General features: G+C 42.2%; 2 protein-coding genes across 2 annotated transcripts; one reads left to right on the top strand and one right to left on the bottom strand.

Annotated features, from left to right (window-relative positions):
* Positions 1-27640: 27640 nt before the first annotated feature.
* On the bottom strand, positions 27641-63138 carry LOC306803952 (protein SIX6OS1; the record flags this gene model as incomplete). The annotated part of the gene is made up of 20 exons (XM_079309974.1): positions 27641-28268; positions 28897-28954; positions 30397-30532; positions 31050-31189; positions 31504-31571; positions 32701-32765; positions 32859-32944; positions 34988-35067; positions 35542-35681; positions 40098-40192; positions 41278-41398; positions 41852-41894; positions 42339-42526; positions 45895-45984; positions 49566-49692; positions 52458-52514; positions 55738-56053; positions 61936-61961; positions 62450-62516; positions 62974-63138. The coding sequence occupies 20 exons, from the start codon at positions 63136-63138 to the stop codon at positions 28069-28071; spliced, it is 2268 nt and encodes a 755-aa protein (XP_079166100.1). The 3' UTR covers positions 27641-28068.
* Positions 63139-63183: 45 nt separating this feature from the next.
* Positions 63184-65053, top strand: SIX6 (SIX homeobox 6; the record flags this gene model as incomplete). Its single annotated transcript, XM_079309511.1, has 2 exons — positions 63184-63755; positions 64885-65053. The coding sequence occupies 2 exons, from the start codon at positions 63184-63186 to the stop codon at positions 65051-65053; spliced, it is 741 nt and encodes a 246-aa protein (XP_079165637.1).
* Between the last annotated feature and the right edge of the window lie 7036 nt (positions 65054-72089).

The following is a 72089-nucleotide window of genomic DNA, read 5'->3' as shown; positions in this document are numbered from 1 at the left end:
GGATTCTCTGAGCCATAGGATGGGGACTGCATTTTTAGCAGTGATGGTTTTAAACTAAGAGAGGGTCAAGTGAGATTGACTGTAAGGAAGAAGTTTTTACAATGAGGATGGTAAAACACTGGCACAGGCTGCTCAGAGCACTGTGAATGCCCCATCCCTGGCAGTGTTCAAGGCCAGGTTGGATTTGGCTCAGAGCAACCTGGTCTGGTGGAAGGTGGAAGAACTCCAGATGATTTTGGGAATTACCACTGGCTCATCTGGAGCTGCACAGCTGCAGACTCAGCTGGTTGTTGTCAGTAGAAAAGCTTGTCATGAGTTATTGCCATTTTCTGCACCTGGGGAGCTCCCAGGATGCTGATCCTTGACAGCTCTACAGACTGAACAAACTGCACCCACTTCTACCCCAAGGAGCTGAGTGTGCCAATGGGACTCAGACCCTTCTTCAGGGGCTTGTTTTCTTCTGCTGGGTTTGCTGTGGGCTCCTGTGTGAGCTGCATGGGGCTTTAGTTTCTCTGCCATTACCTTCTCTTGCTCTGCTTCCTTCTGGACTCCAGGTGAGACCTCACAATATATGTTAGGAAGGCACTGCTGGTCCAGCTCCCTCAGCTCTCCTGCTGGAGCAGCCACTCTGTGAGGAACACTCCCCCAAACCTCTGCCATGGCCCACTGGAGAGTTCATTGTCAAAAATTCAGGTCTTTTAAACTCACCCCCTTTTTTATTCTTTGTATTTAGATAATTATTATCTCAGAGCACAGTCCAGGGGTCAGTGTGTCTGGGAGCCATAGCAGGTCCAGCTTGGATATTAGGAAGTTCTTGACTCTGAGGATGGTGAAGCCTCAGCAAAGGTTGCTCAGAGAAGCTGTGGCTGCTCCATCCCTGGGATAATTCCAGGCCAGCCTGGATGGGGCTTGGAGCAGCCTGAACTTGTGGGGGACATCCCTGCCCTAGGCAGGGGGATGGAAAGAAACAATCCTTAAGATCCCTTCAAACCCAGACCATTCTGTGATTCTGAGTTTGCTGATAACTTACTGGATGGATTGGGAAATAAAACAACTCATTTTCTCAGACAGTGCTGCTCGTTAGTTAGCCAGAACAATTATAAAACACATACTGCCTTTCTCACCTCAGCTTCCATTCAGAAATAAGGCAGCTTCCCTTCAACACAGATACACAATTTTCTTATTTGTCTTCTCTTTTTTTTTTTTATTTTTTCAAACTTGTTTAAGTCTTCAGGAGCCCGTCTTGCCCATTTAGCCACAAAATGCGTGTGCGTGCGTGCGTGCGCGTGTGTGCTCCCGGTGAAAAGAAGGGAAAAAAAACCCACAGGTTTGAGTTTGTACAATGTTTGCCCCTTTTCCCAGCAGGGATGGGTTTTGAGAGCCAGGAGACAAAAAGCATGGCCTCAACAAGCTGAATTTAAAAAAGAACATCATTTTCGTTATGTAGTCAATCTCAATTACAAGCAAATGTTTTCTCTGTTGAGACTTTTCTCTTTTCAGAGCATTATGCAAGGCTCTTTTGTGGGTTGAGAGAAAGGATCAGTGGTCAATAGGGAGCAGAGTGTTGTGTACAGTGGATTTTTGTATCCTTTAGTCTACTACATAATGCGTTTTGTCAGGAGAACAGCCCAACATCCTGAGCAGATTTGCTGAATTAAAGAGCACAGCAGGGATAGGAAACTTGTTGCTAGGTGACTGACAACTGCTGCATGTCACTATCTCTGTGCCGGAGGTTACTCTTCCCTTTTCTTCCACCACTCAGTCTTGCCTTTTAATCTGCATCTATAATTAACTCCCTTAATACCACGCAGCCATTTCTCTCCCTTTTGCTTCACGTGGTTCTCTCCATGCTATTTAATCTGGAAATTTATTTAATCTCAAAATTAACGGGGAGGATAAAAACTATTTAATTTTCGTGCTTGGCTTGGCGGGGAGAAGTTGGGCGGTTTGGGCGGCGCAGCCTCTGGTGGAGGGGCTGGGATGAGATGGCTCTTAAAAGGCATTTCAGGAGATGTGTGCTCTTTGTTCATCCTAATGCTCCGTGAAACATCGCTGTGTTTACCATCCTCTCTAAAGCCTGTTTGTTTCAATTCATCTTAATTGAAACGTGATTGCTTTTAACTGTTTAGGTTTGGTGACCTTCCAAGCTCTTTCACTTGTGCATTTTGCAAAATAGATTTTCTTTATACCAGGCTCTTTCTTCAATGACTGGAAACCCAGGGCTGCATCTGGCCTAGATTTGCAGTGGAAGAAGTCAACCAAACAGCAAGTGTTTACTCTGCTTTTTTTTTAATCTTATTTTTGCTCTTAGTTTTCACCTGCTGATCAGCCATTAGTTGTATTTGTGAAGGGCAGTGCTGTTGTGAGGATGGATCTGTGTTTGAGAATTACACCTCCAGTTTACAACCAGTCACTCTAAAAATACATTTATTTTAATTTTAGTTTTTATTCTAACAACTAATTCAAAACACAGGGTATTTGATGTATTTTCTAATTGCAGATACATGATTATTTGCTTGGGTTTTTTATTTTAAAAAGAAAATGACAAGAAAATATGTTTCACTGCTTATTCCTTGCACTCTTTCAAACAGCACCTTTTTTCTTCATTTTCTGTGCATGTGTTTTGGGAAAGCTCAATTCAGAAGTTTCAAGGAATTAAACCAACAAAAGCTCCCTTTTCTTCTCACAGGTTTGTAATAAAGCTGCGATCATGGGAAGTGTGTACCTTAGACACTCTTTATACTGAAAATTAGACAGCAATTTAAGAAGAATGGCCAGGCAGATGGGAGAAGTGCTGCTGGTGAAATTAGGTGGCAGTTGTTGCTTCTGGGGGACTGTCCCCTCTTTGCTCAGTGGAGTGCTCGACTGGAGCAATTTAAAGGAAAAAGAAGAAAAAAAAATCCCGAAGATTGTTAAGCAGCTGTTTCTAAGCAGGAGCTCTTTCCTCACCAGTGCAAAAGGTTTTACTGGCACCAGGAATTGTAAATTGTATCAGTCTCTATCAGCTTCTCTGAAAAGGGTCCTCTAGGGGCAGCCTTGGTCACCAGGAGTGGGTGGATTAATGAGAACTACCTGATTAATGTCCATGAGGAAGATGTTTTTACAAGAACAAGGGAAAATGGCTTTGAACTGGCAGAGGACAGGCTTAGATTGGATATTAGGAAGAAATTCTTGACTGTTGGATGTGAGAAGCCTGGGTTTTTTGAGCTTTCTGTGCTTGCTGGCACTGATGCCCTGGAAAACACTGCTTTTGACTGAGGCCTTAGAGAGGCTTCCAAATTTGAAAAAGTTAAAATCACTTGAGTGTGAGGGGGGGAAGCCCTGGCACAGGGTGCCAGAGAAGATGTGGCTGCCCCATCCCTGGAAGTGCCAAAGCCAGGCTGGATGAGGAACAGCCTGGGATAGTGGAAGGCTGCAGAGATCATCTGGTAGGGATCATCTAGATCCAACCACCCACCCAAATGATCCCTCCAGATCATCTTTTTCTAATCCTCCTGTTGGAACTGGATGATCTCTCAGGCTCCTTCCAACCAAACCATTCCACAATTCTATGATTCCATGAGCTTGCACTTCAAGTTTGTAGCCTGGGGATGTGAGTGGAGAGATTTGCACCAGTAATTGTGGCAAAGTCTGAGTTGGAATATTCACAATCATAGATCAATATTGAAAACCTGGTGATTAAATTATGTTGTTAGTGACAGGGTCAAGCTCATGGCACCACCCCAGCCTTGGGCTCGTGCTCTGAGCACACAACAAGTTCTTGCCTTTCTGTCCCTGACTCTGAGGGTGATGGACACACAAGTATTCTGGCAAAGCAGAGGCAAGTTCCTGTTGTGAATTTCCTGAGTGCAAGCTCTAACCCCAGAGAAAACCATTGCAGCACCCATTCATGTTTGCCTTCACCAGCTCCTGAAGAATGCATTACTGCAGGAAAACAGGCTCTCCAGCAGGACAAGGTACAGACCACCCCCACTGGCATCTGATGCCTTTCCTCCTCACACCCTCAGCTTCCAGCTCCCTCTCAGATTTCCAGTTTTTAATGCAGCCCTTGTTACAGATGCAGCTGTTGCCACAATCCAATTCTGCAAAGCAGAGCCCTTGTCAGGCAACAATCCCAGGCATGAATGGGAGAAGAGCAGGGAAGATACAGGAGATGGTGGGGGAGAAAGATAACAGAAAAGAAAATTCCTGGTCCCTCTCACAACACTGACCAGTCTCTGGACACAAGGTCTGCCCAAAGTTTTTTCACAGATGCTAGATAAAACTGTGATAAAATCTATGACCCTACTGGCTGTAGCTGTGTTGCCACTGCAGAAGTTCATTGTAGGGGCAGGGTGATGATAATGGGAGAAATGGGAGATGTCTCTCAAGGCCAGGTCTCGTGTGCAGTGCCTGGGGAAACTTCCAGGATTCTTCAGGAAGGTTCTTGTCACACCTTGCCTGTGAAGTAGGAGGAGATGATGAAGAGAAGGAGGACAGATAATGGCATTAGCTGCTCTGAGGTGACACCTGGTTGTTTGTTCTCCTCCTGTCCTGGTTTGAAGGACAGGTATCTGCCAATAAAGGCAGGAGCCTCTCTTTGAAATGGAGAATGTAAACCCCCTCCCTACAAATTATTATAATTTTGATATTAAGGGGTTCTCAGGCAAAAAATGTGGGAATTAGGAATAACAGTTGTCCTTTACTAGGAAAACTAAAATAGAAATGCAGTATTACACAGAACAATCCCAAACCCTGCCAGAGTCAGAATCCAAGCTGGCACAGTCAGTCAGTCAGGGTGGTGGCACAGTCCCATTCAATGGTGGCTGCATCCTCCTGCAGGGGCAGATGTGGTTCAGCTGGAGCAGTGCTCCTGGAGAAGGTGCAGCTTCCTCTGAAGCTCCAGGGATGATGTGGAAGGGTCAGGCTTTCCTCTGGAACCAGTGGAAAGAAGGTTCCTTGCTGTCCAAATCTCAGTTTTTCTCTGGGTAGGAAAGGCTTGGCTCCTGCCCTGGCTGGAGCATCTCCCAGTGGGATGATGGAATTTTATCAGCCATGCACTGGGACTCAGTGGCCATGAGCAGGAGATATCTCCTGGAGGGAGGATGGGCTGGGGGAAGATAAAGATGATTGCCCAGCTGGTTTAAAGATGGCCCATTAGCAGAGAATATGTGCCAGGAGATCAGGGGCACTGCTCCTCCTGGTTTAACAGATGGGGACAGAATTCACATTTCTGGTCACATCCTGTACTGCAACCCAAGGCACCTCCCCAGGAAGATGAGGCTCAGTCCCTTTCTCCAGCAGGGGAGTGGATTCCCCATTCACACCCCACCTCTTTCTTCTCCCACCACACAATGGATCCTTAATTGGCTGTAGCCTTCCTTGAGCAGCACTGGAAACAGATCACTTGTTCTTGCTGTGGGTTTGTTTTCTAACCTGGAAAAAATGGGTGGGATACCTTCATACCATACCTGGGACAAAAAGTTGGGAATTGTGTGAGGAATGTGGCTGAGCATCCGCCCTCACATCTGCTTTGCTCAAAAGCAGAAACTTTGTAGGTGCCAGTGTGGAATTCAAATACTCTCCCAGGGACACCTTTGCCAGGAAACATGAAGGAAATACTACTTATAAAAGATAAAATATAGGTATAAAAATATAGAACTACTGCTTATACCCTCTCTCTGCTGGAAAAGGCAGGAATCCTAAGGGTAGAAGAAGAAGTATGGAATCACAGGTCTGGAACAAGCAGCCCCTCAGCAGGACAAATCTTTTTTCCTCCATGAAGTTTTTTTACAGTTTAGAGAATAAATCCAGACTTAGACATGTAATTTGGAGAGTCCAATATGTATTTCATACCCCAAACTATCCTTGACCCAGTAAAAGGAGAAGCAGGTCTGCATCTCAGGGATTGTTTCCTGACTGGTCTTGATCTCACTTATTAATAAATTTATGGACTCTGAGATGACTTGGCCAGACTGTATTCTTGTCTAAATTTAGCAGTCAATTTGGTTTATTGCTTCAAGGCTGCCTTGAAGAAGAATCAACAAAAAAGCATCCCTTTTTTTTTTTTTTTTATCACTGGAGTTAAAAGTGCATTTGTGTGAAAATGGATCTGAGCTTGGAAATAACAGCAATTAATTATTTATTAAGCACACGCTGGGGATAGGCTTTAAAAAAAAACAAACACCACATTGCACTTCTTTTCCTCAGGGTCTCTCATTTCTCCTTTGGCTGTTTGTTGTCTGTATTTTGCACTGGGTTTGCCAACACCATTCCCTGGACCCAAAAAATACTACAAGAGACTGTGGGGAGGAAAGGGATGTGTCTGAGCTGACACAAAGAAAAAAGAGGTGCTCTTGGTAAGAGGCTGATGCTGGAGCTTTTTCAGGGCACGTTTCTGTCATTTCAGGGGCCTATAAAGCATCTCACATATTTTAATCTGCTCTGCTGAGAAATAAAATTAAATCGTGCAGTGAAATCAATAGGACCAAGTAAAACATATCTGGAGCCATCTGCTGCCTAGTTAGAGCACAAAGAGAGACAGTTTCCCAAATTACTCTTTCAATGGAAAATGAGCAGCAGGTTTTATAACAGAATTTCATCTTGTGGGAAACCAATCAGAAATGCTTTTGTATCTGAACTTAGTCACTGGCTGCATCCCTCATAATCTCTCTCTGAGGCTCCAGCTCTGGCAACTGTGAAAGAGTCTGCTGTTTTACTTTGTTGAAGGAAAGAAAAAACCCAGTGGGAACTAGGTTAAGTTCTCCCCTCCTTGCCCCAGCTCTCAGTCATGTGAAGAGCTGCTGGTTCAGTGTCTTATTTTAACTCATTTTCAAGGCTCAGGTCTGTGGGAGGGATGGAAACTCTCACTGTCTCTTCCCTGCAGTCTCTGTCCCTCTTTTTGGGCAGCAGGTTGCCCAAAGACCCATCCAGGTGGGGCTTGAGCACTGCCAGGGATGGGGCAGCCACAGATTCTCTGGGCAGCCTGTGCCAGGGCTTCACCACCACCCTACAGGGGAAAAAAAAAATCCTAATATTTAATCTAAATCTGCCATTTGTCAGGTTAAAGCAATTTTCCTTGGCCCATCACTCCACACCCTTGCTGAAAGTCCCTCTCCAGCTCTCTTGGAGATTTTTAAGGTACTGGAAGGAGTTCTAAGGTCTCCTCAGCTCCTGGAATGTTCTGTTGAGCCCAGGTTTTTCCTGCTCTTTATTTCAAAACACTCAAGAATGACAGAAATGCAGAAAATCATCAAAACTGGAATTTCCATTCATTATTTTTCTGATCAAACATTAAATTCTTCAGAAATGTAACCAAACTTGTGTTTGTTTATGGAGTAGGGAGCTCTGCTGCCATTAAATTAGTTGTGACATTTTAATGTAATTAGACAACATTAGTGTCAGATAAGATTCATTAATGGACCTTGATCTTTGGTGGTTGTTCAAAATTGATTTTTGCAATGGAAATCTATGTTGGATGGAGGGGAAAAAAATCATAAATTCACCTTTCTGCTAAAATGCTCAGCTAATTGACATAAGTACATTAATGAGAGCAACACACTAATAGGATTATATCAATATTCCCCCTGCATCAGTTAGAGACCCAGCAGCAATGGTCATTAATTATTGCTTTACAGTAATCCTTGGCAGCTTTTGTAGGAGGTGGATTGCCCTTCCTTCAGAAGATCTTTCTGCTTTGTTATTTTCTCCAGATTTGGGGCTTTGCTGTTGTTTCTACCAATGTAATCCCATTGGTCAAAACTTCAAGGTGCTTAAAATTAGTCTCCTAAATCTATGCTTTGATAACTTTCCAGAACAGAGTTGTATTTTTTCCTCTCAGAACTGAAATTCCAAGACATCAGGTGGAACTTTTAAAATACTAATGTTTTTGAAGTCAGCATGTAACTAAGTTTGAAGGGGATTTGCAAGACTAGGAAAGATAATGGTTCAATTCTCATTACAAGTCAGATTTTCTAAAGAAATACATATAAATTACATATATTCTGATATATATATATATATATATGTAAAGATATAGATATATCAGAATAACTTCTAATTTCTACTAACACTTTAATATCCTTTGGCTATATTAAACCAAAAGAAAATGTTAAAACTACTGAGTTTTATATACAAACCAAAAGTGTTAAAATCTCCCTGGTAGTTTAGAATGAACTTGGTTTTGTAATGTTAAAAGCACCAGCAATATTTAATTTTTAAACAATATGTATTTAGTGATCCTTGTTTATCTTTCATGCCAGATTTTGTTTATCATGTCATTTTATTTCTTTTTTTACTCCAAGTAGTGTCAAATAAAGCAGCCAGCACACAGGGCTGCTCAGAGTGCAGCATTTTAGCCACATTTCTTCTGCTGGGGTTTCCTGAAGAGACAGTATCTATATTTATATAAAACAGCAGAAATAGTAAAAACAATCCCAGTGCTGCACAAGGATCTGCAACTGAAATGTGCAGCCAATTGCTCTGTACAGATCCCAGAAAGAAATCTCTTCTTCCCAGGAACAAGGGACAGGACAAGAGGAAACAGCTTCAAGTTCTGCCAAGGGAGGTTTAGTTTGGATATTTGGGAAAATTTCTTTGTCAAAAGGGTTGTCAAGAACTGGAACAGGGCAGTGATGGAATCCCCATCCCTGGAGGGGTTTAGAAGATGTGTGGATGTGGCACTTGGGCCAGGGCAGTGCTGGGTTAACAGCTGCACTTGGTCTTAGAGGGCTTTTCCAAGCTGAATTACTCTGTGATTCACAATCCAAGAGTTGTGCAGTGGTTTGTTCATGCAAATGCACAAGCCAATTAAATGCAGATGAAAAAGCAGCACAGGGTAATGGAGTAAAGCTGGAACATGGAGTGGTGATGGCTCAGTTGCAGTGGGCGTGTGTTCTTTGTCCCCCAAATTTCTGCCCCCAGCTGCCACCCCCACTTCTCCTCAGCTCATCTGTGGTGCTGCTTGGCCAAATGTTCACATCTGGACATGAGGAAACAGCTGCACCCTGCCTGTCCTTCCTTCACCTGCCTCCCTCCTGCTCCTTCTCTGGAGTACTGCAAAGAAATCAGCATTTCAGACCTGACTGAAACCAGCCAGTGAGGTCCCAGCACAGTGTGGTTCCCTCAAGAACAAATCAAATGAAAAGGTGACATTTTTCCTTCAAAAAATTATACTGAGGGGTCAGAGACATTCCCAAACATCAGTTTCACTGCTGAGCTTTTTTGCATAACCAGCTCAGGTGTTTGTTGTGCTGAGCCCTGAATGTGAGCTGGTGATGATGCAAGTTCAGATCAGATTGAAAAGAGTGCCAGACTGAGAGAGGAAAAGAGGAAAGTAAAACTTTGCTACATTCTCAGTCTGCACAAGACTTGGTGTTCAACAAAGTGTCTGGGCAGGCAGGTGCTCAGATAGAAAGCCAGGGCAGCCTGAGGGAAAGATTTACTGCTAAGTGTATATAGATAATCACATTCTCTCTGTTTTGGGTGATGATTCTACTTAGAGCATCATCTCTGCAACCAATATAATGGCCAGTGGGGATTTTGTGTTGTCTTATAGCTTACACAAGTATCTTGCACGTGTGCAAGGGAGCATGAGGAGCAGCTGTCTGGCTTTAAAACCACTTTAAAATCCCCATGCAGGGGAGATCTCTGCTCCTTGCTGCCTCCAGAGCTCATCCTGAGCTCAACAAACACCTCTGCTCAGGTAGCTTCAATAATTTGCCTGGTCAGAGGAAGCCAGGGAGTGAGTGGTAAACACTCTCCCATCAGTGGCCTGCAGATCCTCAGGGATTTGTGAGTGATGCTTCAGAGACCCACCAAGGGCAATTAAGAAAAGTCAGCCTTTAAATGGCATGAGATATCAGTGCTTGCTCCTGCTGGAAAAAAAAAGACATTTATCAATCAAAACAAACTGAAAGTGGTTTTGCTGAGACAGCTTAGCTTAGGGGTGTCCCTGACCTTACAAGTAAATCCCCAAATTCTCCCACAGAGCTCAGAAATGACTCCTCAGCAGGCACTGAGGTGATGGGCTGGGGAAGCAGGACAAACACAGAGCAATGAAGATCCACACTGGGAGAGGCTGGTGCAGAGGAGCAGCAGCAATCCCTGTCAGCGTGTGGGAAGTGATGGAGGCACCAAGGGTTGTGTTTATTTAAGGTCATGGAAGAAAAAGGTCTCCAAAAACTGCTGGAAGTCAGTGAGGGGATGACTTTGTGAAGCACCTGGGGAGGGCTGTGAGGGGTGGCAGGAGGGGAAAGTGCAGAGGAGCTGGTGGGTAGGGCATGGAAAATGAGGGGAGAGCTGGAATTATGCAGGGCACAGAGGCAAGGACAAGGAGCTCGAATGAGATGCAGCAGAGAGAGGGGGAGTTAGTGAGTGCTTGTAAAAGGCTGGGCTGATCTTGGCAAAGACAGAAATGGATTTCAACAGCTCTGTTCTGACTGGGTATCAGGGAGGATAGAGAAAAGGAAGTTATATTTAATAAATAATAAGCAAATAATTAGTGTGGGGTTTTATGAGTGCAGTTTGAAAGGCAGAATTTAACCCCTTCCTATGCTTTCCCCATACACACAGATTTTGATTCCTGCCATTTCTGGGAGCAGCTCTCACATTTTATTCATCTTTACATTTGAGTAAATGCTCTGATATTTTATTCAGCCATTTGTATTGAATTTTTCTTCCTCTACTATGTGTGGTAAATGTTTTCATTTCATCTTGACTCAGAAATGTCAGGACTCACTCTGAGCTCTCTTACTCCAGTTCTGTGTCGCTGCAAATCCATCACTAACATTGTGGTTGGCCCCAGTTTTTTTACAGATGTAAATGAAAGAAGAGTCAAGCCTTGTATTAGGATCAGGAGGCCTGACTGCCTTTTAATAGAAGCATAATGAAACCATCAAGAGTTTTTATTCAATTAGACTTTTTCTCCCTCTGGCAAATGATTATAACACATTTATAGCATAATGGGCAATTACTTTATACTCCTTGTCTGTTGACATCTTATTAAGCCTACATTTTCTGTCCCTAACAAAGAGATCAGATATAATTGTTAGGAACTACAAGGAATACATAAGAACTACCAGAATGCATATAAGCACAATGAATATGGATCTGTTAGTGAGATGCATGATGTGCAGTGGCAGATTCCTCCACTCCTTTCTGCTCTGGGGAAATCTCAATTACATATTCTTCTATTCCTTCATACATTAACTTTTCCTCTGGTGTCAAGAACGATCTTTGTGCTGAGTGGGTGTTGATTATACATTGAATCCTGTACTTGTGAATAGGAGACTGAGAGGTGCAGTGAGGGCTGCAGAGGAAAGTTGTGCCCCTGGAAACTTTGAAGGTGTGTATTGGTGGAGGTTTTAAAGCTGCAGCTGGGAGGCAGGGAAGGGAGAGCAGGAACTGATGGAGTCATCTCTTGTATGAAGCACAGTGGGTGGTTGTAGCAATGCTGATGTTTTCTTTAGCCCAATGACATTTCTTATCCAGCCTCTGAAGGAGATGGAGCTTCCTGCAGTGCTCAACCACCTTGGGATGTCCTGTCAGCAGCAGGCAGATGAGTTCAGCTGAGTGGGTGCTGGTGGGAGCTGTGAGTGCACATCTCTGAGAGCACAAAGTCTGCAAAGCTTTTACTGGAGGATTTCAACAGGAGAAACCCAACAGATCCTCACTCTGGGCCAGCAGTCTGGAGGATCCACTCTGCTTACACACAAACTGCTGCTGCTCTGGGGCTCAGCACCAAAAATTTCATGGGCATGGCAGCAATTCCCTAATCCTTCTCATCCTGCTGCAGGGCTCTGCTCTGCTGCTGGGTGGGAGGCCAGGGAGCATCTCCTAGTTGCACTACCCTTGGTTGTGGTCATCACTGCAGAATTGCTCTGCCTGGAGATGCATTGTACAAGTACTGGCTGTGGCAAACTGTGTGAAATAGTGTGGGACATGTGCAGGTTTTTGCAGCCTGTAGATCTTCACCTGAATGCTTCTCTCCCAGCCCTCTGGTGTCCCAGCTCATTCCAGCTCCTGGTAGCAGCAGTGTGGCTGTCTCATCACTGACACTTTAAAGGGTGACAAACTGCACACAGAGAATTCTTCGCCTGCCTGGCTTTGTGCTCCTGCATTATCCTGTGTGATCACACACCCATATTGGCACAGGGAAAGCAATGCCACATTCTGACATGGTCACCTGGGAATTCAGACACATGCTGGTAATTCCTACCTGGCCGTGCAACAGGATCAGTCCACAGCTCAGGAATCATCCCACAAAGAGCAGCTCTGAGGACCACAGGGGTAAAAGAGACATTACTCAGGTGTTCCATGGTCAGGGGAGGGGGCAGAGCTTGGTCTGTGACAATTTCCATGGCAGCAGAGTCCGTGTCAGGACTATGTGAGATCTGACGAAGGTGGTGAAATCAGCAAGTAAGACAAAACCACTTAACCTGCAGGTCTGAAAGACCATTTGCAAGACTCTGAGAAGATTTTTTCCACAATTATTAACAGGTTTGGGGATGCTTATCCCCAGCTTTCTTAGAAACATCCACATGTGGATGAATTTTCATGTGAGTTGAGTTTTTGCCTCTGCTGATTTCCAGAAAACTCTCAAGCAGTGATTTATCACAAAGTCAGAATTAAACTGATGACAGGCTTGGAGAAAATAAGGAATCTGTGCATAGATCAGGCAGATATGTCATTGGTTTAGGGCTACAACTTTTATCCCACAGAGTGGGGTAAAACATCCTGCTTGGTGTCACCCAAGTCCTTCACTGCCACACAATAAAGGTGCTAAACATGCTGAAGGTGCAAATTTAACACACTGGGGGTGTTAAAATCACCATCAGTGTCAGAGAGGCAGGCAGGGACTCATCACTGGCATGTGGGGACTGCATGTGCTGTGCTGGGAGCCCCTCTGAGCCTGAATCTGTCACCACACTGTTTGTGATGCCAGTGGTGAACTTTGGTGAAGTGGGGATCCCTTTCCATGCCTTTCCCCCATGTTTCTATGCACTTCTCTACAGAATAAGAGTGCAAACATCTGTGATTCTGCCTCGTGTTGGCTCTTGTCTCTTCTTCCCAAAGGTTTAAGCATTACTTTTTTTCATGTTCTACCCAAGTCATCCATTCCACAGCCATCTGTCACAGATTTCATTTCTAAGCCAATTACCTGGGTTTTCGGAAATCAAATACCTGTGTACCTTCTGTTTTCAGAGTAAATATGGATTTCATTATATTTTATTATTGTTTAATAGCACCAGGGACATGATGCTGGGAAGCAGCCTGAATTTTGATTTAAAGCATCAGTTCTTTTTCTGTATAGCTCCATCAACTGGAGACCTTCCCTATCAGCTCTTTCATAAAGCAAAAGGAGATGAATGGGTAGATAAGCTAACTAGGGAAGAAAGAGATATTCCTTCCCTTGACCTAGACGCCTGGCAGGACCTTTTTTCAATGCATTGTATTATGCAGTGTTTTTCACTATTATGCATATATTTAGTAACAGCCACTCACCAACCTGCAAAGGGAATAGGGTGGTGAAAAATGGAATTCAAGGGAGGAAAGAAACACCAGGGATGTTTTGTCTCTGCTTTTATATTTCAAAGATTGCACTGGAGTATACACAAGAATTTCTCTCCATTGTAATGTGGGACTTTACATAGCTTTTAATATCTTTGGCATCTCTCCATTAATATACTTCCTGTAAAATTTCTGAACAAAAACCTACTTCAAACTGCTGTCAAGACCAATCACAAAGCAGCTCTAATTACAAGCAAAAGATGCACCACAGTGCAATGAGGAATGCTAGAGAACATATACCTAAACAGTCTCATCCTCCAGCTGGAGGGAGACCAGGAAAGACTTTGTCCAGAAGCTGGATTTTCTCATTTTTTAGGCAGGTTATTTTTCCTGGGCTCCTGCTTTGCAGTATTCTGGCTTGCAATGAACTTTCTGACATCTCAAGTGCTTGATACCTGCTGGTGTTTAGATTCTCTGATTTAAAGACCTGCTGGGGAAAAGTACCTGTAATTGTCCATGTGTTGTCCTTTTGCTTCAGCTCCCATCTAGCCAAAGGGAGTTCATTCTGAATATTGAAGTTTTGGTATCAGAGAATTATTCACTGGATTAACCTGAACTTTCAGGGAGCATTTGATCTTCAGTCATCATCCTTCACCACCAATCCTAACCTGGCAGAGTCCTCCAATTGCAGCATGAATTCCTGTGCAAGAGGATTGGAAATACAGTTTCTGGGCACAGAGGAGCTGCTATTTCTGTGCCCTAAGACCAAACACAGGAGTCAGCCCTCAACTAGCCAGACTCAGGAGCTAAAGCAGAGCCACATGAAAAGTTGGCATTTATGGTGTCTCTTCACTGCGTTCAGCACTGCACACATCACAGCAGATGAACATTCCTGTGAGAGTATCAATAAGTGGAAAAACCAAAGTCTCACCAGGTGCCTACTACAGACCCTCTGTGTCCTTGTATTGTCCAAACCCTGAGTAGTGAAGAAAAGCCTCCAGGTGAGCCTCACACGCACCCCAAGTTCTATAACTCCAACTGGCATTGTTTCTTCAAGGACATTTTTGTATTGATAAGAAAGCCCAACTCATTCACAAGGTGCTCAGTCTCTTTTAAAGGCTCTTAGAAGCAAGATATGTGGCTCAAGTTAATTCTGTCCTTGGCTCTGTACTAATCCCAGAAATGAGACCATTCCCTTGGAGATCTACCAGTCATGGCAAGCTCTGTTTGAGAGTGGACACTCAAGTGACTGAGAGGTCCAGAACTCTTGGTAGATGGAGCATTCAGAGCCCAACCTTTCCACAGGGGGGAAAAAAAATAAAATCCAAATCTATTTTTCTTTGTCAAAGTGATTATTGATTGGCTTAAGGCAAAGCTGGGGACTAACCATATGGGGATGTCTGTTATACGATTGGATTAGTGGTTGGGCCCAACCCCACTGCAGATCTATCTCCAGGATCAATGGAAGATGCTAAAGAATGATTAGCCTTGCAGCTGCGTTGTGTGCTGTGATTCTTCAGTCACAGAGGGGAGAAAAAGATAAACTGATCAGGGGATTTAGAAAACTTGACATCATGTCTATAAAACACCATTTTTTTACTTCCTGTACTGGGAATATTCAGCAGTAATCAGCCTCATATAAATATCAAATATAGGGTTTTATTTAGTTCAATTTGCTGTTCCAGACTAGCAGATGCAAACTCTTAAATGTTTTGGCTGTAACTTTGCTTGTGAAAACTATCAGAGACTTAGATCTGAGTAATTCCTTTCTTAAAGGATGAAGATGCACTGATTTCACTCAAAAACACAAATTCATGAGAACATTATAAAACTTTCTCTATCTTTTTTTCAAAAATACACTACCTTCCCTTTGTTCTTCTTTTAGAATATAGCACAGGGTTTTTCTGCTTTAAGATAAATGTGGAAAAATAGGGTTTAGTACAAAAGGACCCCCTACCTTCTAATACTAGAGATGGCTTGGGTTACTAATCCCTATTTCTAGGAGCAGATGCTGATTGTCCTATTAATCAAAGCAAATCATTAGGCATTAATTACTCTTAGTAACAGAATAATTGCTTGGTTTACCTAAACTGTGGTAGGAATGTTTTTTTCTTTCTGAGCAGGATAAGCTTATTTAAATGATGTCACAAGCACACACACAAAGCACAATGAAAGCAGAGCAGAGTCTGGTTTGTTTTGCACATGCATGAGGTGAGCTGGTCTTGGAAACAAGATGTGAGGGGCTAAAAAAAGAGTGGTTCAGAGATGTTCTGGCACAAGGGATGATGGTTGAGATATAAGAGTAAATAGTCAGTTGGTGAAAATGCTGGGAATTGGGGTTTTTTCTGCCTCCCCAGCTGAGGTTTGGATACTGGGTGATTCAGTCTTTCCATTACAGCATGGGGAGGTGAGGGCTCAAATACAGCCCCAGCAGTAGCAAAATACTTCCTAAAGGAAATAAAGACACAGGGGGGTGGTCTAGCAGTGATTATTATATTCAGTGTGTTCTACTGATCAGAGTTTATTTGCTGGGGAGAGGGGGGCTCCTTTCTGTCAGTCTGGGGCTGTGACAAAGAGCTGATGTGACCAGAGTGATGTGCCCACAGCATCCACAGCAGCTCCAAGTGCTCAGAAAGAGAAGAGCTCCAGCATGAATGCACACCTTGGATTAAAATTCAAGTGAACAGTGTTGGCTTTTCCTCCCAACAGCTTTAGGAAGACCATGTCTTCTCTGGAAACAAGAACTGTGCTCCTGGTGAATAAAAATAAAACCCAAAATATTTTTCTTAACCAAAATGTAGAATTGCTTGTATTAGGTTTTCACCTGAGACTCCTGGAGCTAAAGGCTCAGCACATCTTCACAGTATTTATTCCTAATAAGTTCTATGATGGTGACATTTCAGTGGCATATGGGTCTGTTTTCAGTGGGAATCCTGGGGTGAATAGTGTTTGTGCATTATTAAGATCATAATTCAGATTTATCAGAATCATGACTTCATCCTCAGAGGATAAGGCTTTATGTAAGAGACACTGAGCTTCCTTCCAGAAAAAGATTAATTGTACCCTGTTCAATATGCAGCTCAAACAATCAAAATATGCACCATCACCAATGAAATTAAATCAGATTAAGAAATTCAGCTTTTTTTCCCACTTGCTCAGTCTAATCAAAGTATTGAAACAGCCCACCCAGAGAAGTGCTGGAATCACCAACCCTGGAAGTGCTCAAAAAATGTGTGGACCTTGTAGCACATAAAAATAGCAATAATGGTGACAAAGCCATTATTAACATGTTATTTTTTTAGGCCCTTTGAGAACAAGAGATGCTGGGAGACTGTCTAGAGACAGGCCCAGAAATCCAGAGATTACATAAAACAAATACATTTAGAGATTCACCCTTGACATAAATGAAATAAGACTGGCCCCAGAAATGGTGACATGGTGTTTATAGCTGTTCTAATTAGAAGTTTCTTTAATGGCACTAGCACACCACAATGTCAATGCCCCATCCCTTGAAATGCTCCAGGCCAAGTTGGTTGGGGCTTACAACAGCCTGGTCTAGTGAGAGGTGCTCCTGCCTGTGCCAGGGGTGTTAGAATTGTCTGTAGGTCACCTTTAAGGTCCCTTCCAACCACAGCCATTCTGGGGTTCTGTTAGTGACTTAGATCCATCAGCAGTTTATTCAGACCCTGCACTGATTTCACACCTTTCTGTAGCCACATGTGCTTTGGGAAGCAGGAGGGTGACAGCTGAAGGGGCTGTGGAACAGGAATTGTGAACATACCTTCGCTTGCACACATTCAGTTTATGGAAATAAAGTTTTTGTGACCATAAAGACAAAACCAGCCAGATCTGGCAGGCACAGGAGCGTGTGAGTGGTGCTTATACCAGGCTGTAAATACAGCAAGAGGAGCAAAGCTGCAAAGCAACATGTGCTTTGTCCTTGATTTGCTTTCCTTGGCTCTGGAGTGCAACCAGACTCAGCTAACACTCGACTTCTTATCAAACAAACTCTTCACACAAAACACACTTATCACATGATAAATATTGCAACGGTCTCAACAAAAGCATTTGTTGAGGTTCAGCAGGTACCTCTGGCAGTCACAAGGAGATGGGGAAAGAAGTGAGCTCTGAGCTCAGGGGTTTGGCTCCATCCATCACAGGGACCCCACCCCAGTGGCGGGAGTGTTCTCCATCAGTGATGCTCTAGGGGTGCTTGCATTCCCAGGAGTCTATCCACGAAGCTGGCCAGGCACAGGTCCTGCTCTGCAGCCTGTGAGCAGCTCACTGCAGCCCTTCCTTTGTGTGGAGCCTGCCTGGAGCAGTGCCTGGATTAAGTGCAGCCCACTTCACAAACAAGGAGCGGCCGCCTTGGCCAGCTCAGGTCAGCACTGCAGAACAACGGGGCACGTTGTCAGCAAGCTCCAAATGAGAAGATACTTTATGCCTTGGTCAGGCCAGGCCAGGGTGGCAGTGCTGAGTGCCAGGGCTGGCTCTGCACAGCGGGGCAGTTACATAAGCAGGAGCACACGGACACTCTGCACCAGGGTTTCCACATTTCTTTGCTACTGTGTGTCTCAGCAATGGTTTTACTTGCTGTGTCTTTACTTCAGCGTCTCCTCAGATCACTGCCCATCTAAGTTGATGTAATCAACCATTGAAGTCCTCACAATGAGATGCAAAAGCAGCAGGGAAGCAGAGGTCCCTGCCTAGCAGGATTTGGCCACGTCCTCAGAGTGGTGCCCAGCACTCTCTGGAGCCAGCACACAGCAGGGAGGAGACACTGAGGAGATAAAGCATTTGGGCCAAAGAACACTGACTCAGCTGGAATTAACTGGACCCATTTGGGGATCTATTTTCCCACCTAGTGTTCCTTCTTCACGCTTCATGATCCTGTTCTTTTTCTCATATCCTGCTTTCTTGCTTATTTTGTTTTCCTGCCTGTCCTCCCCTCCTTGAACCTCTGTCTCAATGCCCCTGCCTTCACTTCGTGTCTGTCATTCTGCTCCAGATCTTACAACACAAGCAGGAACTAAGGTTGCATCTGGCCAAGTGATACTCTCAGCACCTAGAGAGCTCACCAGCAGTGAGTCTGGAGAATCAGTAGGTTTAGATTTACACATCTACTTCTCCAAATTTTACTTTTTCTCCCAGAGGATGGAAAAAAATTAAATTGATGGCCTAAAGCAGTGGCCCAAGGCTGCCTTCCTGCAGGTCCAGTCTGGCTTCATCCCACTGTTTTGGGAGAGCAGGTGACAGCAGCATATGACCCCGTGTTTTTCACAGTATTCCATGCACATCTGTGACACTGCATATAATGTAATACAAACAGAATTACCAGGGATTAAGGTTTTGTTCCTGCTCCTACTAATAAATGCCAAAATCCCTATTGACTTTGCTGAAATAAAATCAGGCCTGAAGTGACCCACCAGTGACATTTGTGGGGATCTTCTGAATGCTGAGGCACCTTTGGTACGATGCGCTCGCCATATGGGCGGCCTCCTTTCTGCCTCCCCCAGCAGCTGCCAGAAGCTGCAGTGCTGACTGGAGCAATGACAGTAAAAATGATACACAGACAGTATTCATGATAGCAAAAACAAGGCTGGTTTCCCAGGCTGCTGACCTGGCATCCTGGAGTCCTTCTTGCTGACTGGCACTGCCCTGCACAGGAGCTGCTGCTGCAGCCCCTGATAAAAAGGAACGTGCCAAGGGCTGGGGACATGTACCTGTGCCACAGATCCACCTTCCTCTGCTTGAATCCACCTCTGAAAGCACTGAAACATGCAGACATTGATCAATCCTGCCTGAAGTCTTGCTACAATCTAGGGGGAGGCAGGAGGAAATGTGTTACCTCTCAGGCATTAATTCTCAGTCTGTCTCTTTTTTCCCCTACAACTTTTTCCTTCTTGCCTCTCTTTCCCACATCAGATTTGTTCTTTCATCATCTTCCTAAGCTGACAAGCACTTGAGAGCACATTCAACACTTTGAAAGCTGCTGTTTTTCAGATTTTATAAATTTCTCCCATCTTAAGTTCCTGATGACAACTCTGCTCAGAGCACGGCTCATCAGGAACATTGATCTAGTGGAAATGGCCTGGTGTGAATTTGGTGCACAGTGCCTTCCTGAGATATCCTAATAAAATCTGGCCAATGAGAGAAATTCCATTTATTTCCAGCTAGCACAATTTCCAAAGGCCTAGAATTTAGTTTTTCTTCCTTCTGCAAATGCTATTTTTTACTATTTTAATTTATACTTTCTTTTTAATGGATTGTACATAGCTCAGACTGACTGGCACTGCAAGGCACTGATCACATTTGATTTCCAGTCAAGTTGCTTAGAACTTTTGGGAAGCACTCAGCATTTTATCATCCAGCCCTACATTGTCTGCCAGTCTTTTTAAACTGTACAATGTTTAAGGCCTGGACTCTCATTGTGTGTAACACAATGAGACCCTAAGCAGAGCTGTGCCCTGTGGGCACTCCAATATAAATGATAATTGCTGCATGGATCTCCCAGCTATAACTACACAGTAATTCAAACACATCCTTGCTTTGACTGGTGGGGAGTGGGAAGGATTGCTCACAAAATAATCTGTCAAGTCATAACAGCAGTGATGTTTTCCCAACTAGGAGGCTGTACACAAAATTTACCCAGTTGTCACCCACAGTGATTTTAAAAGTAGCTGATTATTTTATTTACGAGAAGCTGATGCATAAAACTAAGTTTTAATTAGTTTTTTAATTTATTTACTACATGATTCCTGATATCTCAGCCACATTTACCAATATGATTGAGCAGTGACTATTGTTTTCTCTTGCTCAGATCTCAGCCACACTGATTATACTTTATAGCTCCACATATAGCTCCACAAGGCAGCTGTGTGCCTTGGTACTTGTTTATCATTTTGTCACATGAGTGAACAGCTGATTTTCACTGCAATATTTAAAATTTTCTGTTCTCTCACTATTTTTTTCAATATAGAATAATAGAATAATGCAATGGTTTGGCTTGGAAGGAATCTTAAAGTCCATCTAGTTCCAACCCCCTGCCATGGTCAGGAACACCTTCCACCAGACCAGGTAAGTCCCATCCTACCTGGCCTTGAACAACTCCAGGGATGATGAGTCCACAGCAGCTTCAGGCAACCTGTTCCAGTGCCTCACTAGCCTTAGGGTAAAGAACTTCTTCCTAATATCTAATCTAAATCTAAGTTTAAGGCCACTCTTCTTATCCCATCACTGTGTGCACTTGCAGTACAATGGTACATTAAATTATATTCATATCACAACCCTCAATAACAGAACTGTCCATACAAGAACCAATGCTTCAGCTGGGGAAATTTCATGATAATATAATATAATATAATATCATATCATATCATATCATATCATATCATATCATATCATATCATATACAGGTAGTATTAAATATTACCTGTGTGGATCATTAGGTTATAAAGCTGCATTGATGACAGAGACACTGTACTGTGACACGTGGCAAAAACAGATAAGAGAAGCCCACATTTGTTTTAGTAACAGCTTCCACTCAGGAACTTGTAGAGATCTAAATATTTCCATAACACTACAAGCTTTCAAGAGATAGGCTTGGTGTATAAAACTTTTATCTTCTCTGTCTAAAAAACCAAAACAATGAAAACCAAAACAAACTACAAACCACCCATCAAACCGAAACAGTATCTTATCTGAAGTTGTTCTGCACAACTTAACTACCACCAAAAATTTTACCCAATCTGGATATAAGTAGATGGCAAATAATCCCATGGAATTAACCTTATAAAAGTGGAGAGATGCATTTGCTGCTCCTAACTTCATTTTGTAATTTACGAAGACAATATGTAAGCACTGACCATCAACTGTCAGCCTTGATCTGATGATGATACCAGATAACTTCACTGTTTCTGAAGCTCTGGAAGAAATCACTAACCCAGCAGCACTCCCTTGTCAAAAGCATCACTGTAACTGACAGAGTAATCCACAAAAGACAGAAAACAGAAATTTGAATCATTATTTTACTCTATGCCAATAATTGCAAATGATAAAAGCACTCTGCCCAGCCTTTGACAATCTACTTTATTCCAGTAATGCCAGCTCAGATAAAACTCAACAGAGGAATCTGAAACATATACAGCATCCACTGGAGCATCCTTTTTTTTTTTTTTTTTTTTTCATTTTTGTGTTGTAGAGTGTTCTCTGATAAAATATTGACACTGCAATATGTGAGCTAGCTGTGATAAACATGCAGGGCAATGCATGCTGCTGCCAGCTCTACACTGCTGGAAACAAGGCTTTCACAAACCTAAAGAACACTTGTGCTTCAACACTCTGACCCTCTGCTTCTGCTCTGGATCACAGAGACTCCCAAGGTAATGCCAAGGAGATTCAGGCTGCACAGAAATTTTTCTGCTTTAAAACAATCTGACCCCAAACTCTGTTCATTGTTATGTTAATGAGGATTGTGGATGCTCAATGACTGTGATAATGTGGCAAAGCTTACCTAAGGACCATATATATTTCCAGTGCAACACAAGACAAATAATCCAAGCATCATATTAATAAGCAACAAGAATATCTCAGCACTATTTACAAGAAAGATCTGGAGAATTCATCTCTTCTGCCCATCCAAGTATTTGTTCTTTTAACAATTCTTCAAAAACTTGCCACTACAATTGGTAATTTTGACATCGCTCTGTCTACAAATATTAGAGCAGAAAAAGCTACCCAAATCCTGATTCTCCTGTTTATGTGATCAGAATGCTTCTCCTGTGCTAGAAATTTATTAAATATCTGGTTTTTGGAAAGCTAGGAAGAGCATAATCCAAGATGAAGTGGAGGTTTACACGAAGACATGACCTACTTCACAGAACCAGCTTTTTTCATCCATCTGGCTGGATGGCCAACCTGGGCTAAAAAAAATGTAATCTGTGGTTTATTTTTTTTTTATCAGAACTCTACTGCTCTTTGGTTTCTGATGATGTGTAACAAGTATTAGGTCAAAAAGAAAATTTTTAAAAGCCTAAGAACACATGGCTCTGCATCACTCTCCTTCAACAAAACAGCAGCAGTGGCAACACTGGGTCTGCATTGGGCAGAGGTGGTCAGGCCTTGGTTTAACACCTCCTCACTAAAAATCATACTAGTAACAACTTGCCCATTTTCCAAGAGCCTTTTCCAGCTGTGAGGAAGAAAAATAAATAAGCAGCTGCCTTTGATAACTCCTTCAATGTATGTAGAGTGAGGTCCATGAGTGGTAGTGTTCATTCCCAAGAAAAAATTCCCCTTGGAGAACGCACTGTGCCCAGGGATTTTTTAAGCCCACGTGGCATGATTTGAAATTGTATTTTACAGCTTGGGTAATGGCTAGAGTGCTTCAGAGGCTTGGCATCTCCCTGGAATGCAATGGAAACAGCACTTCCAGGGGTTTTGGAATTGTTAAGGAACATTTTTAACTGCTTTTTACCCATAACTTCTGGACAAGAACTATTTGCAGCTGTGGCAGTGAGCAATATCACAGATCACAGCATCATGAATTTGGTGGAAACAGTTAAAACTTGCCACTCATGTGCCTCAAGAAAATAAAAGGGCAGTAAGAGACCATGCTTAGCTCAAGGCAGTCCTGCTCTGGCAGAAGGGAGCAGATAAGATCTGCAAGCTCAAAACTGAGTCTCAGTATGGGCTGTCAGCTTCCAAGCTTCCCACCAGCCAGAACAGCTAGTTCCCCACCAGCAAGAACTTTTTGTAACTTGATCCTCCACATTTTTCTCTTCCCCAAGCCAAAGCTCAAAGGATAATGGGTCAAGTCCTGTGCTGTATGAAATAATTTTGTGGATGCTTTGTGGACTGGGTATGATACAGAAAATTAGGTTCATATCATTAAAACTTCTGACACTATTTCTCCTGTGGAGTCATAACAGTCAAAGTATTTTCCTTTTGTGCATGTCTAAACATTCTATTAGTATGGTAATGCCCATCTTTTGATATTTCTTTCATACCCTTGCTTAATTTGAATGAAACCAAATAGAAGCTATCTATTATTGCTGAATTCAATTGATTCCTGAAAAAATAGAAATCTGGGATGCAGCAGGGTGGGGGGAGAGATTTACCTTTCTAAAGGTAAAGTGTTGCAAGTGCTAAAAAGAGCATCATCTTCACATCAAATCAAGCAAGGTACAGGATTCAAGAAACCACGTGCCAAGAGGCAATTTCTCAGCAAGATGTTAGCATCAGAACACAAAGTGATGTGTCTGGAAGCAGAACTGCTGAGCTGCAAACAACCTGGGTGTGAGTCAGAGAATATTAGGACAGTGCCTGTCCACCAGGAATACAGACTTGATTGCATGTGACTCGTGTCAACTCTGGAGACATCAAGAGCAGAACATAAAAGCAAGGCAACAGAGATATTTCTAAATGAGCCATTCAGCCTCTAAGGCAATGATTCTGGCAACAACTCAAGTTTTAGGAGGAAAAAAGTCAGCATTCCAGGTTTGTGTTCCATGGTTATATCCTTCATTCATTTTTCTCAGGCAAAAGGTCACCAAAACATCATGTTTTAAATCATTAAAAGACACAATCAATCTCCTTTCAAACTAGCCCATAACTTTGAAACCAGAATCCAATTGCCTGTTCAGGCTCATTAGTGTCTTTGGATCCTAATGACCCACTCAGTTGCAGTAAATGAAAAACTAATCCTTGTTTTATGCCATTGGCCCAAAAGGATTAGCCAACTCTTGCTACCCCTGCAATCAGCCTTGCACTGGGGGGATTACAACCATCTAATACTGTAAGTCTACACATTCCAATCTGTTACAATATGTAGCACTTAAAGCTTATTTCCTTGAAATACTTAAATGTATTAATGCTGTAGTGTAAGATTGTTTTCTTGGGATGCAGTGATTCACCTGCCCCTGCCCCCAAAGCCTGCATTTACCCACAGACAATGCAGAGATGCACTGTTAGTCCCAACATGAAGTTTAATTATGTTCATGGTCTTGAAATTAAAAATTAAAACTTTTTTTTTTCTTTGCATAGAGCCCTGACGGGATGAAATGATGCACAGAATTTCTATGGGATTCAGTGCTATCATTTAAGAGGTAGCTAGAAATAAAGCCACTACTTATATACAATGTTTTCTGATCTACTCTGTGGGTTGTAACTCCAGGTTTGTACCACTTGTACCACTGCAGTTTTTCCAACTCAGAATTCTGGTTGTTCCTGTTATATTACACATAAAATCAGAGAGTAATTAGATGAGCCTACAATGTCATGACATAAATTTTTGTTTTCCTCAAAGTATTCACACGTTGCCATTGACAATTCAGTGTGGTGAAGAGACAAATTTAACACTCTCAGTTCCCCTATTCATACAGTTTTTCTGAGATAAAATATAAATAACTCTCGTGGTTGTATCACCTTAAGTATTATACATAACAGCACAACAAAATTTGTCCTGCAGAGTGTTGTCCTGGGCATATGTACTCTAGATCAATATTCTTGGTCTGAAGTTAGAGAAAATTCATAAACTTGATTTTTGAGTGGGAACAGTTTGCTGAATGTCTAATTTCCTACTAAAAGTGGTATCTGAAGGCATAAAACAGCAGTACATGAAAATACACCTTGTATTCCACAACCCCTGGAAATCATTACTTCTTTATCTCATAGTTTCTAAGTTATTTTTTTAGTGTCAAACTGATATAGTAGTTACTTATTTGTCAGCCAAATATCCTGAATTGTTTATAAACATGCTTTACATTTATGTATCAGTAAAATTATCAGAAAAATAGTAGATGGTGCTCCAGTCATGATGTTATGTTGCTTTAGAAATTAAACAATTTTTTTTACTGGAAGACCATTTTGCAGAACAATGCAGATGTGCAGAAATGCTCTCTGTGTTATTTCTGATCAGAAAAATAACATTACCATATAGCTGTTATTTCTGTGGGAGAAACAAAACCAAGACATCAGTGTCTTCCTCACCACAGCAGCAGATAAGAGTGTAAATTTCATTAGTAAACTTCCAAAGTTTTTTGCTCAACAAATTAAAAAATTTATTTATTCAGGTACCGTTGTATTTCCTACAAGGTTGGTGACACCTAAATAATAATAATAAATTAATAAATAGTAATTTAGTACCTAAATAAATTATAATAATATTTATTATTATTATTTATTTAACCTAATGGATGGGGCACATTAGCTTGAAGAGCAGTATTTCAAGCAAAGTGGTTTTCTTTCAAAAACTTAATTAAAAACTTAAGTGGAACAGTAAAGATATCAAGCCTCTAAATAAACATTTACCTTCTGGATACTTTTATAAGATTCAAAGTCAAATCCCTGCCTTGCTTATTTAAGAGAGGTTTATGCTTTTAGCACCTTAGGGCTTGGTTTTGAGCTCTGTTTCACTCCATGCAATCCAAGGAGAGAACAAAAAGACAGCCCCACCTCCAAGGACTTGCAGCACAGTGCACAGTGTCACCATATTGCCACTTTGCTGACAGCTGCACGGCTTTTGAGGGATTACAGCTCCCAGCTGCCCTTGTTCTGGAGGTTCCTGGGCTCCAGTTCAGTTCAGCCACGTGTGGGACACCTGCAGTACCTGGGATTTGTTCTCAAGCAGCCCTTGCTACACCAACAAGTGAATCTCTCTCCACTCAGCTGTCAGGCTAGAAATGGGTGTATGAGTGTGCAAAGAGCAAACCAAAATGACATTGGGCAGTGAGAGAGGTACCAGTGTCAGCAATCCATCAACACCACTGCTATTGATTTTATAGGCATAACCAGGGACCGTTTCTAGGTGGAATTTGACAGGTACCAAAGAAAAAATTCCAGTGTGTGTTTATAAGCAGTTCATGGCCCTAGACCTCAGAGAAGTATCCCAAATGCTGAGAGGTTGCCTCTTCTGAAGCAGCTTTCTCTGCTTTGTTATTAATCAGCCTATCCAATTTGTGTCGATAAACATCCAGCAAGACCTAGGACTGTGTTTTCTCCCACTTCAACCTGCAGCCTTGACTTCTACACTGGAACATCTTAGGCATGGATAATAGAATTCATCAGGAAAAATCTTTGGTTATGGAATAACTGAGCAAACAAAATTAAACTTTTGGCTTTCTAAATGATCTGAGAATATCTGTTAGCAATGTATCATAAACTCTACCCCAAATGAAAGGTAGACACTCAAACTTGCTTCTACCTTAGTTTTTCAGATTGACAGGCAGGCAGTAGATTGGGAAAGTTCTGTCTCACTTCTTAGTAGCTGGACCTCAGCAGGATTTCACTAAAACTTCCTGATTCACTTCCAGTTAAAAAAAAAAATACAATTTTCACAAATCTCTAGGCATTAAAATAGCCCTGAGGCATGTAGGAGTTTGGCAGAAAAGAAACAGTGGCATAGATAATCAAGCTTTTGGTAATCAAGAGTTTTGCAGGGAGTAGAGGGGAAGGGATTCTACTCCCCTTGGGACTTTGTTGATTCCTTTTGGCAAATTGTGCAGACTACAGGTAGGATGCTTTTTGGCCACTCTCAGTCTGTGTGCCCTTTTGACTGGTTTGTGCATTTGCAATCTCTTCTCTGAAATCTGCTGAATGATGTGAACCTCTCTTTATTCTGCTGTCAGGTAGGGAGTTTTCTCATAGTAAGTGAATGGGAAACCCAAGTCCCTCATAAATTTGTGAGGAATTTCAAAAATGAGTAACCTACATTTCATATGTAACAGCAAAAATATCTTCAGAATGATCTGGTATTTCCTTCAAAGGCCATAAATGTGAAAGGTGTGGTTCTAGAGAAGATGATTCTGAGGGAGTCCCAGAGCACAGTGTTCTGGTGGCTCAGAACAGTCAGCATCCCTTGCTGAGTAATTCTGATATTGTCCTAACAACCACTCTTCCCATAAGAAAAGCCTTTGTGTGGAACTGAGGGATATACTTCTACTGACCACAGCTGGACTTTGGGAACTGCCTCTGTATTTTTTGAAAGACATTAGATAAAGAGGAAGAACCTGATTTGGGATTTTGAGAATAAATAAGGAAAGAAAGAAGGAAAGAAAAAATGCTAAGTATTACAATTTGCAACATTATACCACTTCAGATATTAAGAAATACCTATAAAACTTCACATAAAATTAACAAAAATGTTTATTTTAAGTATTTTATTAATCATCTGATATAAACAGAATACTCAAAAACATTGTCTTTAATTCAAATTCAGCTTTAACTGCTACAACAGTCTTACTAACATAAATAATTTAGTTTATATCAGAAGCTGAAAGTTTTCATCTATATGTTTAAATGCTCTCACAGACATTCAATTAACACTCTACACTAAAATGATATTTCTGTTTGTGAGTGCCAATTTAGCAACAGCATACTAAAACATCTTATGAACAAACACATTTCAAAGACAAATAAGAAAATCTCAAAATGCATGGTTGATGAACACACATTGAAGCAACTGCAATAATGTATCCTTACAAGAAATGGAAGGAGAAGAAAGGCTTTGTACTATAACTCAAGAAACTGGAAACATTTGTCAAGGCTAAGTAGGATAAGAATTTAAAGGGAAGTCAAAGGTATTCAAAAGAGTGAAAACGCCTTTGTATTTTGTGAGTTAGAATGAAAACCTTTCATAGAAGCAGACTGTGGTGATCTCTGATCCTGTCCAAATGCAAATGAAAAACCAGCATCATCTTTTCCATCTCCAAATGCATGAGAAGATTCCGAGAGGAAGGGAAAGGCAAATGCATCATCATTTTCTGATTTGCCAAAGAGGCTTCCTATATGGAATACATATAATATTTGTTATTAGATTAAATCTGAGAGAATACTGCATTCAGCATATGCTTCTTTATTAACATATTGTGTCAATATCCCACTAAGCACCACTCTACAGCTGTGTGTTTATTGCTGCACCACCAGAGATGGTATTTCTAGGGGCTGTGATTAGAATTGACATCAAAGGAAGTGTGGAGCACTTGAATGGTTTAGAACAACAAAACACTTCTGCATTATACATTTTGCAACAGAGCTATTTGTAAACAGAATCTGCAAAAGTGTTTATTTAGAGAAAAATGAGATCAATCATTGAAATACTTGGACTTTTTCTTCTCCCTTGCAAGTCCTCTACTTCAAACACACCTAATACTATCCCTATTTCTTTCTTTCTCATATCTCTTCTTTCCCATGATACATCACATATTCAGAGCTCAACATGCAAGGGAAGATAAGCTACAGACTTAGTTAAAACATAAATGAGCACAATAAACCACTGATCTACATTATCATGATTGAACATCCTTTCAAAAAACCAAAGGAGTCTGTTAAGCTGGATCATGAGCCTGTCAGTCATAGGAAAACAGCAGAAGAGGGCTGATATACAAAAGTACATCTGAGTTTCAGACTTACCAGCACCCTTGTGTGGGGACACAGAGCCCAGATTTCCCATAGAAAAATTTTCCTCTGTCTGAAATGTGAACAAATTTTTAATTTAACAAATGAGAAAGGCAAAAAGTAAACTTTAATGCTGATGTGTGATATGTCAATTTGCTTTTAGTGAGAAAAACACCATCTCAGTGAATGTTAGCAGTCTTTACAAAATCTGGATTTAAAGGTATGTATCAGTCCCTAAAGCTGCAAAACAAATTCTTTGATCAGATGGGTTTTATGATATTTGCATGCAGCTGCAAATGCCCTTCCTCCATTTTTCTACAAAAAAAACCAGACTGATAACAGTCCAAAAGCTGACCTGATTTACTGCTGGTTTTTTAAACCAAAAAGATCCAAAATCGTTCAAATCTGTGACATTTTATAAAATCTCCAAGCAGCAACACATACTTCCTACTGAGTAGGGCCTGATATTGCCAGAAGTAGTAGCAGGATAACCACTTGTCACTTCTAAAACAAGTTCTAAGACTAGATTTAAAATAGGTACTGAAGTCCTTCAAAACTCCCATCTAACTTTAAAGAATCTCAGATCTGCTACAGCCTGGTAAATTCTTGGTTTCTGCTGCTGAGCAGGCACAAAATAATGTGGGTTCTGACAACACTGGGTGACCTAAAACCCACCTCACTCCTAAACAATTCACAAACACAAAAACCACACCCCAGTGTGTTCTGTCCTAGACACAGTTCATGCTATGAGATACCAACCACATGAATCTTGCCAAACCCAGAATAAAATTATGCCTTCCCTCATCCCTGCTTCAGCTCCCAGCCAGTAACCACAAGACTGAGCACACCCCCTGTAACAGGAACTACCTGGGCTCAAATCCCTTATTTGCATAATGGGGCTTGGATCTACCCTGCCAAGTGATACCTAAGCCCTGTTTGCTACACACATCTATCCTGGATCCCCAGTCATCTACCTAATAGCCCAACAGAGGAAGAATTGCACTAGAGCACTGGGTTAGGGAACTTGCAAAGAAAATTGAAGACCTGGATTTCATTCCCTGTTCCATTTAGTTGCCAACCTAGCTGCTCCATTTGGGTATAGCTAATCCACATTTGCTGTTCAGCAACCCTAATACACTGTCCTTTCTTCCCTTCTCACTGTTCTTCACTTCAAGACAAAACCACACAGAAGAAGTGTGTGAGTTGTGAAGTCTGATAGAGAACTTGAATTTTGCACTGTAACACTGAACCAGAAGCCTTCTTGTGAATTGAGTCACTGTATATTTGTACATGATCCATATGAGAGAGATTCATACTTGGCTAGAAATCATCATAAGGGGATTGCTAGGAAAGGAATTAAACATTTTCAAAGAACATGAAACTTAAAAGTAACCAAGATATTGAAAAATGTTGCTACAAAGATAACCAGCCTGAAAAATCTCATACAGTGTCAATGCTGTTTGGTTCACGTATTTTGCTTTGTGGAATTTAATGTTCACAATTAATCATTTTTACCTCATCAGATGAACTTTGTGCTCCAAACAGAGAAGAATCAAATAAATTAAAGCCAGGTGACTTCTGGGAGAAGTTCAAGGCAGAAAAGAAAGCAGGAGATGTTGATGTTCCTTCTTCACAACCTAAATTTTTCATGCTGTAAATACAGAAAGGTGGAAACTATATTAATAGTTTTTAAAGTGATCTAGATGGCTTTTTTTCCTTCTATTTTTTCCTTTTCCTCTTTTTTAACTGTTTTACATCCCCATAGCTTCCATCAATAATTGTTTTTTACATCACAGAACAGATAACACAATTCTATAAAGTAAAGGGAGGCAGTGCTCTTACCAAGTCCCTGCCCTCTTAAGAAATAAACAAAAAGACTGTTTAAAGACAGAAATCAGAGTAACAAATATTACTGCAGGAAAAAACAATGTGACTCTCATATTTCTAAACAAAGTACTGATCTTTTGAAACAGCTTCAATGGGAAATTATACACCAAGAAGAAAACTGTATAAATATCGAGCATAACTCAGGAAAAAAATCTGAATATTTTCAAAAGAGCTTTCTAGGAATTTTTTTTCTAGTATCTTTCAAAAGGGGCAGAAATGCTTATACAACAAATGTGAGTTCAACTTTTTGCTCAGAATCAAAATCAAAGTTGAAATCATACAAGTCAAATGGAGGTGTTTTCGAGAAGAGTGGGTGTTTCCCCTTTATGTCAGGTGTTTTAGGTGCTCTAAAGAAAGGTGCTGCACTTTCTTCTGCTATGTCAGGATTATCTTCATTTGGCTTAAAACCTGTGTGCACATCCTATTAAAAAGAAATAAACAATGCTGTTTATAACATATAAAATTACCCAAAAATATCATTATTTTTTCAGCTATAAATACATTCTCAGTGAAGACAGCACTAAGCCTGTTTATAGTTCTGTGCAGGAAATGAGTTTTAAATGCAGATTTTTCAAGTTTCATCAGCCCATCACATCAGCATTAATGAAAATGTTATGCACCAATTGATACTTTACAAATTTCTGAGACTTTCCTTTTGCCAACTCAAGTATGCCAAAATACTTTAACTATTCTAAATAAACTTCTTACTTATGACATAAGAAACTCTTTTCTTACTTGAGGTGCATACAAGCAGCCCACTTGCTCATCTGCTTCTTCATCAACATGCTTGGCCTTTTGGCTTGCTGCACAAAAAAGACAGCACTGCCTGTATTATAACAGCATTTTAAGCAGACACAGAAAAATGGCATTGTGGGAGAGAATCCTTGAGAAAAGTTCACTAGCTTGGCACTGCTATTGGTAAGGAAGTGTTCTGACTGATTTTCTTAACAACCCATTTTGTGGCTCTGTCCATAACAATTACCTCTTGTTCTGCCACTTACTGTTTTCAAAGCTTCACTCAGGCTGCTGCTGGTGGTTTGGTGTGTTCTTCAAACCTGCCCATTGTTCCCTGAGAGTGCTGCATTTTTCTATTCCAGCTATTGCCCTCCAAGAGTGCCAATAGTCAATAGAAACCAGGAGGGAACAATATAAAAAGCACATCCATGTGACAGACATGGAGTGTAGTTTAAAGAACTGGACAAGAGTCAGGATAAGAAATGAGAAGAAACATTATCAGACTTTCTGCTGTCAGAGTTTCTGCTTTAAGCTTCAGATGGTGCTACATCTCAGGCACTGGGGGTTAAGGTCCCACGTTTCAGGATTCTCTTTGTAAAAAAATCTAGGCTATAATCTTTTACATGCATCTACATTAGCAGTTAGAAATTAGAATTAGAATTATAAACAATTAGAAAAAGAAATATTTAAACTGAAGCTCAGTTCCTTGTGATTTCAAAAACTACAGGTATTTGTAACTACCCTGATTTTTTACTGTAAGCATTCTGCATGTTTTTTCTCCAGTTAACTTTCATCTTTAATTATCTTGATCTGATTCTTCAAGATACCTAAATTACTGAGTTTGTTATATCCCTTTTCTTTGCATTTTCTCCTGCCTTCTGGCTAGATGTTAAGGCTGAATTTCATTTTACCAAAGTAATTTGAGACTTGAGTGTGAATTTACCACAGATATTGGTCAGATCCTTTCATTCACAATGGTCGGTGCATTCTAAATCCCACATTACTGAGCAGTTAACTCTCTATTTAAATTAGGACTCTGCCTGTCTGCTACACTTAAATTTTGAACTAAACAATCAAGGTGGAAAAGAAAGGCAAATGGTGGCTCTCTTAATGCCAGAATGAAAATCTGGTCTTTAGAATTTTCTGGTTTATAACTATATGATCCAATTTTTTTTAGCAATTATAGGAGTACATTACCCATTACTGCTTTTTCATTCTCAAACTGTTGATTGGAAGTCAACTGCTTTGGAAGAGCTGGCAATCTAAAAGACAAAGTTTAATTTTTGTCTAAATGTGAATTATTTCTATAAACCCCAGCCTCAAGAATGAAGGCTATTTCATTAAACAAAAGTTACCTGAATTTTGTTTGGTTTTGTATGCTCACTGTTGATGGAACTTGGGCAGTTTGTGGGTTATTAGTCCCTGCAGTCTCAATAGCTTTCTAAAAGACAGAAGAACATTCAAATGAGGCAGCAAGTGAAATTGTCCCCTCAACAACATCATTCTGATTTCTCCTAAGACTGTGGAAATCCCTTCTTTTAACCAGAAATTAAGGATGAAACAAAGTAAAAACTTTTTCTTTGTTTTACCTACATTTTGACAGCACGATACCAAAAATCATTTCTGTAATTTTTAATAAAGTCTTAGTCACAGCACTGACAACTAGATGTGATTAATTAACTTTTCTGTAACACAAATAATGTTATGTCATTTACAAACTTCATGCTGGTTTGCTGCTGCTGCTGCAGCCTAGTTACTTGTGCTTGTCCACACAGAAAGGGCTGGGGCCAGGCCTGCCTCTGCCTCTGAAGGGCAGCTGAGCATTCACATCACTCTCAGTGAGCACAGGTCTCATGTGGGGATTGAAAAACTGCAGAAAACATGAAAATAGTCCCACCTCACAGATTTTCGTCAAAAGAGAAGCCATCATTCTTCTTGTGTAGCATGTATTTGTGCCTTAGGAGCAGGGTGAGGAATCTATGCCTCAGCATCAAATAACACATTATTTTACAGGGAGTGTCTAGTTCTTGTGTAATTTTGATGAACAAAATGTATCAAACTGAATTCTGTTCAGGGCAGGAGACAAAAGAGCTGGTTCTGCAGAATCTGCCTGCCACTCAGCTCTTGTAGTGCACAGCACACCTTTCCTGAAGCATGGCAACCTTCTTTCTTCCAATCTTTTTGTTTTTCCTCAGACTCCATCTTCTTTTCCTTGTTGCCATCACCCTTTCTTAAAGTTCTCTTAACCTTGACTTACTGATTCCTACAATTGTCTAGGTCCCAGACTCCCAGCCTCATCTCTAGATTACCCTGGCAACAGCCCTTCCATCATCCTCATCATGTCCAACTCCCTAAGCCAGTCACAAATCAGAACTGCTTGAAATTTCTTCTGGTCTTGTCCCACTCAGTCCTGTCACTGTCCTTCATCTTGTCTTGTGTTATGATTGGCTTTGTCTCCTCACACAGGCTCCACTCAAAACCACTCATTGATTCACTGAAGTGATTCTTCAGTTCCCTTGAAATTCTTAAGAAAATTACAAGTGGTTATGCTAACTTTTTTTCCCTGAATTTTTGCTATTCATTAAATTTTGATTTTAAGCAGATCTAGTGAGATGTCCCTTACAAAGATGGTTTAGAGGTAGAAACTTCCCCAAGCTCCTGCCCAGCAAACACAGTTACAAACTCTTCTACCCCTTATGGCTTATCTCCTCTGATTTCTCCTTTTAATACTTTAACAACCTATTGTTCCTATGAACAGCCTTGCACTCCATGAGACTATTGGTGGTTTTCACAACTTTGCAAGTTGTACCCCCAGATTTCTTCTGGATTAGATTATTGCATTTGAATAAAGAATATTGGATCTGAATAAAGATCCAATTCACTCCACCATTTAAAAAATGTCATAGTGACTATATCCCTATGGTTGAGAGAGAGAAAATGGAGCTGTGGGCTCCTGCAGTGCACCAAGGAGTGCTGTCTGTGGTTTTATTCCTCTCAGTGCAGATTTCTCTTTCTGGTTAAGCCTCAGAACAGAGCTGTTAACTCTGGGCTGTCCTTTACACTCAGCCCTTTATTAAATCCTTCATCATAGAGCAGATGGCTCATGATTCATCACCAACAGAAGATTCTGATCCTCCTTTAGAGTTCTAAATATTTGCTACATGCAGAATCTACAGCACTTATTTTAAATGCTAAAAGCTGTTACACAAAATGAGTTGGTAAGATGGTCCACCTTGATTTTAGTGTTAGAATGCACCTTGTAAGAACACAGATATTTTCAGAATGAAAAGGCAAAAAAAGGCAAAGAAAGATTTTTGCTGTGATTACTAAGCAATTTCAGATTACCATGATTAGCAATTTACAGTGCTAACAGGTTTTATGTAAGACATAATACCATGAGGTATATTTGAAGTGTTTTAAATTTAAACAACTACATAAAGCATTATATCATTTCATATTTTTTACCACTGGGAGAGCAACACACCTGTGATAAATTTTCTGTAAGGCTGGAGGAACAGCTGGTGGCCACTGAAAGTTCCATTGGTTTCTCTTTTTCTTCTCTCCCTAAATTTACAAATATTACATAATATTGTCAGTAAGATTAGGTATCCAAAGCATGGCATTGTTAAACAGAACTTGGGAACAAACCTTTTAAATTTTCTTTTTAATAGAGAGCAAAAAGAAACTTATCACAAAATATGAAAGTATCAAACAAATAACAGTTGTTTAATATTTACTGTACTAAAGCAAACAGTGATAAAGGTATTTTAGATTTGAAACTAAATTATTTTCAGATGTTTCTGACACAATGCATCAGATGTATCTGTCATGTTACTTTACTCATTGCACAGATATGGGAGAAATCAGACACACAAGATTTCCAGAACATAAAAAACAGGTGAGCACCAAATTTCCATTGAAAGCCTGGCTTAAACTCTAAATAGTTGAGCAGTTCACTAGATGTGTTATCATCACTTACCCATTCTGTTGCACAAAAACAACCCAAAATGCTCACTGAAGTCATTAAACACACTACACCTGTTTCTGGTCGTTGCTTTGAGAATCTAAAACTCTTTCCAGACTGGACAAATTTCTGAGGAATGCACGGGACACGCAATGCTTTAAACACCTGACGTCTCTCCTTTGGCAAAGATGGGTGTTGACGCTCTTCAAACACCCTAAACAAATGTTAAATTTAAAAAAAAATCATTGCAAAAGAAAAGAAATCATAAAATATAACTGCTTCAAATAAGTGGAATTCTCAAGGGCATTGGATGTTGTTAAGGAAGTTCTACCATTTTCAACACCAGTAGTTGATAAAAATGAGGTTTTTTTAAAATAGAGAATATCTCTGAAAAAGAAGCCATAAAGGAATAATAAATCAATCATAAGAACATTGATGGCTTAAATTTTGTCAGTATCAAAGAAAAGTATTAGTATTGTGGAGTTTTAGATTAAAGTGCTTCATTACTCTACTTCTGAAATCACATTTTCACATTTAAAACCACTTTTATTCTCTCTCTCTCTCTGAGATTGTCTGGAATACTCACACTACATGTACACAAAAGAGAAAACTGCAGCAAGTGTTTTCACTTGTGGGGTAATTATCTGTGTAGGGTAAACAGCCCTTTACAGTGCAGAAAGACAAAGGTTAGCAGAACAATGAAGACTAAAGTGGCTTTGGCACAGGCACATTTACTATTTTTTAGAATAATGAGTTCTATTTTATTTTCCTCTGGCATTCCTGCCTAGTGCCTCTGTGCTTCTAGCTACAACATCTGGTTTGAAGCTGACTGAACAATGCTGTTCAGAACAAATGAAGAACTGAGTCAGCCTTTTTGCTCTTGAAATTCTCCATAAACAAAAAAAAAAAAAAAGATAAAATGTAGGATATATTTTATGAGATAGCGTGGAGTGAAATTAGCAACACTAATTAAAAACTACTACTGAGAAGCACTGGCTAAATATAAGGACCTAGCACATTAAATTCATACACATACATGTGAAATGAGCTCACATAAAACCCTGAAAGCACCTCAGCTACTATCTCTGATTAAAAGGACTATTTTCTCTTGTACCTCGTGCTGTACTGGACTGAGACTGAACAAACTGTATAAAACATCTGCCACCTAAAAAACTAAAAACCAAAATCAATCTTTCAGTTTCATTAGCTCTAGATAAACCTGTGTCAAGAATGAATACTGCAGAAAACAAAATGTGTGTGGCTGTATCTCTGAATTCAGATGCAGGGAGCTCAAAAGCAAGGAGAAATCAGAACAGAGCTAAGCACAGAACTCTGGCAAAAACAAAAACTGCTCTACCTTGTTCCAGTGGCTCATTTTACCACAATCATTATTCAAAGATCAGCTGAACAAGGTTACTGTGGCTGAGGTCATCAGTTAGACTGCCATAAATAGGGGGGATTTTGTGGTTGGGGGGTTTTTTGGTTGGTTGGGGTTTTTTTCAGAACTTAGGATGTCAAACTCTGCTTTTAAAAGTTCCTGGAGTCAGTTTCCTTGTGCTTCTGTAAAGCCTAATAGACAACTCTATAGTTCTAAAGACTTACTCTCCATTAAATAAAAAATCCTCCTACAATGCATATCTATACAAAGTAATGTTTCAAAGGCAGAGTTACAAACCAAACTCTGAAGTTCTTGAGATATTAATTCTTTAAGTAACACAACCTTCCAAAAGAGCCTGCAGTTAAACTCTATGTATATACAGTACACCTGTTCCCTCCCATGCACAAATCCACTATTGAAATATAAACCATGCACATCTTCTCTGACATGAATTAACACCACTGGAAGAAAAATGAAATTGTATCCTGAAGCTCAAAACAGTCCAAATGGCAGCAACAAGAATAATAATTTGTCTTCTTTTTGTACTTCATTGGTAGTAGATATCTGAGGAGATAAAAACTCTTTATCTCAATCCATACTGCAGGGGTTTTTAAAGTGTAAAGAGAAAAACAGATATTCTTAAGCCAAAATAAATTGCAAATAAATTTCCTTTGTAGCATTTTCTTCTTTTTAGTATAAAAGAAACCCAAGTATTAATATTAATTACCACCACAGCAATCTAGTGTATCTCATTATACACATGAAGAATCAAATCTGCTTCTGTGGTATTTACAGCTACTGAAACCACGTTCAGTATTCTCATCAGGAGCATATTTTGGAGTTGGCTCTTCATATATAGTCACATTAGAAATCCAGAAACAACTTCATAAGTACTTTTCTAAGATTCATATTATCAAGTTTTTTCTTTGATCAGTAGAAGTCAATCAACCAGATGCTACAAGAACTGTAACAATCCACCATGGAATCTCCTTTATGTGAAGCTTTAGCAAAAAGGTCTCCCTTGGAAAGTAAGAAAACGAATTAACATGACCAAATAGATTTAAAAAGCGGGGGGGGGGGGGGAGAAATATAGAATTACAGAGTCATGGAATGAAATCTCTCCCAACTATTTTGCAAAAGCAGAGACATGCCATAGCACAATTCAATATATCAGCCTCTCCATGCAATAAAAAGAATGTCTGATTGAGAAGTCAAGACCAGGGCTTCAAAAGAGTTGAGTCCTAGTGGTGATTGATGGAAATTAAACTCTGGTAATTGTCATGTAACTGGTGAGCTGTGAATCAAAGACAAGAGCTGCTAAGAGCAGAGGAATGTGTTTTACACTCCTAACCAACAACTGGCCAGACCCCAGTGATTCAAATAACAGTGTTCCAGGCTTTTTATAAAGGAACAGTTCCCACTGCCATCCTGCTGCCCGGAGCAGAACAAATATCTCAGCACCTATTAATTGGTTTGCAAGTTGGCTTCTTGTCTTGAAGGCTTCTAAAGCTTTTCATGGGTATTAATATGCACATTGTTCTGCCCAGTGCTTTCATTGCTCTCTTTAGTTCTTTCCCTTGATGCTGCTGGTGTCATGCTGGTCTGGATCAGTTCATGGAGATCCACAGTACAATTCCTTTTTATTTATTCTTCTTTTGTGGCAGAAGATGAAGATATCTCCTTTCTTCACAAAAATCTTTTTGCTCAGTAGTAACTCTGTAGTGGCTTCAGGACAGTTCGAAATAAACTCCTGTCTTTGGTACCCACATTCTGCTGTTGTATTTTTGTACATTGCTTTGAGTCTGCAAAGGTTTTATTTCCTAGGGCTCATTTTCTCAATACACAGTTTCTGTTCTGGTTTTTTTTTTTCTCAGAGTTTCTGTTTTGTTTTTTGCTTTTTTTTTTTTTTTTTACATTTTCATAATACACCCATTTTTAACCAATAGTTACTTAAGCAGTCACTTCCACACTTTCTAGTGAAGACTTTTTTTAATGCACTAATGCTAGATAAAGATATTCAGAAATTAATTTAATTTTCTACAAGCCTTTATGTTGCAGAACATACATAACTTCAGGTAAAGGTATAAGCAGACTCCATGGCAGGAAAAGAAATGTACAAATGGCAGGTCTAGAAGTGCACCCTCTGGATTCCTTACCAAGAGGAGCCTCATTGAGGGATTTTTACACCTCAATAAAGACCTCTTACAGCAGGTCTTTAACTGCTATTTTGTGTTCTGCAGACTGAACACATATGGATTTCTTTGAAAATTCAGAGAGAGTGCTTCCCATCTTTTTTTTATCTTGTCTTAAAACTAAGGGGATTTCTTGCTTCCCCATGTTTCTGTTCTTGCCCATTACAAAAATCTTACATAAGAAGGTAAAATGAGTGCAAAGATTACACCACAAAGAAATGACCACCTGAATAATTCATAGGTCTGTAAAAAGATATCAAAGACTATAAAGGTCCCTGTGAAAGAATCTTAGGAATTATTAAAATAACACTTCTTTATAGATATATTCCACTAAATGCCTATTTAAAGCCCCAAATGGATTCTTTTTCAAGCACACTGTAATACAAAATCACTTTAGACAAAATCTTTCAGACACATTTTCACTTTAAAATGGATTTTGGTCTAAGAGTGTCAGCTCAACAGGAGATGTTTCAACATTCACAAGGACTCCAGATAAGTGCAAGATAGTCCTGGTGGTGATTTTCAGTCATTGTAATTGAGCTCAAATTAAAGTGAGTCCCAGCTGTAAATGATCACTGACTAATTTACTAAGCCATTAATCCTGTCTATGAAACTTTCACTCATGCTTGTTTTTAAGAACTAAATTAAGAGTTAAATTTCTTAAGTAGTTCAGAGGTGAAGACAAGTGACATGTGGAACCCTGTCTCCTTTTCCAAATATATATTTAGTAGAGTTAATGTTATTTTATCTCTGCACAGTCACTGTAGTTGCATTCAAAACTACTTGCACAGATCTCTCAGCAGTAGCTGAGGAGAAAATGACTCTACAAATATTTTTACAGCATGTTTCCAGATACACTGAGCTTCCAAGAATTAAAAGTTGTCACTATCTTAACCTACAGAAATATAAAACTTTTTAAATTACATAATTAAATCACATGACCAGGATTAGAGAAGCTTGCCAGTCCTCATTTAACAATCTGTGTTTTGTAGCATTCTTTGTGTAAATTCTGAGGTAGCATTTGGATAAAAGCAAAGGGGAAAATAATTTTGAAGTGTACCTTTCTTTAAACTCTTCTGGCTTCTCTAGAATTTTCTGACTTTTTTCTTCAATCTTTTGGGAATTATTTTTATCTTCTTTAGTCTCTTTGATGGTCTTAAAAGATAAAGAACAAATGGCATAAAAATTGACAAAACTTCAACTTCACATGCTGCAAAAGTTTTCTAAACCTGATGAATCAGTGCCCAGCAGTAGTTTTTGTAGCCAATAGATTCTGAAGAAATAAGGTTAAAAAGAGGCAATATTTTTGTTGGACCAACAGTAACAATTGGAATAAACACAGAAGTTTTGGAGCATGGGTCTAAATATCAGAACCTGGAGATCTTTATATGGTCTCCTTCATATCTATAATTGAATTCACCACATCCCTTCTTCCTCTATGTTTACACAGCACAAACCACATTGGGAACTTCAGTCTGGAACTAGGAGTGTCAAACAGGATCACAGAACATAAACAGAAAAATCCACCTGTGCAAAATGTGCTGCTATCAGCACAAGGCAGTAAATGGAGTCCTTGGTCATCTGGTCCAGACAGGTAAAAGCACCCAGATGAAATGCAAAATAAAAAGTTACTAACCATTTACAAGAATGGTCTACTTGGGCTTAGAAGAGACCTTTTACAGAGGAATAGATCCAAATTCTGTAGTGATAAAAACCCTTTGATTTTTTTTCAAGATTCTCCCTTTGCAATCTGTGCTTCCCCTAGTCAATCAGCCAGTTTAACTGCTGGTATTATATACCCACACAGGTATTTTGGGGAAAAAAAATTAAGGAGAGAAGGAATTTCCATTATTCTTACTGCAAAGCATACTTAGATAAATAGAAACCTTTCAAAACCCAGTAGACCTGAGAAAGCTGCACACTCAAGCCCTGGGGCTCACTGAGGAGCTCACTGATCTATTTCCAAGTGTATTCTCCTGAGCTGACACCAAAGCCATCGTGACAAGGTGCCTTAGGAGAAACTGTGGCACAAACTGAGGTGGGCAGAAAGCAAGATTTAAAAACCTTTACATTTGTAGAGCCCTCTTTTCTAATGAAACACATGTGATGCTGGAATCATCCTGTTGGTCTGTGCACTGGAAAACACACCAATTTTTTAATGTTTCAGAAAATGCAATGGTGCTGTGTATGACTATATATATAACATGTATTTATATAAAATAAAAGCAAAGTACAATTACCTGTTTTAAGTAGTCAGTTTTCATTTGTAATTCTTCTGCTTCTTTTTCCAGTTTGATGGTTTCCTGCACAGCAGCTTGAGCAAGCTGCAAGGTTTCCTGTGTTTTTTTCCTTATAGAGGCACTTCCATGTCATGGAATATCTTTTACAACAATATAGTTTTTCAAGCAAGGGATGCCATCAATCTCTGACCTCTCTATGTCATAACACAAACACTAGAGATGCAGGAAGCTCTGAAAAAGCTGCATTTCCTGGGAAAATCTTCAACTCTAAATTCAATTAAGCTTATTCTAAATGAAGCATTTTGATGGATATGTTATTAAATGAATTTTTTTTTACTTTCCCCAAAATGCTCTCATAAACTTAAACTGAATAGCTGAATTTGACCTTCAGTTTTTTCACAGAGAAATGCCAATGCTGCCACTCTAAACAGAAATATATAAATATATATAAATATATACAAATATATAATTACAGATATATAAATAATTATTTTATTTTCTAATAGAAAGTTGGGAAAGGTAAATATAAAACTTCTTTCCTGTCAACTGAACAAACACAAGAAATCAAGGATACATGTGCACAACCCAATCATTTATGGATGTCAAAGGAACAGCCTCTGCAAAAATAAAATTTACTTTCAGACCATTAACTAACAAATCGATTTTCTTAATAAATACAAGATAAATTAATAGATCAGGAGCATTTATCTTGGCTTTGTATAGATAACAAAAATTGCAGTATAAGAATATTGGCATTAAAAGCAGCACTAAAAAGTGATGAAAATTGAATTTAAAATTTTGAGAGGCTCAATCTAAAGAAATCTTAGAACATTTTTACCCCAAGAAGTTCAATCACAAATTTCTCCCCATTACATTTATGGGTTGGAGGAAGGAATATTACTATGTATAATCTAAATTCTTATTTACTACAGATTTTTTTTTCTAAAAATGGTGTAACAAAGAGAATATAGTTTATTAACTAATAGGAAACTTCAGAAAATTATAAGTATGGCACCCTTAATGTGCAGTGCACATTGTAAAAGCATTGGCAATAGCAGTACCCAGGCTATCCAAGGAAGCTTCTTCTTTCCATTTGTATTTTTCAAGCTGTTTCAAAACCCTCTTTTGGATTTCTTCAACTTCTTCCTTTTTTTTGTAATACTTCTGGGCAAGAGCAGATTCTTTATATTTTTCATGCCGTTCCTGCAAATTCTTTCTGCACTGGGCTATGGAATTCTCATATGCTTTCCTATAAATATACATGCAATTTAATTTTTTTCACAGGAAATCATTGTTTATAATGAAAAAAAATCTACAAATTTGTGGCATCAGTTAATTTGCTGCTGCCATAGAATGAAAAATCAGATTATATTTAATATGACAATATTTGGCTTTATTTTTTAATTTTCCACCTATATTCAAGGAAGACTGCCATATGTAACAGAGAGTAATCATGATGTATAAACCAGCCAAACCTCCCTGTTCTGAAGGGAATGTAGACCATACCATACTCAAAGGCAGCCTGACAGATGACAAATGTGGTTTTCCCTGTGTAATTATCATGAAACTCACTGCAGGCCAAAGTCTCTGCTGGTGCATGTGGGCACGATTCCATCCATTTCAGAGGAGCTGGGGCAAAGCTACAATAAAGGAGAATTTGGCCATATTTCCCATATTTAGAGCAGCCTGGTGCACCACTGGGCTGAGAGCTGCCTCCAAGGAGATGCTGAGTAATCTCTGTCTGACTCAGGGAAGCCTTAAACACACACATCAGTCACACTGAAACAACAGGACTATTCATACTTAGGGTTAAGCAAACACTTAAATGTTTAAGTGGCAAAGAGCCAGAATGCTCAGCTTCTTGTGGGGCTGCCCTGTAAATTAATGTGACACTAAATGTAACTTCACTGACATCATGTGAGCACATAGCTAGGAATTACTCAAGTGGGTAACATCAGTGAGTGCAGGAAAAGCTTCTGTGAACAATCAACAGGTGAATTTTAAAATATTGAGTTATTAGCACACCTGAAGATTAGCAAGAAATTCCTTTATGGGAAAAACTATGGTGCATAAAATCAAATAAGGGCAGAACTCACCTCTTAACCTGCCCCTACATAAAGGAGCAGCTCTCACTGCCTGCAAAGCACATGGGACTTCTCTCTAAGGAATACATTTTACCTCAAACTGCTATTAATCATTTAATTGCAGCATGACTAAAAGGCTGCATTTGACAGTCCTGGCTGCCCACTGGCTGTGCCAGGCAATGGGAGAGAGAAAATGTCCAAATTCAATATTAGACTCTTCATTTCTTACAAAAGAAAAACAATTTCACAAGGCAAAACACAGTCAGATTCTATTTTCAAATCAAACTACACTCCAGGCACAAGTTCCTGTTAAAGTGACTGTTAAACTCTAGGGGAGAGAAGTTGCAGGTAACACTGTGAACCAAAGCTAGGAATTTATATTTCTCAAAATTCACATAGAAAATTGCACTAATCTACTTGCTTTTCTACATAGGTGGTCTCAGGAATCTAAGTTTTTTGATTTGCTTAATATTTCTGCATACTGTACAAAATTTCCCAGGTATGAAAGATGAAAAATATTCAGTTTAATATTTAATTAAATAAATGTTACGACAATAACTGATAATGAATTTGCTGATAAACTTAGAATGCATTATAAATAAGTTTAAATAATATAAATAAGTAAAATAATTTGTTGTAACAGGTACATTTCAAGCTTGTGAATATAATTCTAAAACTTTATATTCTTTTCCCAAAATCTGTTTTTCACAGATAATATTTACAGCCATATTTGGTATAGGAGTCTTGAATAATCATTACTATTTTTAATATTCTTTCCAAGTAATTTACATTCTCTAGTTCATGCTGATAACACAGACTATTTAGAATTCACCACTGTCCATATTAATTAGAAAAAGTTTTAATCTAATTACATCAGGAAAAGGACAGCCCTCACAACACCCCCTGAACATTAAGTGGATAGAAATTCATTACTTTTTCCTTCTTCATATCATTTATTTTCAGGATTAACTTCCAGTTCATATATGCATTCTTACATGTTATTGAAACCAATAACAACAAAAAATGTGGAACATTTTATAAACCTCCATTACAAGTGCCTAATTAAACACAAACTGATCTGCCCATCTTTTAAAAACATCTTTCCATCTAAAGCAGCATGTCCTCAGTGCCCCCCAAATGCAAGACTAAAAAGAACATTCAGCTCATAAAGTTCCAAAGACACTTATTTTTCTTCCTAATTTAAATGTTGGAATTTGCTGAATGCACATCTTGCTGACTTGAACATATCATCAATTGCTTTGGTGCAGAGAGACTATATTTGGGGCACAGTTTTGAAAAATACGTGAATTAAATTTATTTTGTGATTTGTAGTCATGATGTCTTATAATTAAGATCAGGAAAACAGATCAAACACTTTAATGTTGGAATTGAAACTAGTTATCTAAAGAAGCAATTTAAAAGTAATGCTTCTTTGGCTTGTCAGCTCAAATTAGTGAAAGCCAAAATGGCTTAATCATATACTCATAGAAAGCCAATTTAGCCTTATTTTTCACCAAATTTAGAGCTCTGAACAGGAAGAAGAAAGATAAACTACTAAGTGAGTTAATTAAAGGCTCTCAGGCATGCTGTTTCTGCTGTCTTGGACAACTGGCAAAAAGAATCAGTACAAAAGACTCCAAGCCAATGTTTTAAATTACCTAAATTTACAACTCCAAACTGGCATTTAGGTATCTGGAGGGGTCTGCCATGACTTTTGCACCACAGGGCCAAGCAGCCTCTACCCCCTGACAGGCAGAGCAGTGCAGGTGAGCAGCCTCTCTAAAATGGAGATAGTTTTACTTTGTTCAATAGAACTTTGGAGGGTTACCCTGGCACGGTACATTTGGGACATTTCAGTGAGAATCTTCAGGGTCTGCTCTTCATTTCATTGGCTGTAGGCAGCTACATTGCACAATTAATAATTTATTTTACATGCTGAGATTAATTAATGAAGATAAAACACCTTCACTGAACAGAACTGAATTTGCAATTAATGCTGACTAGAAGCTTGCCTACAACAGGTCTTGAAATGGTTTCAGACCAGGCTTTTCTGAGACACTTTCTCATTTTTCAGGACCTAGGAGTGAATTTGTATGCTTTGTGGTTATTTTGAAGAATATACAACAGTATACAAAAACTTGATTTGAATATTCAAAGATAAGGAAAAGCATAAAATTATCTGAATGCTTCTAACTGTTACCTGAAAAAATTAATTGTTTTTATTTACTGGGCTTTTCTTCAAACAGTAGGCAATTGTACAATGTTCTAAAAATTGTAAGAGGCATTTGGGAAGCAATTGAATTTCAAGAATTTATATTTTATCATATTTCTTTGGCAACTAGAAAATAATATATGATCTCATAGTAATGTAAACCAAAAAATTGTTTTAATTATTCAGTCACTTGTAAGTTACTGTAAATTCCTGGAAAAGTTCACAACAATTTTTTCATGCAGACAGAACTAATTTTGCTGATCAGTTTAATCAGTTTAGTCAGTACTACTTCTGGAAATCTCATCCCATGTGATCAGATACCTCTCATTTTCTGCATCTTGCTCTGCAGCTGTAATTTCATTTTTCAAACATGCTTCATGCTTCTTAAGAAATGCATAGGTGGGCTTCCAGCTGTGGGCAAAGTAAACAAAAAAACAAAGGCATATTAGCTGTCTTTCTTAGTTAAAAAAAAAAACACGTAGAAAAGAAGACACCAAGTTATTTTAGCTAGCTTACAAATGATTTATTAATTTTTTGAAAGTTAAACATAAATGTGTCTAGTACAGAAATCTTTTTCAGGCATTTTGCTAATATTTTAAACCTGCAAATTCAAGAAGAAAAGAAATATATATTTAGAACTAAGAAGCATTACAAAGCACTTTTTAAGGAATTAATGGAATGAACTTCACAATTTTTTTTGAGCAAATGCTAAGTAATGAGGCATCTTAATCCCTATTTTAGGTCCTCAACACATCACCATCAGTAAATCCTTTAGATATGTAGAATCTTCCTGTTGAAGATACCCATAACTTCATTCTCACCAGTATCACCAGCAGCCATCTCACACCTAAATGCAAGCAGCAGTTACAAACTTGGAATTTCCTCCATTTGCTAAGCAAGTCCTGCTCAGAAAGCATGGAAGTGACTTTCCTACAGCAGGATGGATAGATGGTACTGATAGCAGAGCAGCTTCACAGAATACTTATGATTATTGAAAGAGCAGGATTTTTCATCAGGCATCAGAGATACCTCTGACTTGGATAAGGGAACACTAGAAAAACAGCCAGACAGACTTTCTGATTCAAGTGAAACTCAGATGTGATCTTTAGGAGAGGCATATTTAAAAAGTTTTTGAAAAGAAAGTATCCTGTCTGGAATAAATAAAAAAAAAAGTATAAGAAGCATGAACAATCCAGCACTCCTGGCAAAAATGGTTGGACACCACTGGTGATTAAAAGTGGAACTACAAAATGTTACTTCACTATATCTACTGCAAATTCAGCAGACAGCTAAATTTCAAAAGGGTCAGATTTTTTCAAAAGCAGGAACCAACATACTTGTATTAAAATGTGCCTGCACAATAGACACTGTGATGTTCTTTTATACAGGAAACTCCATTACTTTCTTTGGAGGAAAAAAAACAGAGATGTAAAATTCATACAGATTTTATTGATTAGGTACAAGCCATGTTGTGAGCTACATTTTTCACTCACATATATTCTGTGGACATGGAAAAAACATGTGGTACAAGAACAGTGGTTTGTGAGCACAACCATGTATGCAGGATTCAAGCAGCTCATTTACTTGTTTGCTAAATGCATCACTGTCTCATGGAAGTCCTTGGTATCCATCACATTTATTTGTCCCTCCTTTCATCAGCCCGGGTATAAAAAAGATCTTTATCCACACTACTCTGAAAGCAATAAAATTACCCTGCAGTTTGGCTAGAGGGACAAGAATTTGTTTTCCCAAATAAGAACATTCTGAGTTCATGTAGTTTTTTTAAATTATCTTCTATTTCCATGAAATCGTTCCATCCTTACATCCAAACTTTAAAATTGTAAGAGGAACAATAAAATTGGAATAGGTTCCATCAACAGCATTTCACTACTTCTTACTGCTCTGAGATCAACATTTCTAGTTCGAATCCTTCAAGAAACTAAATATTAGCAAAATGTCATCTCTTGTCTAAAAATATGTTTCATTTGGGTCATTTTTTGTCTTAGGGTCTTTTTTACCAAGACAAATATGTATTTCTTCAGAAAACACAGTATTATCCCAATACATTTATCCCATATATCATATTTTCTCTAGACTTGTTGAATATAAGAACCTTGTATTTTGTTCAAAGTCTTCCAATCTGCTCCAACATACTCATAATGTCTCGTAACCCAGACAAAACGTTGTTTCTCTGAGAGCTCTATTGAGCTCTATCACTGGCAATTAATCAGCTGTGAGGGTGATTGTGACTCCAAAACAGTATCTGAATTTACAAAACCAACATTAGAATCATGTCCAGTATAGATGGAGTGTCAACTAGAATAAATTTTAGAAGTTTGGGGTGATTCTACTGTGTAAGTGCTCTAATTGTCTGATCTTATAGCCAGGGCTTGTTTATTGCAGTTTTCAGTCTGTCGTTAAATGACATTTCCAATAATTTAAGACACAAAGTCTCTACTCTTCTGCAAGCATTGTCCTTCTATGAATACATGTATTCATTAATGAGTCACTTCTCATTTTCAGTCTCTTTACACTAATGCCATTAATTATTCTTTGTAGGACTTGAGCCAAAACCATTGAATTCAATGATTAAAATTTAGATCAGATCCTTAGTTCTACCCTTAATTTTTTACTCTTTCATTTGCATCACTTAACAGTTTGTCATTTGCAAAACAGATTTGCAGCTTCAAAATATATCAAATGAAGCAGTGTGGATAGTTTCATAAACTTGTGTAAGTGTTCATTTTATACTACATTGGAGGCAAGAACTTAATGCAATGGAAAAAAAAAAAATTTTTTTACCAAGGTCAGATCTTTTCCCAATTCTTTTAATGGTAAAGCTGCAAATCAGTATTGAATGGCAATTCATTCATATAAGCCAGCCACTACATCAACTTTATTCACTAATGATTCCATTCTTTCTTTTTCTTTCTGAGAGTTCAAAATAAACCTAGAAAGAACTCCAATGCTGTCTTTACTTCTGTCTTTATTCTCAGAAGCACCCACACTCTGCACTCACATGGCAAAAGAAAAGAAAAAAAAATTCAAATGTATGTCATAGATATTTTTATTATTTACCTTTAGATACAGAATTGTAAGAAAATAAAACAAAATTTGCCAATAAATCCTCACTCCAGCTGCTGAGCTGCTGTCAGATTGTGGAGAAATGGAACACACTGATGGATTTTATCACATGGGACACACTCTCTGCATTGTCAGATATAGATTTGCCTTTTCAGCTACCCTTGCAAACACCTGAGGTTTTAATTTTTAAAAATTACATGTCAGGAAGATAAAACTCCTAGTAGCTAAATTGTGTCTTGAAAAGTTTCTAATTACTAAGATCCAAAAATGATCAGCATTTAAAACTTGAACTAACTATCTGATACAAAGATTTCTGTAAGGAAAACTGTGAGTGGCAGCCCAATGCATTCATCAACAGATTGTGCCCAGAAGACAAATTTTGCAGTCTGGAGCAAAACTGATACTGGAATCTGCCCACAGAAGCACACACATCTGTGTATGGAGAGGCAGTTATAGCACATCTTGTGTGAAAATATGTATAGAACAAAAAATAGCATGAAACATGTTGTGAACAAATTTTAGGAAGTCTTTTTTAAACAATATTCTTAATATTGGTCAAATTTGATAAAACTCAGATTCATCCAAGTATAGAAAAACTATGTTTCTATTACTTTACTACATGAATGCATGCTGCAAAAACACTACCTGTGATCTTCTGAAAACTTGGGATTTTAATAAAAAACAACCCAAAATTAAATGTAGTCTGCTTTTCTATAATTCTTCTTCAGCAGATGGGTAATACTGTAATTTTTATACCTAAAGATTTGCAGTTTAAAAAAGGCAGAATACTAAAGTTTTCTTTAACATCACTGCTGTCAGAACATACCCATATGTATTTTTTCCCTTCTTTCCTCACTTACTTCCTTAATGCCAGCTACAACTCAGAGCTCAGGTTCCCTTATACTCACACATCACAGCTCTTCTTGCTGCTCTCATTTTGCTTTTGCAGATCAGCAAGTTCCTCTTTCTCTTTTTTTATATTTTCCTCCAACCAAGCAATTTGATTCTTTTCTTCTGTGATTTTTGCAGTGTACACTGAAATTGAAAAATAAACTTTAAAGTATATTCATGAATTTTCAACAAATCCATGAAATAAAATGTCTACATTCAGATCATCTTAATGATCATCTAATATTGTGAGACTGCCATGATTTGTGCTGTACAGAACTGAAGTAACTATTGGTGGTATTCCCCAGGTCAGTGTTCCCACTGAAACACTCCCAACCATGCACTGCTCACTCACTCTCTAGACAGAACCAGGACTCTCTTTCTAGCATTTGTATTCTTTTGTAAATGCTCAGAAAGTCAAATGCTCTGAGTGGGAAAGTTGGCTACAATAAAAGAAAAATTAAAACATCACAAAATGCAAATAAGCAATTAGTGAAAAAAAGAAAGAGAAAAATTAAAAAGAATTTTACTCAATGTAGGATTGTGTAACGTATGATACATTAATACAGTACACAGGTTAATTAATTAAAAAGTGCATTTTAATGACATTTTCTCAAGGACTGTATTTGTGGAGATTCTTAAGGCAAACTCTTAATTCTCCCTCTTCTGACAGTAGAGAGTTGATAACACTTTCTGAGAGTAGTTAGAGGAGAATCCATGTTGTTGAACATGATTAGTGTTCTGTTCACAAATAAAAGCTGTGAGAGCTACCATGCATGTTTACCTTGCAATGCAATAAGCATGACTTGGTAACATCTTTTTCTCTGCATTTTTTAATTATTTTTTTTCCTATACAAGATTTCAGATTTATCAGTGCTAAAATCATCCCTTGCTGTCATTGCTGCCCTGAAGCACTAAATGCCAGAGTAGGTGACTCTACACACAAGTCAATCACATCCTGCCCTTCTCTCATCTACTCAACTTAGAGCATCTTAGTGATGCAAGATGGGCCTTGAGTTGTTGGAATTACTGCTCTGAAACTTCAGATCATCCTGAAGTTTGGCTCTGGTTTTGTCCTACTTGCTATATATTAATTTTCAACAGCATTTGCATTTATAGCAGAAAACAAATCACTTCTCACAAAGAAACATCAGTCAGGGAAAACCAAAAATTTCTCAATGTAATTTATTATCTTGGGTTATCCTTGGGTTATCTTCAGTCCCTTAATATTTTCAATATCTGAAGTCAGTAACTTGCCTTGACTTAGAATGAAGCATAAATCTTGGGCAACTGACATGGCTTCATTTCTGTAAATAAACAGCTGAATGTGGCAGAACCCTGTAGATGACTGAGATGTACCAAAATGTAACAAAATGCTATTAACAAAACATCCACTTCACATCTCATTTAGCATTTTTTATGGGGAAGCACTTCTGTGAGCTGTTCAACTAACCTGTGCTTTCACAAGGACCTGGTGGGTGAGACCCATCTCACCCAATGTTAGTGCAGGGACCTTCTTCAGAACAACACACCCACGGCTGCAGCTGAGACAAGCTGACACTTCTAAAGTTTATTTTATCTAACCCACTTTAAACTGTTTCTTCAGGATAAGGTAAATCACACCCTAAAAGTGCCTATTAGTCTCCACTGGCAAGAAAGGGACTGCAGTCAAATAGCCTGAAGAATCTCACACCAAAAGTCCAAGGCTGAATGCTACAGCTGTTCATCTGCCAAGTAATGCTCACACAGAGATAAAATTACATCAGTGTTACTATTTTTCGCTAAGTTCTTGAAAGACTTAACCCAAACTGCTAAAAGCCTGAGTGTTGGCTGTGTGTTTACACATATTTAGGGATCTCTGAACTGAGCACAAAAGCAGCTATGCCATGTTACTACAGCCTTCAAATTTTCCCTAAGAGCATTTACCTAAATGTTAAGAAAAGCCTCATCTCTAAGGTTCAGCTGTGTGACTGGAGAGTTAAACCAGAATCCAAGGTGTGCCAGACTTAGTGTTACAGATGTTTGCATGTTTAAGATGCTTTAATTTAATTGTGATAATCTTCTTAATGAATAAGTGCTTGCTTGGACATATCAGCAAAGATTATTAGAAATGTTATAATCAAAAAGAACACAAATTAGACCAGAATTTTTTTTTTTTTTTTTTTTTATGGAGGCTGTGTGTTTGAATAACTGCCTACGAAGTACCAGAGGTGAGCACAGATGTTCTCAGACTTTTTGTGGTAGGGAAACTTTTCTTTTGACATTCTCATGAGTGATTCCACATAGTAGCATGGAAAAAAAAATCAATCCAGACTTAAGTCCATAGTATTTGTGCTGTCTGTAAGCTCAGGGGAGAACAAAACTGATGCAGAACAAGACTTTCTCTTTGGGTTTACTGTTTTGAATTTCAAATAAAGTAACCAGCTGCTTGATTGCAAAAAAAGAAGAACCAGGCTTGAGTATGTAGTAGCAACTGAGAGAACTTCCATTATTTTAAGAAAACAGAAAGAGAGAAGATGCAGTGAGGCAGAGGTCCAAATCTGGAAAGAACAAAAACCGTGAAGAAAGAAAGGGAGGCAAGTGGCAGATGTATTGAGCAAGCACAGCTGAATCAAAGGGCTGCCAGAGCCTGAGAGGAGCTGCAGAGTCAGAGCAGGAAATGGCGCAGCATGAAACTGGCTGTCCAAGAGGCAGCTGAGCAGCCTCAGCTAAAAGTGGCGAGCAAAAGCAAATTCTGCTGGGGAGAATGAGCAAGTATTGATGGCTACAGAGGAGGCAGGGTGAGAGCAGGACACGGGACAGCTTCCATTGTGCATCCTGCTTCCGTCCCCGGGACACAGAACATGTCCCAGGACTGATGAAACAAAATCAGTGTTCAGCATCCAATGAAACAATAATTCACCACTACTCACAATTTATCTGGTGATCCACATGTCTCTTAGTACTGCGAGTTCTTTCTTGCTGGAATTCTTAAGAAGAAAATTAATCCTTCGTTATATACATATATATGAGTGGAGTTGTGAGACAAACGTGCTGTGCAGCATTAATTCCACAAAGTCTTATTAACAATTATATTAGCAAAATATCTAAATAGAAATTTTACTATTAAATAGCTGTCAGGACCCCTCTCCACAACCTTCCAGCTAACAAAACATAATGTAGGCAAAGAACAAAAGCTTAATATTATACATTTATTTAAAGTTAATATAACTGTTAAAAGCAGAAAATATCACTATATGCAGTGCAAACGTAATTGTTAATAAAAAATGTATGCTATAATGACCTACCAAGCTGGACCAGAACTCTGTCAAAGTTGATCCAAAGCTCGTCATTCATTGTTTAAACTTCAAAAGAAAAATGCAATTCAAAGATTTACACAGTCAAGTGCCTTGCTAATACAATAAACAAGTCAAAATTGCAAGACAATACCACAAATTTTAATATAAAAGGGAGAAAAGTAGTTTTAAGTGCATGTGAATTACTATCTAGTAGAACCAAATTTTTCGCTAATGGTGGTAAGGGACTTGTAAGAGTCTAAGGCACAGTTAGGAAAAAAGGAGATTTCTAATTTAGGCAAAGCATTGCTTCTAGAGCAGTTCTGTTTGAGAGGCTTAATGTTCTCAGAAGGCAATGAAGAATGCAAAGAGAGATGTTCGTGTACAAAGTGTGCAGCCTGCACTCCAGCTGGTTACTAAACCTATGGACTGCAGTGCTGCTGATGGAAAAGCTCCTTCAGCATCCTGCACACTCCTCCCGTGCAACCACCAGATCCTTTCAAATCAAAGGTGTGTGAATGCTAAGTGTGATTAAAGACAGAACTCTCATCAAGAAAACGGATTGTTATCAATTCTTCCTTCTGTTTGTACGGTGCAGAAATTCGGTTGCAGGTTTTTACAGAGATGGGGATGATGGAGATGTTTAAAAGAGATGCAAACACCTTTCACCAGGACGCTCTGGACACGGCTCGTTGGCTCAGGAGCACAGTGAGAAATTGGCCGGGCTTTAACTGTCCCACAGTGGCTTCACCTTCACACTGCAAGAGAAACAAAGCCAAGAGAAATTGGGGATGAGGATGAGATCCTAATCCAGGATCGAGTGGAATAGAAAACAAGTGAGGAATTTAACTGGAGTGGCATTAAGGCTGCATCTTGCAGCACTGAGGCTGTGGGAGGGGGTGGAGGCAGCGTTTAAAACGCTGGGTGTTTGACAGAAATGAATTTGTCTCATAGTTAAGGGAGGATCAGAACACCTAATCCAAGTGACTGGATTAGCACAGGCTGTGAAAAAAAAACTCCGAGAAAGAGATAATAGTTTTACCAAATGTATTTTAAAGATTGAAATCCTAGTTCCTAGTGCCGGGAGACACAAGGTAGCAAATAAAAAAATCTTCTGAAAATACTAAGAAAAATACTAGAAAATACTACCTCAAGCCAAGACCAAGGCAGAATATTTTTGCTTTCACACCATGTGAAAGAAAATTCAAAGTAATTCCTTACTATTAAAAAAAAATAGTTTTGAGCACGTATTTCTAAGCTTTTCTCTAGAAACATTTTAACAGTGTTTGGTAGCTGGTTTTCTGAAACTTCCCATAAAAACTGCAAGATATTGGGGCAAAGAAATTTCATTTATTGTTTTATAAACTGCAACACAAAGTTCATCTACAGAGCAGACTGCATAGCTGTATATTATTGAGACTACTATATTATCACATAAAAAATACAAATATTTTTACCTTTTTAATATTTTTGCAGAAGAGTACTAATGCTTTTGTAGAGAGAGCTAAAGTGTTTCTTTTCTTTTACCGTAGTTTCACAATAAAATTTATGAAAAGGTTAAAGTAGCAGAAAATAGTGTTTCCGAAAGCATGCACATGTAAAATACTTGTTATTCGGGTATTGTTAAAATGAAGTAGTGTAATTGCAAATGTCAAATGCTGTGCTGTGAATTAAGAGGATACAAGTGTCACTAGCAAAAGGGACTGAGAGATTCAATTGGTAATAGGTTCGGTGTTTGCAGATTTTAGAAACAGTAGGTAACACCAGCCTGCAACAAACTTGACACCTGATGTCTTCCAGGATATGACTGTAGCAAAGATTGATTCTTGGACATATTGCAGAAAAGCAGCACAAACCATCAGTCAACTCAGGATGTTGGTTAATTCAGAGGAAATTCTCCTCTGTGGCTGATATTTTTGTTAAAGATAAGTATGTAACACACGCGACTGGGTAAACCAGCTCCAGACTGCATCTATTCTTTCTAATGGGACTATTCAGAATGCTGCAGGGGGAAAATTATTATCGTGCATTTTGCATTTTTGCACGGCATTAAGGTAATTACACGGAATTCAATCGCGGCAATAAAGTTTCATATATTAGAAGATTGTATTGGGTGCAGAGCTCACAAGCGAACTGCCTGATGTGGTCTCAAGCCATTATAGCACCAACATTAATAATGCCGCTTCTCAATAACCCATCTGGCAACAGCCAGGTTCTTTATTAAAAGGTGGAAAATACCCATAACCTATGAGGCAAATATCTTCCTTAAAATCCACATCTCGATTCTACCAGTTGTAGGCTGTATTATTTCTACTTGGCTCTATATGAATAATTGTCATTTTAGGGAGGCTCTTTGGAGAGCAAACCTGTGCTTCTCCCTTGCTATTCATTACTGAGGAACTAGTTGTTTGAATCTTCTTGAAATTTAGAAGAGCTTACTACTCGTCATTTTGATTTTTTTTTTTTTAATCGCTGTTGATAAAATAAAATCAAAATGTCACTCTCGTCGTGCTGTTTTTTACCACAGTGTTTTAGGAAACCCTGGAGAAGACCTGAACCCTGTGATGAGACCTGAACCAAGCACCCACTGGATTACCACAATTTACTTAGTCCGACACATACCAAACAAAAGGCTTTTGCTGGAGATTATTCCCTCAAGTCCTGGAATTTAAAAATTAAAACTATTTTTTTTTCAAAAGAGAAAAAAGTGGGGGGAAAGCCTCATCCTGTGGGACCCCACACGGGCTGTGGAAGAGCGCCACAAAATGGCGGCGTGAGAAACGGGGCCGGGTCCCTGAGGGCGGAGAGCGGGACCGGGGCGCTCAGGGACCCTTTGGGGGCCGCCAGCACCGGGAAAGCGGCCACAACGCGGCGGCCCCGCAGCAGGGAGAGGGCGAGGAGCCGTCCAGAGACTCACCCAAGGACGAAGGAGCCAAAGCCCCGCTCACCGCCGGACGCTGCCCCTCAGCGCCGGCCACGCCCCGCGGAGCAGCTCCCGCGTCCCGGGGCGCCTCAGCCCCGCCGGAGGCTGCGGGAGGGCGGCAGGTGCCGGGAGCCGGGGCAGTCGGGCAAAGCCCGAAGCAGCTTCGGCGGCCGGGAGAAGGGCTGAGCCCGTTCACCCCGGCGGAACAACCGCAGCGCCGGCCGGGCGGGCTTATGGCCAGCGGCCGCCGCGCTCCGCTTCCCCCGGGACACAGCGACGGGCGTGTGTGCCCCCCAAAGCACCCGTTTGCCTGAACAGTGGGAATTATGAGGGAAAGACCAGCATTTCTGAGGGCTTCGGGCGAAAAGCGATGAGGATGCTCCATCTACCGGGGGCAGCGCGCAGGCGGGCGGTGCCGGGCGGGGAGAGGCGGCAGCGCCGCTAGAACGGGACAGGTCTGGAAACCTGCTGCAGGTTAATTACACACATACACACATACATGTCCGAGGTGTGGCACGAAAATAAGGAGCTGTAGAGTGTAAAGTGCTTTATCCAACCCTCCAGGTCCCACTCGTGTTGCTGACCCTGCTGGTGGAAATCAGCCCAAAATCCTCCTTCCCTCGGTCCCTCACGGGCCCGGCCCTCAGATAGTTTAAAAAGGTTTTGAAGCATCTCTCTTCTCATCCCGGAGCAGTGCTTCACGCTGAGGATACTGTGGGATGCTGCTTGCCTCAACGCAAGTTGTGGTCACGAAATTATTTGCGTTTGTTTGTTTATGGAAGCGCAGATTTGCAAGGCAAAAAAATGCACAGCCCGGTGTGCAAGAAACTAGAACATGATGCTTCCCTCCACACTTGGTTGTTTTTAACTTCTAATTGAGATTACTGTGGCAGAGGATAGATTTAGGATTATCAATAAGCAAAGGAAAATAAATTTGCTGGTAAGGTACCAACTGGAGGGGGGAAATCCATCAGCCGATGGAAGAAGGATGGGTAGAGAAATAGAAACAGGGCTGAAGAGGGGCACACAGAAAACTCTGCTGAGAGCAGCGCAGGTGTCAGTCAGATGCGATGCCGCCTTCAGAACAGTCAGTTCAACCAACAAGAAATGCTGCTTCAAAGAGAAATAGCTACCTGGATCCTGGTCAGCCATGAGCAAGGGAAATAAAGAGAGGGCTATGGAAAAAGGCATGTGCTTGTAGAAGGTAGATGTTTGCAGCCTCTAATCTTTGGTGAGGCTCTGTCCTTTCCAGGAACATCTCCCACCAATGTCTTTGACTGTCCCGGAGGGTGAGAGCCGCCCCTCGGGACACTCTAATTCCTAGATGCTTCTGGGGCTCTGCATTTGCCACTCTGTCTTCCCAAAACATTAAATCTTTTCCCAAGGAGAAATTGCTTCAAAATTTTGTCCTGCCTTATGTAATTTTTAAAGACCCTCTAAACTCCTCGAAATGGGAATTTAAGAGCGGAGTAACAAGTAACTTCAATGATGCTCATTAACACCTCGCCGTGTCCTGTAGTTTAAGTATTGCCAAGAAAGGCTGAGGTTCCCACAGATCCAAGGACTCCATTTCACCCGGAATGTGGTCAGTCCGTTCAGTATCCAACAGGCTTTGGATAAAACCGGCAGGGACTTAATTCCCCCTAGAGTCTAAAGCTGTAAAAAAGGGAAATTTTTATGTCCCTGGTTTTGATTTGTTTGTTTTCTCTTGCTTCCCAGCAGAATCCCTCTAAAAAGTCCCAAAGCCATAAACAACCACTTTCGTTACAGATAGCAAGGAAGGGCTCCTTTATAGTATCATCTCTAATCAATGACGAATGGGTTTTATTACTCTGAAAAGAAACGTAGTCAAGTCAGGGCTCAGAAAATGCATCCAACCCTTCTCCCCACTGCTGGCAGAGCCCCGAACCCATCATTTTCTCCTTGAAGCAGGGCTGCAATGCTGGAGCCAACCCAGATGCTCACTTTCAGCCGTGGCCCCAAACCTGTTTCCAAGCCCCGGGTGGTGCCTGGCTCCCACATGGTACCCAAAGCTTCGAAGGAGCTCCCTCCCAAAAAAAGAGGGACCCCAATTCCTGAGCAGCCTTCAATAACAGCGAGTCACCTCCAGAGAGGGCGAGAGGAGAGGAGAGGAGAGGAGAGGAGAGGAGAGGAGAGGAGAGGAGAGGGAGAGGAGAGGGAGAGGAGAGGAGAGGAGAGGAGAGGAGAGGAGAGGAGAGGAGAGGAGAGGAGAGGAGAGGAGAGGAGAGGAGAGGAGAGGAGAGGAGAGGAGAGGAGAGGAGAGGAGAGGAGAGGAGAGGAGAGGAGAGGAGAGGAGAGGAGAGGAGAGGAGAGGAGAGGAGAGGAGAGGAGAGGAGAGGAGAGGAGAGGAGAGGAGAGGAGAGGAGAGGAGAGGAGAGGAGAGGAGAATGCGATCAATCAAAATATCTATTTATTTGAATACTTCGTGATTTTTTTGATTTTGTTGAAATTTTCAGTGAAATCCTGATGGAAGCAGATTAAAGATTGTACAGGAACACCTCATTGTAGAGGGAGATTCAGCACTGTCTGTACTTACCTGCTGGTAAAAGCAGCAGCCAAACAATTCCCAAAAGATTTGAAACTTTAAAACCAGATTCATAGCTACACCCGAAAGAAAATTAAAGATTAATCTTGGGCGGCAGATCCTTTCTGTCTGCAGACATGACCTTGACCAGGGGCCTGTACAAGAAACCTCTTTCCTTACCAATCTCAAAATAATTTAGATATTTAAATATTTTGATTTTCAGTGCATCTTTATTTCAACTTCAGCTATACCTGCCATAGCCTGATACTTCTTTTGACAAGTAACTTAAATAATACACCGAAGAACAAATATTTAATTAATATATGGTGTGAGAGTAGTAAGTGGGTAAATATCTCTCCCTGTCCAACAGCTTTTTAGGGATTCGTCGGTGCTTTCAACAGGTATCATGAGCTTAAGTGTGGATCCAACCTGCCCACTCTCCCTAATATTAACCAGATTACAGCTTTAAATGTAACTTCATTTTTAGGAAGAAATTGAATGATTGATAGTCGTTATTTCAACAGTGATGGAATTCTTAAAAATAATAAGGCAAGCATACGAAACACACGGAAACACAAGTCATTTCCCCACCAAGCATCTCCCACTCCAGCATCCTGAGCTTGAGTTCCCCCCTCAAAGCTCCCGGATGGCTCGGTGAGAAACGCTCCCGAAAACCCCGTCCCCGCTCCCCGAGGGGGGCTGACATTTCCAGTAACCTTTTCTACCCTCGACAGCGGGCACTGTCCTCGGGCTGAGCATCCCCGCTGCTCCGAGGGAGCGGGGTAAGACCAGCCCGGGGGAAGACACGGAGCCTCCCGCTCTCTCCAGCCCCACCCGTCCCCAGCGCTCCACGGCACCAGCCCGGGTCCCGCCGAGACCCATCCAAGGCTGGAAAATCCCGGCTGGTTTCCCAGAGATCCGCCCGAGGGACTGCCTGCGCTCAGGTTCTCCCGGGCAGCATCCCTTAATGAGCTCCCACATCTCTGACAATCCTACCGAGAGTTTAAAGTGAGGTTTCTCCTTCCCGAGGGTATTTCTTAATACATTACTTAACGCCAACCAAGGGCTTTAAAATGTATTCGCACCTCTGCTGCGTTTGAGGTTCCGTATAGATCAATTATCCCCAGTGACTGAGATTATAGTACCCAGGAGAGGTGACAAATGCTGATGAGAAGGTGTACAGATATGTTGCTCAGCGTATTTTTGTTTTAAGGCTCTGAGGAGAAGAGAATATGTCCTATCCTGAGGCCAGAACTTCCGTCTCCATGCAGGCCGTCGAGATGCTACAGATACCTGGTCAAATTTTTGATAAATATTTTTCCATGTGGGATTTTATTTCTTGTTCTCCAGTGGGTTTGTCTCTGCAGGGTTAACTCATAATGCTACCTGTAGCAAGGGACAAAGCTGTCAATAAAATAAAATTAAATTAAAGTCATTATCATTGTCGGGTACTAATGTCACGAGTAATGTTTCTATTTTATGGGAGGAAGGAGGGGAAAGAAGAAAATGTGGAGAAAGGGCCGAAAGGAAGAGGGCACGGCCAAGTACACCCCCAGGCTCTCCCGCAGTCTTAATAAGACGTAGGGGCTGAGCCAGGAGCTGGGGCACCGCAGGAATCTCGGCTTTTCCGGATGCGGCATCGCATCCCGAGGGAATGGGGTCGCTCCTGGGGTCGCTGCGATCGCTGCAGGTCGCGCTCCGCAGGCAAAGCCCGGCCCGGCGGGAGCGGGGGGACAATGGCGAACTTGCCGGTGTCCTGGCCATGGATAAAATTCCCTGAGAGCTGGGAAGGGGATGGAGGGGCCCCCTTGAAGCTGATCTCTCTCGGCCCAGGTGGCACGAAGCAAGGAGCCCCAAGAACCTTTCCCAAACAGGGACAATCCAGTCACACCGGACCGTGCCACTTCACAAAACCAGAACCCATCGTTCCCTGTTGGAGAGGGTGCAAAACCACGGGGGCTGGGCTGGTTTTCCCCCTCGGGTGACCCTTTAAATGGTTAACACAAGGTCTCCTGGGTCCATTTCGGTGTCGCTTTTCTTTCTCTTCCTCTTCCCTCCCAGCAGTGCTCCAGCATCGCCCCACCCGGGCCGGTTTCTGGGGAACAAAGGCTGGGGACATGGGGGACAGCCCCTCGCCCCTGCGAGCTGCTCTTAATGAGGATTCATTTCTTTAGCCTACAGTCCTGGCTTTCATTACGGAGCCTGTCTCGCTCTGTTCATGGTCATTAGGCTGCAGCCCAGTAACTCCCTCGCCAGATCATGTGCATGATTTTAAAAAATAGGAAAAAAAAAAATAGACCCCTTCGATATTAGCAATCACCTTCATCATAACCATCATCATCTCGCCGTTCTAAATTAGCTGCCCATTAACACATGCTTTCTATCCTTCCACGTCTCTCCCAGCAGAGGTTTTCCCCCATCAGCCCCGTCCCGGGACGCTGCCGTGCTCTCAGCAGGGTGGGCTGGGGGGCGGCGGGGCAGCTGCTGCCCGCGGGGACGCGCCCGGAGCCGCCGAGGTCGCCGCCTTCTCACCCGCTCGCTGGGGAAGCCCGATGCTCATACCGAGGGGGTCTGGAGGCTTTTTAAATTCCTGCCCGAAAAGGTTATTTAGGATCTTTCGTTGACTTGGTCAAATTATTGTTTTTCCTTAACGGAGAGGACAGTGGTGGGATGGAAGGTTGGAAGAGGACTCTCGGCAATAGTTATAGATTATATTCTCCTCTTCTCCAGTTTTTCTCTCTCCCCCCCGCCCCCCCTTTTTTTTCCCCCAAGCAGATCGGCAAATCAAACCTGGGTGAAGGTGAAGCCGAAAAGTCACTCCTTTTATTTTTTTAAGTTTCTGTGGAGTATCTCTGAACTCGTGAGTTTTGTGCGCGCTTTTATGTCTCCCTAGCTCTGTCGAGTTTTATGAAAATGAGCAGTATTGAAAGCTTTTCCATCCCGCTAGCTGTGAGCCTCACATAAATGATGTAAATGGCTCGAAGGGTTTTTTTCAAGTGAACTGTGTAGATCTGTGAAAATAATATCAGGGTTTTCCGTCAGAATGAGCTTAGCACTGTACTGAGGCGTACCATAATCTGACCCGACACCTCCGACCATCTGCGCTATCTATCTGCCTTCTGATTTACCAAATCTTCACAAGCAAAAGACAAATTGTACTTGATACTAAAGAAAAGACGGCGAGCCTCAGTCCAGCTCCATTTCTGCAGAGAAATGATTGGAGAAAATGTAAATCTGTTTAATTTCGGTCTACAGGCAACTAGCAAAGGAGCTTTCCTGAAGAAGGAAAGAAAGGAAAACAAAAACAATAGGAAAAATAAGGGGGAAAATAAACAATAACAAGATATCAAATTAAAAAGGGATTTTTTTGACAAGCATTCTAGAAAAAAATACATTGCAAAGAGCAGAGGGAAGAACATATTGAGCTTAATTCAAAATATATGCTGCCTTTCCTAGCATGGTCCCTAATATTCCCGTGAAGAAATTACCACTGAGCAGCTATTTGTAGAATAAAGAGTGGCTTCTTGATCATCCTCCTTTACTCTACGGAAAATAAATAGTATCCTTGCAGCTCAGAAAGTGATTTCATCCCACCCCGAGACGTCTGGAGTTGGCCTCGCTCCTCCGAAGGGGCGGCCGGGGCTCACCTCGCACCCAGCCCCGCGGTCGCTCTCTGGGGGCACCGAGGGGGGAAAAAGCCCACAGGGAATGATTACTACGAGGTGATCAATATTTCAAAAGATTCCCGAAATCTGCTTTAGTCGCTTTCCTGACCTACAAATGACTTCTCACTCCTCGCGACTATTCTCGGCGTCTATTCAGGACCATTCAGCCGAAAACAATAAGGGTTTAAATGTTAAAAAACAAAACAAAACCAAAACGCCAAAAAACTGCTTTGGTTGAACGAGGAAGAGCGCTGGGCTCTTAGGAGAATTCCTCGTCTTAACCGAAATGGGAAGTCACCTACAGGGGTAAAGAGGAGTTTTTCCCTAAATCTCGGCTGTTTCTGCGGTGCTCCCGCTGCATCCATTGTCAGTGACACTCCCAGCATCACTGTCACTGTTACTCAGCCAATTTTTTTATCTGATTTCTCAGCTCTGCCTTATCGCCCTCTCCTCCGGCGGGTGCGCGGAGCTCTGTGGGAGCATCCCCGGGCCGTACCCCGCAGCTTCACCGGGGAGGATGCGGGGGTCCCGGCAGTCCTGTCGCTGAGACCACTCCCTCCGACCTGCCGGCAGCACCCTGAAGCGGGGACCCGCTTCCGTCCCCTCAGCCTGCCTTCCCCGGGGCGGCCGGGCGGCTGTGCCCTGCCCGGGTCGGCGGGGCAGGGCGGCGGGGTCGCGGTCCCCGGGGAGCGGCCGGGGCGCCGCGGGAGCGGGGCGGGGAGCGGGGCGGGGAGCGGGGCGGTGCGGGCCCTTCCGCCGTGATTGGCAGCGGCTGACAGTGAGTGGCAGCCCCGCCATGGAAACCCGGGAGCCAATCTGCCGAGCCCGCAGCAAATCAGCCGCTCCCGCAGCAGCGCGGCGGCGGCGGGGAGCTGCGCTTGTGCCTTTTCTGGTTTCCTTTTTTTCTTCTTCTTTTTTTTTTTTCCTCCTTTTTTTTTTTTTTTTTTTCTCCCCTTCCTTCCCTCCCCCCTGCCCGCCCTCCCTCTCCGCTCCATCCTCCTCCGCCTCGCCCCTGCCCACCGCCCCCAGTCGCCGGAGCTGCCGAGCGGTCCCCATCGCCTCTCCGCCGTCCCTCCCGCCGCAGCTCCGCGGGCTCCGGCGGAGGCAGCAGCGGAGCGAGCGAGGGGCGGCCCGGGGCCGCTGCCCCTTCCCCGCCGCGGGGCTGTGCGCGGTGGCGGCGGGCATCGCCGGGGGTGCGCGGAGCGCGGAGCGGAGCCCGGCGCCGCCTCCATGTTCCAGCTGCCCATCCTCAATTTCAGCCCGCAGCAGGTGGCCGGGGTATGCGAGACCCTGGAGGAGAGCGGGGACATCGAGCGCCTGGGGCGCTTCCTCTGGTCCCTGCCCGTGGCCCCCGCGGCCTGCGAGGCGCTCAACAAGAACGAGTCGGTGCTGAGAGCCCGGGCCATCGTGGCCTTCCACACGGGGAACTACCGGGAGCTCTACCACATCCTGGAGAACCACAAGTTCACCAAGGAGTCCCACGCCAAACTGCAAGCCCTCTGGCTGGAAGCGCACTACCAGGAGGCGGAGAAGCTGCGGGGCCGACCCCTGGGGCCGGTGGACAAGTACCGGGTGAGGAAGAAGTTCCCGCTGCCCCGCACCATCTGGGACGGCGAGCAGAAGACACATTGCTTCAAGGAGCGGACGAGGCATTTGCTGCGGGAGTGGTACCTGCAGGACCCTTACCCCAACCCCAGCAAAAAGCGGGAACTGGCTCAGGCCACGGGACTTACCCCCACGCAAGTGGGCAACTGGTTCAAAAACCGCAGGCAAAGGGACAGGGCAGCAGCGGCTAAGAACAGGTAAGGTGCTGCCCGTCCCGTCGGGACACAGGCTCCCCCTTAGGGAGCCGAGGCCGGAGGCTGCGGGGAGGAGGTGCGAAACTGCCGGCAGAGGATGGGGGAAAGGAGCCCGGGAGATTTCTCCCCGGGAAATGCAGCGAGATAAAGCGGGAGCAGCAGGGAAAGGCTAAGGGTTTTTTAATTACTTCGATTTAATAGGGGAGGATCTCTGCGCTGGGCTCCCTCTTGGCTGCCCTGTGGGGGAGTGGGACAGGCAGAGCAGGAGAGGGGAGCCACTGGCTGGAGCGGGCAGCAGAAGGACAGTGATCGGGGGCTGAGCAGAGACAAACCCCCTTCAAAGTTTTGCCCGGACATAGAAATACCGGTTTGAGATGTGTCCATCCCGAGAAGAGCCGGCCGTGCCCTCTGCGGGCCCTGCCACAGCCACCATGTCCTGCTCCTCTGCCAGAGCCAACCGGGAACGTTCCTTGGGATATTATTCTTGTTTCTATTTTATACATAAAAAATATAATATAAATTATATATATATATATATAAATTTTAAAAATATATTTGTTACAGAACAAAATCACGGCCCTGAACAAGCAGTGTTATTCCACCGCTAGTGACACAAGCAGAAGTCCCAGCAATCAGGGGAGGGAGCAGAGTTCTCCCTTTATCTCCTCCCCAGGATCCCGGGGTGGGGAAAATTCCCCTTGTCACCCCTCAGCCGGGCTGTCGCACGTCAGGGACGTGGGTACTGTCACCCAGAGCCCTTTTTTATGCACTAAGGGAAGATGTAAGGCCTACTGGACAGGAGACGCCGCCCGGGAGCTGCTGCAGGGCATTACTGACCCCTAAGATGGGGCCCGGTTTGGGGCAGGATGCGGAGGATGGGCACAGCCTTCCCCTGGGTGTGCCAGCCCAGGAGCGGGGCTGACCTGGGCTGGGCACCCGGTTTTTCAGGCAGAGCAGAGGTACCGGTGCCCACCCAGCTCGTCCTCTCTCCTGTCTGGTACAACTGTGAGAGCCGGCGGTCGGGGCGGTGGGGGCGCCGGCCGGGGGAGCCCCTGGGGGGACACAGGGGGCTGTGGCGGGCGCGGGGGTGCGCAGGGCGGGCGGTGATGCTGTGTGTGCCGCTTCCTTGCAGGCTACAGCAGCAGGTCCTAACGCAGGGCTCGGTGCGCTCGCTGCAAGCCGAGGAGGAGAGCGGCGGCGAGGCGGTGGGGGCCGCCTCCAGCCCCGCAGCCAGCCTCTCCAGCAAAGCGGCCACCTCCGCCATCTCCATCACATCCAGCGACAGTGAATGTGACATCTGACACCACCGCCACGGCAATCCGGGGCCAGCGGGAGGCCCGGCTCACCGGTGCCTGCCCACGGCCGGAGCGGCGGGGCTGGCAGTGCCCGAACGCTCCCCGCCCGCCCGCACCTCCCAGCCCCGCAGCAGACTGCATTAAAAAACGTCATTAAAATCGTTGTCGCCTTTATTTCGAAGGATTCGCAGAATCGATGCCTGAAAAGAAATAATTAGAGAAAGCCCAGAAAACGTAAAAAAAAAAAAAAAAATCAAAAAACCGAATGCCAAGTTGCAAAATGTCTGAGCCCCTGCCCTTATCCCGCAGGGTTGTTTCATGTTGAAAAGACGCTGTTCTTTTGGTTGGGTTTTGCTTTACTTTAAAGGGTTTTTTTATATATATATATATAATGTTTATTTACTTATTTAAGGGATTGCTATGGTAGATTTTTTTTCTATTATTATTATTAATTATTATTATTTTTGGCTTGTTCTCTATGTGCACAGGTGACTTGTAGAGCATGTGCAGGACGAAACTGTATGAAGCAGCCTAAAACCATAATAAAATATTTGGTGAACGACTCTCGCATCTGGTTTGAAATGACGGTGTCGGTCTCAAGCCCTCCAGTTTACGCAGAGCAGATCTCCGAGGCCTCGGGTATTTTCAGCAGCAGCTCGGCAGGAACCGAACTAGCCGGTCCCCGGGACCGGGGGTGATGTCTTTGCCAGGCAGGGAGTTGGGAGGAACCGGGATGAGGCGAGAGGAGCGGGAACGGGGCTGGCGGGGGATGCGGGTGCCCGAGGAAGGGAAGGAAGCGGCATGGCCGCAGCTTCTTCTCTCCCAAGGGCTGAAGCTTTGGGGATTATGTGAGGCGAATTTTCTGAGAGGTAGGAGGGGGAAAAAAAAAAATCAAAATTATATTATGGAGAGGAATGGTTGGGGCACAACCCCGCCGGGGAAACTAAGCTTCCTCCCTCACCTGGCAAAGGCAATGAGATGATGGGGAATTATCAGCTCTCCATGCCAGTGAAAGGCCATAGCGGGGGTGAAATTACCCCAAATCGCGACCTCTGCGATGTGCCCGTGGCTGTCCCCACCACCCACCTCCCTCGCTTTGTTTTGCGGCGGTTTTGCTGGAGGAGACCAAACGCCAGGTCCAAGGAGCGTGCTAAGCTTTTTTCCCCAGCAGAAGGATTTTATATTATACAATTTGACATTGATCTTTAAATCGCCTGAGCTGTGCTTTTTTTGTCTTCTCGGTCTCATCGCGTTTACTTCCCTGTCCTCAGAGAGATGCTTCCCCGGTAAGCTGATTGCTTGGTTCGTTTTATTTAGCAGCCCAAGCCTGGCACTGGGGGAAGCCGGGCAGCGCTGGGAGCAGGAGATGCCCCGGCTCCCGCTCGGCCCCGGCTGCCTGCAAGGGCAGCGGCCGGGGGGCACAGGGGCATTTCAGCTTCCTAATAGTTTCATTCAGCACTGCTGCCTTTTATAGGGAGGTATATCCCCGTCTCGGCAGTGACTTTCCCCCCCATTTCGAAATTTGAATTTGAAACCGAGATTCAAGGCGTTTACGCACGCCGTGCATAAATATGCGTTCCGTCCCCAAATGCATGTGCCTTGGTGTTTTTACAGACTATTCGAGGCATGGGGCAGGTAGCAGGAATTTTTTCAGCCGTTTTTCAAGTCAATTTGCCGGCAGCTCTTTCTGTGCTGGGGTGTAACAGGAAAATAACCTACATTTTAAGAGTGCAGAAGGGTCGGATCGCAGGGCTGGGAGCAGGGACAGTGTAGGGGGTCTCCACCTGCCTTTGGGGTACCCATCTACGGGAGGGTCCGGAGCGCACTTTGCACCCCAAACCCTGAGATTTGTTGCCTCCTGAACCCAGTCGGGTTTAAGCCGTGCAAGAAGAGCTCGGCTGTGCTGTTTAAGCGTCAAACGAGGTTGGGGTTTTACCTTGGATTTGGGGTTCGTTGATGGGCAGCACTTCCCGCCCACAAGGTTGTTTTGGGAGCAAAAGCGGGGTTCGCCCTCAAAACGGAATCTGCTTGAATACATCGCGTTCTTTCTTTATTTCTTCTCTTGCCCGGGAAATCAGTGAATTGGATTCAATTTCTCCGTCGGCTTCTGCGGGCGAACTAGCAGCGCTTATTGTAGAGAATTAAAGATAGAAAGAGAGCGGAGAGCACATGCGCTCAGCTTTTGATAACGTGGGATTTCTCTCCAGCTAAAAAACCACTTGGAATTTGTTCACTAGGCAGCGGGGATGACCTTGTCCCTTTGACAAAGGGTTTGAGTGAAACGAAGGATGCGGGATCTCCCGAGTGGGCAGTGGAGGGACCCTCCCGCGGATGCTGGCGGCAGGAGCACAAACCCTTGGGAGAGAGTGCGGAGGGGAAAGCGGAGCCGCTGTGGGAAGAGCAGCCGCGCTGCCCGGCCTCGCTCGCTGCGGGAGAACGGGAGAGCCGAGCGCCTCGCAGCTCCGCTGCTTCCCCCGGAGCTCGGCAGCGCCCGGGGCCGCGGGGCTGCCAGGCGCCTTTAGTTCCATCAGTAAAACCCAAAAATAATAAAAAAAAACAAAACAGGTTTTCCCACCCAGTCCCGCCGTTTGATTTTTTTTTTCTATCTGCTTTTTTCCCTCCTTTAGTGAATGTCCTTCCCCTGACTTTTTCAGCAATTTTCCCCCCGTAAAGTTCAGCCCAAGCCGTCACCCTCCCGAGCCTCTGGTTGTTTTAAAAATAATAATAATTATAAACGGGTAAGAGTGAAGGAGGTTGTATTTACGTTAAACAAAACGCTCCGAAAAGGGTCACTAAAACGTCTGCCTTGACCCTTCTCTCTCCGGCTTAACAAAGAAGGAAAATATTGTATCAAAAGTGAAGTGAATGGGGAGGGCGGAGAAGAGAAACAGCTTTTCCTCTCTTCAGCTGGGAAGGGGGGAGAAATGTTTGAATATTTCCGTTTCTTTTGAGAAACGGGGCAGCCCCGGGCAGGGCTGAATGGGAAAGTCTTGTAAGCGGGCTGGGAGGCTGTCAAACTGCTCAGAGGTAATCACTGCTAATGAAGGGGTCTCCAGCCCTCCCTGGGACAAAGGATGCTTACGAGTGCTAGCCGGGACTGAATAACTAATAAGTTTGCAAGGGGAAAAATGAGTGAGCTGTCCGTAAATTGATTTTGCAAGAGGGAGGAAAAAAAAAAAAAAAAAAAAACCCAAAAAAACCGAACAAAATCCTTACGACAACAAAAAAGGAAAAAGCAAAAGGCTTGCAGGTTGGCAGGTTGGGGAGAGAGCCTGGCTCTGGTGCAACTGGGGACAGAAGGCCCACTTATCCAGGGAGCATTGTCCCAGTCCCACACTGCAGAGGAGGACTGCTGCTGTTTGCAGTGGAAACTGGGGTGGAGGAAGGGCTGGGGGATGCAAGAGCCTTGGAAAAGCCACATCAGCCTCTCCAGGCTGGGATACTGCCCAGCTCCTGCCTGGTCCATGCAGGTGCTCCCTCACACCCATCCTCACTCTCCAGTTTGCACAAGCCTTGCAGAATGCTCATCACATCCCCATGCCCAAGCCAAATCCCACAAAAGGGATTGTTCCTTGTTTGTTCTGCCACTGCCTTTTGCCTTTTGTCCAACCAAGGTGTTTTCTTTGCAGAACAGAAAAAGGGAGTGTCTGGAAATATATCGAATATCACACCACAAGCAGCACTTGGCTGGATGGGCTCCCATACACAGGGTCAGCTTTAGCTTGCTGACCTGGAGCTGGGTGCTGGGAGATGTAGGAGGGGGCTGGGTTCAGGGGGAAGCACCCTTGTGTGATAAGAAGATGGTGTGTGTGTGTCATAGCTGTGGGAAACAGGAGAGTGAGCAGCATTTTGGACGTTTCACGCATCCAATTAACGGCTTGGGAGGATCAGACTCTCACAGATCCAGTTACCCCTGGCTGCTGCTGGGGTAATACCATGAGAGAGAGCGTAATACTGCCCAGCCCTGTCTGCCCCCACCTCTCAGCAATGCCAGGCACCAGCTTTTCCATGTTTCTGTTATTTCTTTCTTCTCTGGGAGAAGTTCCATGTGTGTTTGCAGGAGAGGAGGATGGAGGAGTCAGAGGCCAGAGGGAAAGGGCACTGTGGGGTGCAGGAGCTGCCAAACTTTGACCTGTCCTTTCCCTTGTCCCTTCCCCAAGGCTACCCTGCTGGACCCAGTACCCCACAGGAGCCTGAACGCTGGGCTGACCTTGGTGTGCCCCCATGAGGGGGGCCCAGAGGGTGAGACCTAGCTGAGGATCCAGAGAAGGAACGTTTCATCTTAGATCCTCTGAGGCTTACAGCACTTTGCACTCTATCTGCATTTATTCTTGGCACCAGGGTGACAGAAAAAGACTGTGTATGTATATTCCCTTCTGTCAAGGCTTGCACCAAGACCCCAGTCAAAGGCCAGGAAAAGGCTTCCCTTCCTTCATCACTAGCTGCATCCAGTCAAAACTCCCCCAAATTACAGAAATTCCCCAGAAAGCTCATTGTAACCCTGCTGCCTTCTGATCTGTGACGTAGGCCTCTCTGGCACACACTTTCCCCTGCAAGAAATACAGTTGGAAATGAAATTTCCAGCTTTAAACCATATAAAAGCAAAGTGGATTCACATATTTGTCATCTCTGCCTCTTCCCAGAGGTGGGAGAGAGGTGCTGTTGCCCCATAATCATCCACACTTTGTTAATTTTCTCCTTACACTTAGCAGAGCTGGTGCCATTCCATCCCACTGGAGTCAGCCTAGAGGATGAGCCCTCACCACAGTTCCCACTATTTCTGTCCCAGAAATCCTAAAATATTTGCTAGTCACCCAGTGGTCTCCCTTTACAAGCTCTTCTCTCACCAGGAGACTTGTCTTTTATCTTGGGATTGTCCAACAGTGCTGAGCTAAATCCACTTCTGTGGTGACCCTTATACCCAACATGGGTGGGATGGGATTCCCACCCTCCCCACTTACTGCTAGGGAAAAGCATCTGCTTTCCAGCAATGCAAGGAGGGGCTTGGTGGAACCTCCAGGACTTCCTCCCCACCTGGCAGCCAAATAAATGGTGTCAGACAAGACTTGCAGCTCACTATCCCCAAAATCTGGATTTGCAGAAAACCAGGACAGCTTTATCAGGAGGGTCATGATATATGGAGACCAGACTTATGGGGTGATCTCTCTTTTTCCTATCACACCTTCATCCAGCACCCACTCCTGGCTGGAAAACACCTGGCAGGGTTTTATTGCCAGAATACAGACTTGCCACAGAGAAGGAAGACACTCTGCCATGTCTGGGCTATTAAATGACTTGTCCTGATGCTGCTGCCTGCAGAGGGGTCACTGCTCTGTGATTTTCAGCCCCCTTGCCCTCCCAATAAGTTGGCTGTGTCCATGGAAAGACTCTGCATGCCATGCTGTCTATTGAGCTCTTCCCTAGGGATCGTGTGAGACAGCTCTGGTCTGAGGCAAACCCGAGCCAGGGACTCTTCTAACGTTTTAATAGGATAAGTGATGAACCTCAGTGCCCTCATATACTTTAATGTACAGATACAGCCAGACTAAATCACTTGAGACATCCCAAACAGCCTAAAGGATTTAGACACATCTCTTTATTTCCATTTAAAGCTGTTCCTCTTGATACCCGATTTTTTTTTTCCTCCTTTTTTTTTAGCAGTCTAATATAAATCAAAGGTGTGAGAAGAGAGGTTATAATAATCTAGGGTTAGGAGCAGAATGGAAGCATCTCTTTGTCCTGAGCACTCACATCTGATTTGCACTGGTCTCAGAAGTTCAACCCTTTTGAAAACTCCACAGAAGCTGGAGTTGGTTTCAGAGTGGAGCCTCTAAGAGACAAACAGCCACTGCTGAGATCTGCATGCACACACAGGTATTGATCAGCAGAACAAGCTTCTCAGCCTTTATTCAATAACTCCATAGTAACCCCAATGGCACACTATCTGGGGCTTCTCTAGGGCAAGCAGGAAGTTTTAACCCAGCACTACATCCTCCTTTCCAAGACCTGTAGGTTTCAACAGAGCTCTGCAACGGGAGAGCAGGACTTGTTTGTTTAGTGTTTTTTTTTAATCTGGAAGCCTTTTGCTGGTCTGAATCTTCTTTCAATGCCATTAGTGGTTCCATTCAGGACAAAGTCATCCTGTTCCTCCCCATTTCACTGACTGAAATTGCATGTGCCTCTTCAGAAGCAATTCTTGAAATGCTTTCATAGCACGTGGTTGTAACAGCAAGGTAACTGAGGATGGAATGAGAGCTCTTCTTTGAAACTCTGTATGGGAGGGTAACTCCCCATTAAATGTACAGTGAAGCAGCCACACACAGGGACACAGCTCCAGGGTCTTCCAGGCAACCATTCCTCAGGGAGCAAATCACTGCAGGCAGGGGGAAAAAAACCTTCTCATAAACATTATATTGGAAACCACTCTTCGTTTTTTAAGGCAATTTGAAGAATTTATGGGTTGCTCTTCAAAATTTCCTTGGCTTGCAACCACTTTCTCTACCACTGGAGCAGGTCAGCAGCCCCCTTGGGGACAGATGTCCCCAAAGCTGGCATGGAGGGGGTTGATCTCCAGGGTCAGTGGGAGAGAGCAGTGCTCAGGTAGGTGACTCAGGGCTCCTAATCCTGCTCTGGTTACGCTGCTGCAGTAATCCAGCCCCGTCAATCAGGCTCTGCTGCCTGGAGAGCAGCCCCACCCTCCTCCCCCTCTGTCCTCAGCAGCAAGGAGATCTAGGCAGTTTTAACCAAGATCATCTCTCTAATCAAGTTCACTGTCTGCCAAGGCTCGTCTCTGCCTATTGACCGCAGAGTGAGAGGAGACTCCTGAGGCCAGAGTTGATTTCTGTGAGTATTGTTCCCACTCAGCCCGTGATCCTTTTTATCCCCTGAGAGCCCCAAGTGCTGAAGGAGGGATGCAAACCAATTTGGTCGTTAAGCTTAACCTGCTGGAATCTTTCCTGGCAGACTCATGTGGCAGGTCACTCGTGGGTCAGAGGGACTCCAGTGGTGGGATGTCTTCTGCAAGGAATGATTTTTGAAGAGA

The sequence above is a fragment of the Erithacus rubecula genome (assembly GCF_903797595.1).
Source record: "Erithacus rubecula genome assembly, chromosome: 6".
Classification (NCBI taxonomy): Eukaryota; Metazoa; Chordata; class Aves; order Passeriformes; family Muscicapidae; genus Erithacus; species Erithacus rubecula.
Note: the sequence above shows the minus strand (reverse complement) of the source record. Positions and strands in the feature narration are given on the sequence as shown.